At 34.9% G+C, this 72,089-nt stretch overlaps 5 protein-coding genes and 2 non-coding genes across 8 annotated transcripts; 2 read left to right on the top strand and 5 right to left on the bottom strand.

Annotated features, from left to right (window-relative positions):
• Positions 1-685: 685 nt before the first annotated feature.
• LOC120085752 (Tetratricopeptide repeat (TPR)-like superfamily protein) lies at positions 686-11,996 on the bottom strand. Its single transcript, XM_039041931.2, has 22 exons — positions 11,510-11,996; positions 11,365-11,426; positions 11,161-11,253; positions 10,981-11,053; positions 9,793-10,125; positions 9,577-9,644; positions 9,339-9,470; positions 9,178-9,219; positions 8,554-9,081; positions 8,300-8,454; positions 7,733-8,210; positions 7,594-7,656; positions 7,393-7,494; positions 6,477-6,890; positions 6,274-6,375; positions 4,048-4,152; positions 3,798-3,931; positions 3,440-3,623; positions 3,181-3,312; positions 2,954-3,066; positions 2,787-2,868; positions 686-2,667 (listed from the first exon to the last, which is right to left on the bottom strand). Exons 1-22 carry the CDS (start codon positions 11,577-11,579, stop codon positions 1,018-1,020), a joined length of 5,115 nt encoding a protein of 1,704 aa, XP_038897859.1. The 5' UTR covers positions 11,580-11,996; the 3' UTR covers positions 686-1,017.
• A 7,687-nt stretch (positions 11,997-19,683) lies between these two features.
• On the bottom strand, positions 19,684-36,978 carry LOC120084449 (alpha/beta-Hydrolases superfamily protein). Its single transcript, XM_039040229.2, has 11 exons — positions 36,601-36,978; positions 35,390-35,465; positions 35,234-35,319; positions 34,819-34,912; positions 34,653-34,729; positions 34,377-34,504; positions 33,964-34,035; positions 33,138-33,208; positions 32,811-32,886; positions 20,138-20,281; positions 19,684-19,975 (listed from the first exon to the last, which is right to left on the bottom strand). Exons 1-11 carry the CDS (start codon positions 36,907-36,909, stop codon positions 19,936-19,938), a joined length of 1,173 nt encoding a protein of 390 aa, XP_038896157.1. The 5' UTR covers positions 36,910-36,978; the 3' UTR covers positions 19,684-19,935.
• A 3,885-nt stretch (positions 36,979-40,863) lies between these two features.
• On the top strand, positions 40,864-44,201 carry FRS6 (FAR1-related sequence 6). 2 transcript variants are annotated; one of them, XM_039043768.2, is made up of 2 exons: positions 40,864-41,068; positions 41,900-44,201. In XM_039043768.2, exon 2 carries the CDS (start codon positions 41,914-41,916, stop codon positions 43,906-43,908), a length of 1,995 nt encoding a protein of 664 aa, XP_038899696.1. In that variant the 5' UTR covers positions 40,864-41,068; positions 41,900-41,913; the 3' UTR covers positions 43,909-44,201. The 2 variants fall into 2 exon arrangements, with proteins under 2 accessions (XP_038899696.1, XP_038899695.1); XM_039043767.2 differs by having other exon boundaries at positions 40,879-41,068; positions 41,890-44,201.
• A 10,413-nt stretch (positions 44,202-54,614) lies between these two features.
• LOC120084639 (Hus1-like protein) lies at positions 54,615-55,792 on the top strand. The gene has a single exon (XM_039040450.2). The coding sequence runs from the start codon at positions 54,615-54,617 to the stop codon at positions 55,575-55,577; it is 963 nt and encodes a 320-aa protein (XP_038896378.1). The 3' UTR covers positions 55,578-55,792.
• Positions 55,793-55,817: 25 nt separating this feature from the next.
• LOC120084638 (Pentatricopeptide repeat (PPR) superfamily protein) lies at positions 55,818-58,101 on the bottom strand. Its single transcript, XM_039040449.2, has one exon. It carries the CDS (start codon positions 58,099-58,101, stop codon positions 55,867-55,869), a length of 2,235 nt encoding a protein of 744 aa, XP_038896377.2. The 3' UTR covers positions 55,818-55,866.
• Positions 58,102-58,225: 124 nt separating this feature from the next.
• On the bottom strand, positions 58,226-58,298 carry TRNAF-GAA (transfer RNA phenylalanine (anticodon GAA)). Its single transcript has one exon. It is a non-coding gene; the product is annotated as a tRNA-Phe (tRNA).
• A 75-nt stretch (positions 58,299-58,373) lies between these two features.
• Positions 58,374-58,446, bottom strand: TRNAF-GAA (transfer RNA phenylalanine (anticodon GAA)). The gene has a single exon. It is a non-coding gene; the product is annotated as a tRNA-Phe (tRNA).
• Between the last annotated feature and the right edge of the window lie 13,643 nt (positions 58,447-72,089).

Genomic DNA, 72,089 nt, shown 5'->3' with positions numbered 1-72,089 from the left:
TAGGGTTGGATAGATATAGGTTTAAAAAGCGTATATTCCGCTAAATAGGTAGAAATGAAATGTGCATAAGTGGACTGCGTTATTGCACCTCATATAGGGACAAATCATCCAATATCCAAATTCAGTTCGGGAGGCTAAATGGTTAGGTTGGTAACTTGGTATGTGAGTTACATTTCAAAGTTTTGAGATGAGAAAATGAGCTATCTCAGTAAAATTATAAGATTAGAAATCTAGTACTTAAAATTAGTGTATAGTCAACTATGTTTCTTTGGTGATATTCACTTTAATGATTCCAGTGGCAGTAGCCGTTGATTTTAATAGCGACAGGCGTTGGTCAGGCGGCGGCTCAGAAATCCAGCATTCTATTTGTACCATACCAAGTACTAAGCTTTACTATCTAACAAAATCCCAATCCCAATCCCAACTATCTAAACACACATTCATTCTAACGCTTCCCACCTTTAAATCCTCTGGTTCTTAGTCCCCAACTTACTTAAAATAAAAAAAACAAACACACCTCAAGTACAAACGCCTTCAACGGCTGTGATTCAATTGTCAGATCAGATGATGAGAAAGTTGTCTGGATTTCAAGAGATTTCCTTGCGTTTGTGACTAATGGTGGTAGTGGAAATGGAACAGAGAGAAATGTGATGCGGTAGGGTTCAAAAGGAGAGAAAGTTTGAACTTATTAAATTTACCCTTTTATTGATCTAAGAAAATTCAATGATAATGGACAAAAAACGGGGAGAAAAAGAAAAAGAAAAAGAAAAAGAAAAAAGCACTTTTGCAAAGATTATTAGCACGCTCACAAGTGGGGTTGCTAACTACTAAATCAGCAGAATCAAAATTAAAAAGATGAAACTTGCCTTTCATATCCGTTTGCCCAGATTCACTGTTTTTATTCCCGCGCAAAATTGCATCCTTTTCTTTCCAGATTTGAAATCAGAATGAGCAGCGCCACAGACAGCCATTTCTTAGTGACTCTGGGATCAGTTTCTTTCATTCTGCCTAATAATCTCAACGAACAGAAGCACAGATTGAATGCTGGTTGTACAGACCAGCCACCCCATTTGTGAACTGCTGTCTGTTTCTCCTGTTCTTAACCACTATAAATCCTTCACCATCCCCGGCTTTATTCTTATTTACATCGCCGCCCTTCTCGTTTTGGTTATCACCTGACAGCTGTAACTGTCCTTCGTTCCCATATAAAATTTTGATTATGGCACTGTCGTTAGCTATTGCGTCTGATGAGTTTTCTGAAGGTTTGAACTTCTCTTTACCTGAAGGTTCATCAACACCTGAATCCATATTGTTCTGAACTGATTTCACAATGAAGCTCAACAATATCTGCCTTGCAAGCTCGGACTTCTCACAGTCGGAGATGCTTTTCTTTGTTTTACTTTCGATTGTAGAGGTTGATCTTTCAGCCAGTTTATCATCTTCGTCCACACTTGTTTTCGGCGGAGGATTCAATTCTGTTTGAACTTTGCTATTTGTTTCTCCGTGGTTTGTTTGCCAAGCTCTTTGAGGGACGAATTCAGGGGCGTGTGGATTCATCATTGTTGCAGCTCCAAATCCACTTCTTCCCATGACAGGAGCTTGGTATTTCAAAAAACCATGTTTCATACGAAATGAGTTGTTGGTTCGGTAATATAGAGGTGATCGAGGTCCACAAGGGACTCTTGAAGTTGCTGGAGGAAGCAAAGGCTCTAGAGCGCCTTGGCTTGCTCTTACATCATATATGCTAGTGACTGCAGCTGTGTTTAAACCACTAGTCAGAGAAGTACCAGGATTGAATGGTTCGGCTGCAGCCGAAAGCTTGCTAGCATTTGTTTCTGCAGGCTTTTCCGAAGGAGATGAACAGGACATCATCTCTTCACTATCTTGGCTTTGATTTTCTGACTCAGGAGTATTAAGAATTGGTTCCACTACTTCCTTTTGAATCACTTCAACAGAAATATTATTCGTTTCATCATTTTTTGCCATTTCTGAATGATTACGGTTCTGGGGTTCAGCTACTTTCTCCTCTAACTCGTTAATATTTTCCGTATCAACCAATTGCCTTAGAACAGTACCAGGAGGGGCCAGAGCTACTTCTTTGTAAGATATGGATCTTGAAGCTATTTGAGAAACCGAAGCAGGAGATGGCGAGATGACCTTGGAAGCTGTCGCTTTTGCCTGCAGCTTGATTAAATCATCGCCTGCACTTGATCTTTGTGGAATTGATTGCTTTGTCTGTGGAAAACCACTTTGAATGGTCTTAACAGCTGCTGGTTTCTGCACTGGAGAGATTGTTTCCTGCTTGTAATTACTCTGTCTGACATTAGAATATTCAGAGTGGTGCACATTTAGCTTAGGCAGAACCCGTCGTTTCCGGCCAACCTTCCGTCCAATGACATGCCCTGACCGCCCTTTTGAGTGAGCCTCCTGCCACCCATCATCTGAATAAGTTTCTTCCACAGTTTCACTTTTAACCACTGTCGTAATCGCAGTGATGTTTTCAACTAATTTCTTTTTCTCTACATGTAAAAAATTGCTGATTTTAACTTCCTTAACTACACTATCATGTGATAACTCAGTAACTGGTCTTGGAGTATCAATGTGCAACTCATCCTCAGCCATTTGATTTTGATGCTCCTGATGAGTTTTATCACTTGCACTCACTACCTGGCAAAATTAAGGCATCATGAGGCATGAGAAGAAAAGAAATATTCTACTCTATAGAGTGAACACATGGCATTCCTGTATAGTAGAGAAAAATCATGTTACTTACAAAACATGCTTACCTTAGTGCGTCTATGTTTCCTCTGTGCATCATTCCCTTTCGGATCTTGATCAGGATTAATATAATCCAGGAGATCTGATACACTGCAACAAAAGGTCAAAAGTTTTGGTGTGGAGAAATGCCAAAAGTGTTCTGGAAGAAAGTAATATGGGAATACCATATCACTACCTAAGGTGGCCTTTGCTCGAAATTAGTGCATCAGGCTTTGGAGTTCCATTACGTGCTGCTTCCTGCTGCTCCAGAGCTTTCGACTCAAAATATTCCAGCCACGCAGCCGCATCCTGTCCAAGAATAGATCATGCTTGCAAAACTTCAGATACCATTCAAATTTGAAGTCAAACAGTGTCAGACTCACAAATACGATTAAGTTCATCACAGATTGTGAATTCTCCAACCTGAGTGCGAAGGTCTTCTTCTCCAAGTTTGATTTTGAGTATATTGAGTGTTGTTTGTTCGTGTTGCACGCTTAGTGAATACGCCTCCATTAAAGAAAGAGCAATGGCAATGGCATGGTAGCTTGCAGCAGTCTACAGAGTGAAAATGACCATTCATGAGAAAAATCATTAGCATCAGCCTGGTCGAATGAATGTATGTTCACCGACTGACTGATCAATTGATCGAATGAGAATGTGTGCGCAAAAGACAGAGGGGTACCTGAATGTGATCAGCTCCAAGTAACCTCTGGTTGCACTTAAGAGCTTCATGCAGATATCTAAGAGCAACATGAACATTTCCCACACCTTCTTCCATCATTGCAACATTAATGTATGTTGCAGCAGTGTTGGGGTGAGATAGTCCACACGTGAAATGGAGAAGGAACAACGCTCGGTTTACATACCTAAAGAAACACCAAGTACAAGAACCATAATGAGAACTCAATGTTTTATTTAACCCCTAAACTTTCCCATTACTTTATAAACGAAACCATACTACACGAAACAACAAAGTTGATTTTCATATAATAACATGCTTTGGAACTTATTTTCATATAATAACATGCTTTGGAACTTACTTGAGAGCTAATTCGATGTGTTGAAGGCGATAGTAGAAAACCGAAAGGTCTCCATAGCTCTTCATCGTGTCAGGATGATCAAGCCCGAGCTCCCTTTCATTGATATCCAGAGCCTTTTGTTGATATATTGTTGCCTACAAAAAACAAGAGAAAGAACCAACACTTCTTAAACCCAACTACTGTTTTTGCTGCTAAAAGCCAACACCCAAATTAGTTTTTTTCGCTGAATAAATTTATTGAATTGCACTACCTGATTGAAGTCACCAGTGTGGTAGAGCACTACAGCTAGAAGACTATAAGCACTTGCAGTGGTTCGATGGTACGGACCGCAAACAGCAATCATTTTTGCCAATGCCTTCACCAAATATAAGCTTAATCACTATCTACCAAAGCAGAGTTAAGTCTTCCATGTTTTTTTTTTTATCCTAAAAATTTCAAGAAACATTTCTAAAAATAGGGTCAAATTTGAGAAACTACAAAACGTAGTTTTCCCTATTTCGCTTCTGTTTTATATAAAGCCATTTTCTTATGAATCAAAAACCATCCTTGGTTCACTGGTAGACATGCATGCCTAGACACCTCTTGGTTATGTGTTCACATCCCAATTAAGGCACTTTTGATTCAGTTTTTTTCATATTTCTTTTCTTTTATTTCCGTCTTTTATATTTTTTTCATTTTCTTTATTAGTTTGGCTATTTTTTTAAAGAAAAATAAATGTCGCTATATTTAAGCTTTATTTCAATTTTGAATTTTTAGAATCCTCCAATATTTTTAGATTTATATATTATTTTAATTTTCAATTTCCAAATTTATATATAAATTTTTTATTTTAAATAATTTTTAGTTTTAAATATTTTAATATATTGCTATATTTATATTTTATTTTGATTTTGGATTTTGAAATCTTTCAATAGTTAGATTTCTATATTATTCTAGTCCTTACTTTCAAATTTTTAATATATATATATATATATATAATCAATTTTTTTATTTTAAATTTTGAATTTTAAATTTTGCAATATGCATGTTTATATATTATTTTAATTTCAATAGTTAGTACCTTTGAAACCGACTAGAATTTTACAAGATATAAATTTTGTTCAATAAGACATTCATTTAACTTTAATATTTTACAACTACATTATTTATACAATAATATTATTGACTTAGATTTGAGTCCAACATTATTTATAACGAATAACTCAAGTGAAAATAATATAGCATATCACTTTTGAGAAACACTTGAAAGATAGAACAATAACCGTATGATTGTTGTTAATTTTGCATTGAAACTTATTCGTATTTAATAATGTAGATTTTTTATAATTATTATTTGTATGTGATAATATAAATGTTTTATAATTATTTTTTATATCTTAATGTATGTTGTGTATTTTTATTTTATAACATAATCTATAAAATAAGAGGAAAGGAAAAAAAAAATACAACAAACGAAAAATAAAAAATGGTTATTAAACAAATTTCTATTTTTATTTCTTTTTTTTTTCAAAAAAAAGAAACAAAAATAGTTAATAAAAAAAATTCTTGTTTCTAGTTCTTAAAAAATAAGAAACAAGAAACAAAAATGAGAAACTTATCCAACAGACCTTTAATTTCTCAAATATTACTGATTAAATCATTTATCGAAAGGGAGCAATATGGAACGTAAAATTTTATTAATTATAAATGATTAATATCGTGTATAGAAATAAATTAAAAAAAATTGAAGGTTGTGTAAATAATTAATATTATAAAATTTTCAATTAATAATTAATGTCATAAATTTAAGAATAAGCAGTTAAAATTTCTGTGTTTCTCAAGTCTCAACAGAATAAATTAATTTTTTCCTAACAAAATCCAACTAATTTACATATTTAAGTCATGAGGTGTATAGGAAATAGATATATTCTACAAAAAGTAATGAGAATGAAATATTTAAGTCATGAGGTGTATAGGAGGAGAAATTCTCCATCTTTGCTTTACTCTTAATTTTTTATATTTATATTGTCTATATTTATCATTTATTTTTTAAAAGATATATTTCTGTCAAGTTTTTTAGCCTAGTTTTTTTATTTCTATGTCCATTTTTCAAAATGACATTTTTGTCTTTCAATTTTGAATTTAATTTCTATTTGATCACTAGATTTGATATTTCACCCATTTGTCTTCAAATTTTATTAATACTCACTTTGATATCTAACATTAATTTTAAGCTAATTATGATGTGAAAATTTTTTATAAAAAAATTAGTATAAACTTTATAATTCTTTTAATTTTTTAAAATTAACCGATGAACATCCAAGTGAAAGTAAGCATTAAATGAAAGTTAAAAGCAAACAAAACCCAAAATTATAACGTTATAAAATCTGGGACGAAATAAAAATTTGGCCTAAAATTTAGGGACAAAAACGTAATTTTGGCCCTTGTTTTTAAAAGATTAAAATTAATAATTTTATTTGAGAGGAAAAAAGAGCACCTTGGTTCCATAATTGACAGCGTCATCAAGCTTGCCTTTATCAAGAGCAACTTTGGACGATTCCAACAGGTTCCGGCCATCCGCCGACGTGCAACCCACATGCTACACTCAAAATCAACAAACAATGAAATCAATCACCGATTCATTATCAACAATCACGCGATTCGATGATGCAGAGCAATGAATCGATTCAAGATTCTGACCTTACAAACAGGGACCACGCTCACGACGTCGTTTCTCCGGAACGGATTAGGGCATTCCAAATCGAAATCTCTCGGCGCCAATTCCAGCCCTACCTTATGGCAGATCCCTCGAAGAATGGAAAGCTTTCTCAAGTGTGGAAACTCGTTGCTCAATCTCCACTCGAACCTCTTGCTTAAGAATGTGCGTAGCCATTGCAGTCTCAGAGCTCCGTCTTCGTTTACGTTGTTGTTCTCCTCCTCTTCTGATCCGTAGCATCCGAGGAGGAAGTTCAGGGACGAGGCTATGGCGGCGGATAGCTCTGCGGTGTTCTCCACGGCGGCGATCACGGCTTTGATTACGTGCTTGAAGGCTCGAATTACCATCTCGTGGATGCATAGTGCTTGTATGTGTGGAAGCTTCTCTGCTAACTCCACCTAAATCCCGTATTAATCAACATCGTTATATATTTAGGTTCGTCTTATAGAATTTTCGAAATTTTTAATATTGACAAATTTACTAGACACATGATTGTTTATGAAATTTAAATTTATATCTAATAAATCAATTATTTTTATAGATTAATAAAATTAAAAATTTAGAGAGTTATTGGACAAGCTGAATAACAAAATAAAAACAAAACTTATAATTTAATCACTAATATTTTTTTAACAATAAATTTTGAAAAATTTTTTTTTGACAATAACCATGATTGGACTATTGAATGTAATTAAAAAAATGAAGCCTAAGATACATGTAAGTACTTTTCAACATTTTTTAGGTTAAATTTAAATCCAAAAAAATCATAAACTATTGGTTTCTAAAATATTCATATTCTTTTTGAAATTTTTAGAAAAGTCAAGAATAATATTGCAGTTCTCGACGAAGTTTAGGGGAATTCTTTCATTATGTAAGGTTTTTGAAAGAAAATTTTCTCACCACTCGACCCAAGGAGCACATTCGAAGTCCTCTCAAGTGCATGAAATCGGTTAATGTACGGCCATCAACAGGTGAAAGTTCAAGTGACCCAAAATCTGTCACCTAAAAATACAACACATAGAAATGATAACTTAAAAAACAATTCATAATAAAGGTTCACAAACTTTATATCACATATAAGAAACAGCCAACAACTATTACCAGCTTTGGCAATGCAATTTCATCATAGTACTTGTGTGCCATCACCATTAGCTCATCTGCTGTCTGTCCATTTCAAAGATTACTCAGGAACAGTTTGATTTGCTTAACAAACAGTAAAGGTAAAGAATCTCTAGCAAACCTTTAGATGAAGACCAGTTCCACTTTCTTTAAGGCGTGCCAATGCTTGTTTGGATATTAGTTTCTCTAGATCTTCCTCACCGTTGGTTTCAGTTTTCGTGTTCGGGCTGTCAGCTGCACAATGCTTTTCTTCCTCCTCGTTGTCGACCACGGTTTGCTTCTTTTCCCTCTTCTTCAAAAGCTTGAACTGCTTTCCTAGACCTTTGACTGCTGGTTCAATCTCCTTGGCATACTCAGGGGATTTGGACTTGGAATCTGGTTCATTTTCCTGTTTTTGTAGATGTTGCAACCAACATGAACCGAGTTCCCATCTAATTGATTTCTTTGAAGTTGTTGCCTCCTCCTCTAGCTTTGACAAGCTCTCTTTGATTACTTTTCGAACCAAAACTCGGGAGGATTCAAGATCGTCTAAGGTTGTTTGAGCCAACAAGCATTCTTCAGGTGCATTAGCATTGATTTTGTGAAGCTGAATCCTCAGACTGTAATAAGAGTTTAGTAGATCAATACTTGGAAAGTAGGCATGAGTTAAGAATCACTATTGTTTATGATTAGCACGGTGGATTAGGACCTGTTGATGTTGAGAGCATTGGCCCCTCCATCTGGTTGATCCTCAATTACAATATCTTGATTCTCATCTTGTCCGGTCTTTACTTTACCGACGACTTTTACCATTGCAGTGTATCCACAGTGCTTTACAATGACAAGACTTAAGGAGGAAGTATCCTGCAAAAGTTTACTCAAAATGTTTCAATTCTTTTGACAAGAAAATCAAATACAGATGATGGTAAAATATGATTTGATCATATCAGCTTGAGATCTTACCTGAACAACTACATTTTCATCTGCAGTCAGCCCCTTTAGCAAGTTTCTTTGTGCAACTTCCTCATCAGATACACCATCTAATCCATAACCATCGAGTTTCACCACAGGCTTTGTACTTGCATCGATTGGATCACGTCTTATCACGATAGATAAGTCTCCAATTTGATCCTCATAAACAATGCCGGGCGATTTTACTGTAACTTGTCCTGCTGAGTTGGAATCTATAAGACTAGAAATTGTTGAAACAGCTTTTTGTATTGCAATGTCAACAAATTGGCTGTGAAGTAGAAATGCTTTCCGGTCTCGGACAATCCTCTCCTCCTCGGTTTTGCAAGGAAGCTTTACCAATACCGCGAAATCGGTAGCCCACGGCCGTAGATTATGGTCATTGTTTTGTCCTTGGCCACCGCCATTGCCACCCCAATTTTCATCTTCTACTGGTAATGGTGGCAAGTCTGATGGAGTTTCAATGACAGATGGAGGAACAAGCCAAGTATTCATCCGAAATCCATATGGAAGATTTCCAAACTAAACCCAAAAAGACAAAAACTGATAAGAAAACACCATATAACCATTTAGCTTAAGCTTAAACAAAATGGTAGCTTTTGAAAAGATATAACTTACCTTGTTATGTTCAAGAAACGCCTTCATCAAAGACTCATATGCCTGCACATTTTTCACAATTTTTTAGTTGTACAAAGCGAATCAAACCGTTCCCTTTCTTGAATTTTTTGCAAATGAAACAGCATTATCGAATTGAATAGAGCTAAATTCGAAGAACTCACATTGGCAAAAGCTCTGCTGAGTTGCTGCAGAAGGTCCACAAGAGAATGGCTTTGTACAAACTGCTTTCCTGCAGTATAAAATCCCTTTGCTGAGGCAGTTACTTGTATTAGTTTTCCATTGCATATTTTAACCTGCATAATTGTTGGGAAATGTTAAATTGCATCACAAGGAAAGTTCAGTTCTTCAGCAAGAGCATCTTCTTAACAAATCTAAACGAATCATTCAAAAGAACAGCACCTGCATTCCAAAGTAAGCTCCATCGCGTTTCTCGTCCGCTGCACCTTTCAAGTTGCATCTCCTCAATTCTGGGAAGCATACAGAACAAAAACTTTTTGTCAATGGAAAAGCAACCTGTCTTTATTCATTTTTCTCCTGCAGTTGTGAGACTAGAAAACAAGGAAAATGTATTCATTGTAACTAGTCTCTAGTATACTTCAATAATTTCTCACTCACGTAGAATAGGAGGAGAGATGTGGGCCAGGGAGAAGAACTCGAAGAAGTCGGAGAGCTTTGGCGTCGGATGAATGGCAGCCATTCCAAGATTGTCGGAAACAACCGAGACAGATGGCTCCGGCTGAGAAGACGGGGACCCACATCGAACTTCCGATGCCCCGTCCACAGGAGAAGAGGAATTCATATTGGCATGATTATGTACTCTGCTATTCTTCTTGGCCCGAGACTCCGGCGTTGAGGCGCGCCTCGGCTTGCAGAACCTGGTGGTGCAGGCCACAATGTCCAGCAGCCTCCGAACGTGGGCCACGGCTTGAGCTTCATTGGAGTAGTCCTCTGTAAATACACACATGTATCAATTAGAATATGCACAAGTAAAAACTGATCTCATTTTGTAATCATTTAGTTTTTTATTTTTGTTTTTGAAAATTAAGTCCATATCAGTCATATTTCTTACAATGTTTTGCATCGTAATTATTGAATTCTTAGTCAAATTCCAAAAACAAAAATAACTTTTTGAAAGTTACTTTTTTTTAGTTCTCAAAATTTGGCTTGATTTTTTAAATCACAAAAACAGATAACAAAGTAAAGGAATTTGGTAGTGGGAAGTAGTGTTCCTAGGTATAATTTTCAAAAAGAAAACAAAAAAACAAAATAGTTCTCAAATGGGATCGAAAATTTTCAATATTTCTGAGAACCCAATCTGTGCAGTGTTGTTACCATCCTATGCAGATTTTCTCATAAACAAAGAGCAAAACCATCCTATGCAGATTTTCTCAGAAACAAAGAGCAAAAAAATTAACAGTGTATATATATTTATATATTTATCTCAAAATTTAGAGAAAATGGCGTCTTTTCTTCATTTTTTTCTTCTTTCTTTCTACATTTTGGCATTTACTTTAAAGGCAGTGTTTACCAAATTTGGGTTAGAAAAGACAGATACCTTTTCTATACCAAGAATCAAGTAAAGATTCCAAACACCCTTTCCACTGTTCTTAAATTCTTATTCGTTCTCCTAAATAAAATACAACTCTTTTTTAACATCAAAGCCACTTTTATTGATGACCAAAGAGGGCAAATAGGACACAATCTTAATCTAATTTAATCTAAGAGACAAAATAAATGAAACAATGGAGATTGAAATGGTAGTTGAAGAATGATGATGCAAGTTTAGCACTGCCATTTACCTACCTTCAACCATTTTTAACAAACAAGGTTTGAGATTAGCAATCTCCATTTTGTCACTCAATTTCTGCCCCTTGACCTGTAAAGAATAAAATAATAATAAAAAACCATAGAGTTTAAAAATAAAGAAAACATACACATTAACCAATAAAGAACTAAAGAATGAGTTATAAAGAAAGAGAAAACCTCATGGGATAAAGAATAATTTGTTAGGTGACATGTCTCTACATTCTGAGCCAACAGTCTCCTCACATCCAGAATCTTATCAGTAGTGATACCCTGTAACAAAAGATCAAAAATCCAACAAAACCCCTCTTAAAATAAACTTCAAAAACAAAGACACAAAACAAGAACAAGAACAAATTAGAAGAAAGAAGCCACGAAACGAACCTTGAGAACAACTTGGGATTCATAAGGAGTAAGAACAGTAATGTCGACAACACTAGGAATCACTACAAGAAATTAGGAAAAAAAAGACCCCAAATCAGAATTGGATAACATTACTGAAAAAGGGAATATCAATTAGAAACCCAACCTTTCTCTTCTTTCTTCTTCTTTTCAGATTTTGCTTTGTTGGGTTTTCCTCTGCTAGACCTTGGAGCCATATCCTAGACTCCTTTTTTCAGATTGAGAGGCCAAAGAAAACAAAGTTTCAAGTGTTTGAAGAGAATTGTTGGTGACCCAAATGAACAAAAATCATGAGTAGTGAATTCAGATGAGATTAAGATGGGGAAACGGAGAAAAGGGGTTTTGAGGGGAAATGAGAGGAAATGGGGAAATGGGTAATGAGAAAAAAAGAGAAGGATAGTATATTATGAAAGTTTGAGTGAGTGAGTGAATAGAGAAGTGATTGAAAATCAAAAAAGAAGAAGAAGAAGATAGGATAAGGAAAGGGTTTTGGGTTTCACTCTCTTATCTTTAGGATTTTGAGAGCAATGCTAGCCTCTCCTTCTTGCTGATGGCTTGATTTCACTCAATTTTTCTTTTTTTTCTTTTTTATTTCTCTTTCATTTCCTTTTTTTTCTCTGAATACATGTGATTGGAGGTTTTTGAAGAGAAAGAAGAGAGAGAGAGAGAGACAAAAACAAAAACAAAATTGTTGAGAGAAGAGGGTGAAAAGAACCGTTGAGTGAGCGACACGTGGCAATGGAGAAATTTCAGCCGTTCATTTTTTGTTTTATAGGATGTTTTGTAACATCTAGATTTTCTCACCAATTGGGCGGAAGGAATTATGGACCGCTCATTAAAAATTTTCTGCCAATTTTAGCAATAACACAACCAATCTCTTTCTCCAGTGTCACTCTTTATTTCTTTTTTCTTCTTAGTTATGTGTTATTTTTTCCATAATTAAATTACTTTACCAACTAATATACATATGCTTACACCTTAGCATTTGTTAATGTGACAAAATAATTTTTTGTGAATTTTTCAAAAGAAAAATCCATCCTTCTGATACATATTCCATTGCGAATATGGAATTGAAGTTTGAAAAGTTAATAAGTATCTAATTCTACCTGTCATCGAAGGAAATTGACATATCAATTTGATTCCATATTAATGTTATTGTAGTACGTTATAAGAAAGAGGTGAAAATTGAAAGAATTAGGAAAAATGTTTAATAAATATAATGTTTGAATTGATGTATCTTATTTATATATGCTAATTTTTTTTTACATGAAGATGAAATAATATCATTTTTATGTAATTTTGTGAAATTTCAAAAGTTTTGTTAAATAGGGTTATTTCTTGTGATCTTATACTGAATTCTTATAAAAGATGTTTTGCATGTTATAGTAAATGTTGCGCTTTTTTTTATATGAAATACAAAAATGGATGAGTCATTCTTTTTTATTTAAGGAATCTAATTACATGAAAAATTGAGAAAAATGTTTTGGTATTGATGTATCTATTGAGTGATCTACATGATTTTTTTTTTTTTTTTTGTACGTAGTAGATAAAATGAAAGAATAACCGTTTTTATTCATTAAATAGTAATAAATATACTGATTCAAGCATAATTTGATAGGTGAAATGTTGATTATCATTTTAACCATTAAAAAATCAATAACTTCGTAAAATTCCTTTTTTTTTTTTTTTTTTGAAATATTATTATAGATTGTGGCTTTGAGCTTGCTGGCCCTCTTTATCAATATTTTGTCATTTTTTTTGGTAAAATGTATTGAATTAAAATAAACAAATAAATACACTTTGTTTTGTAAATGGCTTGAAAAAAAAAAGAATTAAAAAAAAATCATTTTTTTACACTTTTATTTAGTAAAATGGCTTGAATTAAAGAAAATAAAATAAATAGATCGTTGGCATTTGAGAGAGGACCATGGCCCATGGCGTATTGGAATAGCTCAAATAAATTTTTCTAGACTTTTGTCATTATTTTGCAATGTATTTCTTTAATGTTTTGAATTAAATTTCATAGACTATACACTTGAGTACTACAAAAATATTTTTAATGATATGTACGTAAAATAAAATCGAAAATTTTACCATTTTAGCCTCTAAATTTAAAAATATATATATGTGTCTGAGTTTTCAAAACATACAATTTTAGTCTCCAGATTTTTCAAAACATGTGCATTTTGTTCTGTTTTCAAAATGTAACTTTTAGTCACCGAAGTTTTTAAGAATAAGTTTAAAATATTCCTGGAGTGATTTTTAGGAATTTTTCAAATATAAAATAATAGACTAATATAGCAAAATTTCACTATCTATCTGTGATAGACTGCGATAAACTATTATCGGTAAATGTTTTTAACAGTTTTGTCATTTAAAATAATTTCTCTTTTTTTATTAATTTAAAAAATTATATGAAATTTTGAATTAAAAAGTTTAAAAAAAATTAGAGAGATAAGATGAATTTTTAATTTAAAAACTGAAAAAATATATATTTTTGCATGGACCTTTTAAATATATTCTTTAAAACTCAGTAAATAAAAATGTATGTTTTGAAAATTTAGGATCTGAAAGCACATATTCTTAAAAACTCGATGATAAAATCTTACATTTTAAAAGTTTGGAAACCAAACACGCGTATTCTTTCTAACTCGAGGACTAAAAATGTCATTTTTTCATTAAAATAAACAAACTCTACAATAATAATTGTTAAAGTCATAAAATTAACTAAAAAATGCTAAATTATTTTTTTAAAAAAAACACTCGTAAATTTTGTATTTTATATCAAAAATATCTTTAAATTTAAAGTTTCAAAAATACCATTGAATTTCTAAAAAAAAAAAAGTTCGCAATGTCTTTTCTGTTAATTTTGAATAGAAATCATTAATATTTTATGTCAAAAATACGTCTAAAAGTTTTCAAAATATCCTCAAAATCCAAAAATGAAAAATAAAAAACACTGTTGGCAATGTGAATAGAAAACATTAAATACTCACAATTTGATTTTTTTTCCCCCAAGTTCACGACCACCGTCTAGCAATTACTATGACTCTTTGATCGTATGACAAAGTCAAATCAAAATACTTTATTTTATTTAGACTGTGCCGTAGCCCTACTTTTAGGATCCCTTCATTTTATTCCTCGTTTAAAATGTTAATTTCGGTCTTTATATTCTTAAAATTGATCATTTTATCATTTATTTTCATTTTTAAGAGACATTAATAGTCATTTTTTAAAAGTTCAAATAGCATTTTAAAAAGTACTATCAAAATAACCAAAGTTCAAAATATAAAAACCAAAAGTTCCAAAAAGTTACGAACTAAAATAAATTAAAACAAAAGATTTTAAAATAGTATATAAACCGAGTATAATTCAATTAGTATACGAATATATTAATGACTACAAGATCTATAATTCGAATTCCATACCCTGGTGGTTAAGGGAAAAAAAATAGTATATAGACAACCTAGTATGTACTACATCACTAAAGTCATGCATTGTCTCTCTCAATATGGGTAGAAACTCGACACACGATTGTGGCAGTTATTAAGGCTTTATGCTCTCAGTCCAATATTACTTGAGAAGATTACCAGCCTAGCTTGATCCCACTCCACCCACTACTTTAAAACAAATATTCTTATGTCAAAGTGAGCGTTGCTCAATTTATATTCAAATGTGTTAATAATCACGAGATTTGTATTTTAATCTCTCTAATCTTAATTGTTGTACTTTAAAAAATAAAATTAAACAAATTAATATCCTTACCCAACAACCATAATGTATAATAACTTTAAAAAGAATACGTGCATTTTGAGTTGCATCAATTTTTTTTCAACTCGTTCAAATGTTCAACTACAAATTGTCACATGCCAAACTCTTCTTTTTCTTAAAAAAAATATTTTTTTAGTTTCTTTTGTTGTGTGATTGAACTCGATTGCAAAAAGATGGGTATGGCGTAGAATACATCTAAATATTTGGTAAATTTTACTAATAAATCAATTCATTGTTATCATAACTTCACTCGATCAATTTGAGTATTTGATGGTTAAAATCTATGTTGATAAATACTGAGAAAAATTGCACAAACCATCCTTTAACTACGAGGTTTGCTGCAATTTACACTCCCTAAACTTGATTAATTAGCCTCCTATAATTTGTTAATTATTGCAATCAAGTCCCTATAATTTGTTAAAAAATTTCATTTACCGTTGTTCGTGAGTTATATATGTATTTTAACTTGCAAAATTTATTGAAATGACGTAGGATGATATTTGATTTTACAAATATATTAGTATCAATACTAACATAAGATATTGATTATAATAATTAACAAACTATATGGAGTTGATTAATCAAAATTAAAATTGAGGGGTGTAATTGGAGTTGATTAATCAAAATTAAAGTTGAGGGGTGTAATTGTAACACATCATAATGTTCAGGAGGTAGATTAATCAAATTAAAAGTTCAGAGGTGTAATCGTAATCAATCTCATAGTTCAGGAACAGTTTGTGCAATTCTCCTAAATCTCCATGAATTTGATTTTTTTTTTTTTCAAGAAAGACGAATAACACAAAAAAGACAACAACTTAAGAAAGAACACCTACCAACGTTTAGATTGGAATCCACCCATTGGGGTGATCTTCCAACCAAATCGTATTCACTTGATGTCTTCGAACATGATTAACAAACTTGTGTGCCTCGAAACTGTAATTGCGATTAACATAGTAGAACCATGAATTTGATTTTCTTTTTCTTTTATATTCATGAATTTGAATATTTGATCTAATACAGCTTATGTATGTGTTATGGCCCTATCTAAAGTGCTCAAATATGAAAAATGTGTCATAAAATTAGGTTTTATTTGGCAGCTACCGAAGAGAATGTGGACTATAGGAATTATTCCTACCAAACAATTAATGACGGATTGATTGAAATTATAGAAATTATAAGTCAGAAATAGGTAGATATATAGTCAAATGCACTAAATGCATTTTGATTGTTAAGTATGTATAAGCTAGTTGATTCAGGCTCATTTTGACGAGATATATTTCGTTGTATTTTTATTTTTTCACTTTTGGAGGTTCAATTTTAGTCCATCTATTTTCAATAAATTTTTAAAATAATCCTTACAAAGTTTATTATTGTTAACTTTTAAATATATATATATATATATATATATATATTAGTCTCTATTACACATTTTTCTTGTAAAATTTGTAATCCCTTCCTATAGTGTCTTTTGTTGCATACAAGTTATTATTATTATTTGACTAATTTTGAGTTTTAAAAAATAATTTTGAAGGATAAAGTTTAAGATGTACTTTTCAAAACTAAAATCAAATGGAAGTCAAAGTACGCAAAGACAGCTTTAATTTTAAGGTACATTAAAAAACGTGATTGTGTTCTTTAAAGAAAAAAACATGGGTTAAAATTTTTAGTCCCTAGATTTTGAAGTTTGTTCAGTTCTAGTCTATATACTTGCCTGATTTTTAGTTCTGCTACTTTTAATAGAACTTAAACTTAAGTTCCTCAAAATTAATTTTTATCGAATTTGACTAAATATAATAATAATTTTTCATGAAAGAAAATAGAATATTCAAACATGTTTTAGTGAAAATGCTAAAAAATGACGAAAAGTATTGTAAGAAAATCAATAATAAACAAGTCGTAGAGACTAAATTTAAGATTTCTTAAAAATACGGAAATTAAAATTACATACTTAAAAATATATAAACTAAAATTAAACCGTATCAAATTGGTATTTTGACCATGCTTTCCCCTTTTGGCAAAGATTATTGAAAAACAAAAGCATTACATCCATATTAAATAATAAAATAAAAACGTGCATTTTTATATTAGCAATTATATTTTTACCAAATATCTTATGAAATTAAGATACTTTAAATTTTACCCTCACTATCTTATAAAATATTCAACTATACCCATCGGTTGAATTTTTAACAAAAAATGCTCACACAAGATTGACAGTAGAATTCAAACTTACAAACCATTTCATTATACCCCTAAAATTTTGAAAATTTTAACCCTGCCCTCAAATTTCGTTAAAACATGTAATAGACTTGAGTGTTTAAATAAGTATTTTTTTTAAAATATAAAAATATTTTTAAATATTTAAAAAGTATTCAAATAAATTCTAAATGTTTTTTTTTATCCAAAATTATGTGTATCTAACAATTATACACTCTATATGTTGAATTTGCTAAAAAAAAATATTTAAATCCTATTTTCATTTTTAAATTTTGAATATTTTTATATTTTGGTTCTTAAACTTTAAGAATGTCTGCTTTAGTCTCCAAACTTTTTTAACATGCTTACTTAGGTCCCTACTATTAAAATTTTATTAACTTCTTAATAAAATAGTCAGGTGACTTGTATTTTTAGATGACTAAACTACCAAATAAGCTAATCATGCTAAAAAAAATCTATACTTTCAATTTTGAATAAGGTGGTAAAGTGATTTTGTATGGGAAACTTGAAGTCATGGATTTTTTCACTATTTTGGCACGTTGGTACGTAGTTGACATTTTATTTCATATTCATCTTACTCAACACATGTAGAGCCTAAAAATACATGCGGCCTTACATTTCCGTTGAGTCTTAACTAAAATGTAAGGCCGCACTTGAATTGGTAAAAAAAATATTATTTTGCAAATATTATTTAGTCCACAAATTCAGTTTCCTTAGAGTTGGTAAAATAGGCCACATTAAATTAAGCTTGAATTGGTAAAAAAAATATTATTTTGCAAATATTGAAGGATGGATCTATTAAGATGTGATCATTATGAGTTTTGGACATATTTGGATGTGATTTTGAAATGGTTAACTAAAACTAAAACCCTTTGTAATGTTCAAAATTACTCTCAAACATGTTTTCAATCATCAAATATTAATTTAATGACTTTTAAACTTTGAAATGTAATTTTCATACCATCAAAATTGACATCGCCTGAATGCATGTTTGAGAGTGAGCTCGAACATAACATACGTGATTTTAACAAATGATTAATTAAACATTTTTTAAGCAAGCAAAATGAATCTTAAGCCCTCTCAAGAATGAGAACCATGATTGACGCAGGAAAGACATCTTTTCAAACTAAAGGATGTTTTAGAAAAAATGTCAAAACTATTAATTTATAGATAACGAACTTTGTTTTCATCTTTAAGAATTTTACAAGAACAAAAAATATTCATCAAGACAACAAGAGACGTGGTTAGTTGTGACTCAATTCAAAGATAGAAATCCTAGATTATACGTATCGAATTAGTCATTTATTCAAGACAAACAAAATACTAAACTTTTTCATAAGAAAAACATGTCTGAGTTCTCTCTTAATAGTTTTGCTTATGAGATATGGTTTTGGCCCCATTTAAAATAAAAAGAAAAATATATTACTGTTGTTGATGCTACGGTTCACATTTGTTTTAATTAAGGGTAAAATGGAGTACTTTTATAATAAGAAAATCATGAAAAACTTTTGTTTTTATTTTCTTTTTATGAGATGTGGTTTTGAACCGATGCATTCAAAATATGAGACGAATCAATTGATTTAGATGTATATCTTTGATCAAGGGATTCGAAGTTTGAATCCCCACTCTCACCTGTTCTTAAAGTTAATAGTTACATAAAGAAAAAAAACGTATATGATATATTGACAAATTCAATTTTGAATATAATGGAACCAATGAAATGTATAACTAAAAAGCTTAAAAGATATATGAATGAAAAGTATTTTAAAAATAATGAAATAAGTATATATCAAACTCAACCTAAATATATTATGCACTCATGTAAACTAACGATTTTGATTTTAATTTTTTTTTTTAAATTTATGTTTGTTTTTTTAGGAATGGTTTTCACATTTCTTGAGAAACACTTGAATCCTTAGTCAAATTTTAAAAAGAAACGCAAGTTTTTGAAAACTATATTTTTTTACTTGGTGAAAACTGAAAAATGGATAACAAAACAAATAAACCTAGATGGGAGTAGTGTTTGTAAGTTTAATTTTAAAAAACCAAATGGTTAAACAAGACCAAAAGAATAAAAATAAAATAAATAAAGAATGATTTAGGAGTACAAAAACATAACAAATATGAAATTTAATAAAACAAAATAGGATTCAAACCTAAATAATTCACTATGAATCAACTGGTTGGAAGGGAATTAGAATATCCAAAAGTAAAGATGCCTTAGAATAGATGGATGAGAAAATCAAGGATAGTTGTAGTTGTAGTTGTAGGATAGCTTCTATTTATTTAGCAGAGATAAATTAATTGGACAAATTAGTAAGGAATTAAAGAAGTTAATTTAATTTAGGCACCTAAGAGTTCCCTTGAAATGGACGCCCTTATAATGTATTTTTCCTCCTAATATCCTCTAGTTTCCTAGGTATACCAGGAAGAAATATTCATCAAGGTATTCTTTCATATATGGGTGATGAACCATTGATGTAAATACATACAAAATAACTCTGTTTATGCACAATAAAATTACCAGGAATCTTGAGATGGCAATGCAAATTTCCGAGTAAAGTTTCAGAAAAACGACCGCAAAGCCTCGATGACCTTCTCGGGCCTGTTAATGGTAATAAAAAACTTAAAACAATATAGAGAAACCAACATGAGCATAGTTCAACTGACATAAATGATGTATCCTCAACGGTCAGAAATTCGAGCATATTGTTCAACTAAAAAAGGTATACTGTTATATGCAATGCAAATGAGGAATAGGTTTTACCAGTCCTCTTGGGGCATATGGCCAGCTCCTTCAATTAACTTGAGCTGGATTGTTGTTGAGTTCTGTTTTTGAAACTCTTCTGCAATGGACTGAGGTAGATACTTGTCTGAAATGCCCCAAAGAACAAGACTTGGTTTGTCCCATCTGTGAGCCACAGGAGTTTTTGTTATTTATTTATGATGAGCTTTTTTCATGTGAGCTTAATTTCTCATTCTGACATTAGAGCAGAGAAGAGAAGTCACCTGCATACTCTGAACCATTATTACAGCCTGACATTCATGCATTTCTGGAGGTGGTTTCGTTTCAGAATGTGTTCAATTTTTACGGTCAATTTTTAGGCCAGCATGCATGATAACCGTTTGGTTCTTAAAAGTTAAAACTTATAAATAATACTCCCATTTATAAACTATTTGTTGTTAGTGAAATGGAATAGCACAACAAGAACACGGATATAGAAAAATTATAATATAATAATATTAAATATATAAAATAAAATAATTAAAATTATAAAATTGGATGATATATAAATTAGTGAAATTTTGAAGTGAAATTCTCACCAATGTATGTGTAATTTTAAGATCCACCAAATGCTACTATTTATGAGTGGCAAATAGGATGTGGACTTACATGGACACCAAACATGGATTATTACAAGGCACATAGCTTTGGGACACTAAACAATGAGCATCTATTTATTATTATAATATTCATAATACCCCCTTAGGTGTCCATATATATATTGAAGAAAAAGAAAGAAGAAGAACATGGATGTTTTACGTGGAAAATCTTAGAACGGGGAGAAAAAACCACGATAGAGACTGATTTTTTATTATTCAATTGATACACAAAATACAAGAAGACTACTCAAATAAATAGACAAGAGGAAACCCTAGGTGCAAGAAAAATTACAAAAATGCCCTTAGACCAAACTACTATTTCCAACACTCCCCCTCAAGTTGGGGCGTAGATATCAATAAGGCCCAACTTGCTGACATAATAATCAAAACTTTGTCTAAGCAACTCTTTTGTGAGGACATCCGCAACTTGCTGATTCGAAGGAATATAGGGAATGCATATGCTTCCATTATCCAGTCTCTTCTTGATGAAATGTCTATCGATCTCTACATGTTTTGTTCTATCACGTTGAACTAGATTATTCGCAATACTTATTGCCGCTTTATTGTCACAAAATAGTTTCATCGGAAGCTCACTGTCTTGATGAAAATTTGACAACACTTTCTTCAACCAAATCTCTTCACATATCCCTAAATCATGGCCCTGTATTCAGCTTCAGCGCTACTTCTGGCTACAACCCCTTGTTTTTTACTTCTCCAAGTAACCAGATTACCCCAGACAAAGGTGCAATACCCAAACGTTGACTTTCTATCAACAACAGAACCTGCCCAGTCAGTATCGGTGTAAGCTTCAATACAGCATTTATCGGGCTTCCTGAACATTAAGTCCATACCAGGAGTTGCTTTCAAATATCGTAAGATGCGCTCAACAACTATCATATGTTCCTCGTAGGGGGCCTGCATGAACTAACTCACAACACTCACTGCATATGATATATCGAGTCTAGTAGGGATAAGTAGATTAGCTTCCCAACCAATCACTGATATCTTTCTTTATTGACAAGAACTCTGTTATCTGTATTACTAAGCTTTGCATTATACTCCACATGGGTGTCAACAAGTTTACACCCAGTCATACCTATCTCTTTGAGTAAGTCAAGAGTGTACTTCCGTTGAGAAACTGAAATACCTTCTTTTAACTGAGTCACTTCCATCTCGAAGAAATATCTCAACTTTCCTAGGTCCTTAATCTCGAACTCCTCGGTCATTTTCATTTTAAGTCTCATAATCTCAACATCATTGTCACCAGATAACATAATATCATCGACATAAACAATGAGAACTGTGATCTTCCCTGGAACTGACTTCTTTGTAAACAGTGTGTAGTCTGAGTACCTTTAATTACCCTTAAGCTCTAACAAAGGTGATGAATCTTTCAAACCATGCCTTCGGGGACTGTTTCAACCCATATAGTGACTTCCTTAGTCTGCTAACTCGGTGCTTAAACTGACCCTCGAAATCGGGGGAGGACTCATGTAGACTTCCTCTTTAAGTTCTCTATTAAGGAACACACTTTTTACATTTAGTTGATGAAGAGGCCAATCTTTGTTCAATACAACAGACAACAGCCCCCGGACAATATTAAGCTTGGCCACATAAGAGAATGTCTCAGAGTAATCTATTCCAAATGTCTTAGTAAAGCCTTTGGCAACCAGTCTATCCTTGTATCTGTCAATCGTCTCGTCAGACTTGTATTTTATGGTAAAGACCTATTTGCATCCAACCGTCTTGTGTCCTTTTGGGAGAACAACCTGATCCCACGTCCCGTTTTTCTCAAGAGCCCTCATTTCTTCCATAACTACAACCTTCCATTGAAAAGTTTCCATTGTTACATGTATGTTGCTTGGTACCATCACTGTATCTAGGCTGGTCGTAAGAGCATTGAACTCGGGTGACAGACTACTGTACGTCGTGTAACTATGCATAGGGTACTTTATACAGGATCTAGTGCCTTTTCTCAGGGCAATAGGAAGATCGAGAGAAATATCATGGCTCTCCATCTTGTCTAGTTTTCCACTGTAATCGGTTGTCTGTTCCAGGAGTTCATCTTCATAAGGCTTCAGAAGGACCTTTCACACAATCATGTTCCCCAGTACCACTTTCATTCTCTGGAGTTGTTTCCTCAACACTGTTATTTTCAACTATCTCTCCATCTACTATGGTTTCCTTGACAGCACTGTCAACACCTTCTTTACCCACTCTGCAAGTGTCGGTCTCAGCACAAGTACCAATATCATTAGTGACAAGAATATAAATACCTGGAGCTGAAGTTGGGTCAAACTCACGGACCAGAGTCGGTGAAATGACAGGTGGCACTGTTTTCTTCCTGAGATTCTTCCTATAGTATGTTATCCACGGGACTTGATTGGTAGGAAAGATGGGACCGACATGTTCAAGTTCATGAGACAACTCTAAGGAAACTGAATTTGTGGACTAATTAGTCTCTTCACTAGAATTCTCCCCCTAAAGATGACTAATAGGGAAGAATGGTTGATCCTCGAGAAAGGTAACATCCATGAAAATGAAATATTTTCGAGAAGGTGGCTGGTAACATTTATACCCACGTTAGTGGATAGGATACCCAACAAACACACATTTCTGAGCACCACGGGTAAACATCGTACGATTTGGACCATGGGTATGAACAAAGCAACACAACCAAACACTCAGAGTGGCACATCAGGGATCAGGCGGGTGGTTGGATACGACTCTTTAAAACAATCAAGGAGATTGTGAAAGTTTAGAACACGAGAAGGCATGCGATTGAATAGGTGGGCGACAATAAGAATAGCATCCCTCATAAGTAGGACGGAAGGGAGGTGGACAACATAAGAGACCAAGCGACTTCCACCAAATGACGTTTTTTCCATTCAGCTACACCATTCTGTTGAGGAGTGTAGGCACAAGAGCTTTGGTGGAAAATTCCCTTAGAAGCAAGGAAATCGCGGAAAGAGTTGTTAAAAAAACTCACGCCCATTCTCACTTTGCAGAATTGCGATTTTCATGTTGAATTGGGTTTCCACAGTGGCATAAAATTGTTGAAATACAGATGACACCTCAGACTTATCAGTAAGAAGGAAAACCCAAGTAAGCCGAGTGTGGTCGTCGATAAAGATGACAAACCAGCGTTTACCTATAGAGGTAGTGGTTGGTGAGGGACCCCAAATGTCACAATCTAACTTGAGATAGCAGATTGTGACTCTACTTGTGCAGACAGTGCAGTGGTGACACATAAGTGTCGACACATCTGGCAAAGACAGAGAGTCAAGAGAAGTGTCATGATGCGACCGAGGAGGATGGTGCATCATTCAACACACCAACATAAGTGGACAAGCATGCCATGTCGAACATTAAGCAAAAAGACAAGCAACCGTGTCATCGGTAGTGTCAGTGACAAGCTTCATGGGGGCCAAATGGGGCCTCGGGCTGTAACCTCGGAAAGTGGGGTTTCGTCGCAAGTTTGGATGAGTGACTCTAGAGTTAGATGCATATTGATAAGATATGCAAGTACGTCGAATTTCATGTCAATCGGAGTTTAGACGAGCGCTCTACGTTGATGAGTGACAGTTCGCCACATTTGATATGCATGGGTGGCAAAGAGGAAAATGTTCAGAATGCACTATAGGGGGAGGCATAGTGTTAACTCTCCACCACCCTTGGGCTCTGTGGCCTAAGTGAGCTATCCCATGGCACATGGTGTGTCATGGCGTGGGCGAGTGTTACAAGACAAGTGTCTTGGGCGTCTTCCATCGAGAATGGGATCTCATGGACAATGTCGGATGGCACGAGTGTGCCGGCATTGCAACCCTTCCCATGGGCCAGAGGTTTAATGTAACACCCGGTATGCCGTTTTGATTCGACAATGGCTCGGAAGGGCCTAAGTCTTGATTATGTCCAGAGTTGGATTGTTGCCCATGGGTCGGTTGATGATGGTTCTCGATAAGCGTGCCCGAGTAGGAGAGAGAAAGCTGATGACATCTCGACACTCGAGATGGCATCCTAAAGCATCGGTGGGACTCGATAATTCCCAATTGGCCCGATACTTGCTCGAATGGTCCTAGTAAGTAGTGTGATGGTCCAGTGAGCCTGGTAAGCGACCATTAGGCCGGTAGAAGCCTGATAGGCACCAAAGTAGGCCGGTAGAGCCCGGTAAGCATTGTTATATCCCAGAAAGCCCCGATAAGTGTCTGAATCACCTAGTAAGCCCCAGTAGAGGGTTACAAGCTTGTTTTGGCCCAACAAAGGGTCAGAACTCGTGTTGGTGAAGTTACAAAGCGATGTAGAAGTGTTGGGGACGTGTTATTGGGAACCAAGACAATGAAGAGTGATGCGATGTTGCATCGTGATGGCTTTAGCCTCATATATGGGCAAGGTCGAGCCTCAGGACTTGGCCTAAAGTAGAGGCAAGTCGGCTAGAGTCGCATATGAGGAAAAATACACGTACGAGCGACGTGTATGGCCGAATGAAGTTCAGTTCCGCATGAGTTCAGTTCGGTCGAGGATGGAATAACCCCGCCTAAGGTCCGATGAAGCTTCAAAGAGTCAAGCAAAAAGTAAATTGGAACTTGAGCATCCCTTAAGGCTGACCATGATCATGGATGAATCATGGTGTCGCACGGTTGAAGAAGTATGACTGTGACACCAAACATCACTGTGGACAAGGATGAAAGGTCTGAAGGGTTTGTAAGGCAGAAAGTAAAAGGAGATATGACTCTGTTTGGCCTGGATACATACATTACAGTTTAAGGAAGATATATTAATATTACGAAACAAATGCGAAAACAGATATTTCATGTACTGGAAACTAGGATGCCCAAGGTGGAAATGCCATAACATAAAGTCACTCTCAGAAGTAGAAAAATTTAAAGAAATGAAACTAGTCCTATAACAATCCCTAGAGAAAGTATCATCAGTCAGAAAGTAAAGCCCCCTATCGTGTCGGGTAGTGCCAATTGTCGTCCCCGAGCTTAGATCCTGAAATAAAACAGAGTCGGGCTAGAAAACAGCTTGTCAACTCCGATCTCTTGTAATTTTACTGACAGACAATAAATTATATGAAATCTTAGGAACATGTAGCACATCATGCAACACTAAAATCTCAAATGGCGAGAGATGGTATTTTCCTGCAACAAGGGCAAATGACTCATCTGCAATTCTAATTCTTTCATTACCAGCGCTCTGACAGTATGAAATAAACTGATCAGATGAGCCAATTAGATGATCTGTAGCCCGTGAGTCAACAATCTAAGGTTTTTTACCATGAGTACTAAGAAAGCCAAATGACTGAACTGTACCTGACTGTGCAATAGCACTGATTCCAACAGTACTTAAATTATTTTGACCCTCTACAGGAGATTAATTATGAGGATTTTCACTTGTCGAGTCATTCACAAGAGCACGACCAGGATTTGACTTGTCACGTGACTGAAGTTGTCTGCTATTTAGAGGTCTCCCATGCAGCTTCCAACACTAATCTTTTATATGTCATGGCATCTTGCAGTGCTCAAAGACAGGAGGGGGTTTCTAAATCACCGTCAGACCCGAATTTATGATGTCTTTCTAGAGCCATTCTGGTTGATTGAGACCAGGAAAAATAATTTTCGCCATTCAGTTTTTCTCCAATAATAAACCCTACAGAGTTTCCCATTGATCCAGACAAAAAATTTGTAATGGGTAAAGTAAGGAAAGAATTTACCGAGTTCTCAGAATACATTGGTAGGTTAGTGGAGAACTCTGGTTGGACACTTTGCGGGTTTGTGCCAAGAACTGTTCTGAAATTCGCAATCTATTGTTGAAGATGGGTAAAATGACGTTGAACCTCAATAGGAAAACCGCTTATTGACTGATTGTTTCTTGCACCGCCATTCGGAGCTACTGGAATGAAACCGTGAGCCACGCTGCTACTGCCCGACGCGGCTGAAGGAGCTTGTTGCCGCTAATCAATGGAATAACTATGGCTCGAGGAGCCACTTGGGTCGACTTGGCTGGAGAAGGTGGCTCTGGTGGCATCTAAGGAAGCACCAATCTGCTGGCTAAGAGGCGGCGACTGGAGCAAATATTGTTGAGCGAAGCCATACAGATGGAGGGTCAACTGCGGCTGGGTTGAATCGATTGGGTTGGCACCGATTTAAGCAGCGCAGGAGACTTCGATCCACGGCTGGGTTCGTGCGACCAAGTTGGAGTAGATCTGAGTAGCATGGGAATTTTCGAGTTGTTGGGTTGAGACCGGACGACTGAAATTGACTAGCTGCGAGGTTGCATCAGTGCCAATCTGCAGCTGGGCTGCTGACAACACTAGAGGGTTTTTGGCTAGGCGGCTGGCTTGCTAAAGAAGCTGAGACAGAGCGGCCTACAAGTATTATTGGACAGCTGCCTGTATGGTGGCAGTCATATCGAGGTTGGCTGCTGAAGAGGACTGTAGTTTCTCGTCAATAACGACTAGGGTTTCATCGTGATGATATGATACCATGATGAAAAAGGAAGAAGAATAACACAGATGTTTTACATGGAAAACCCCAGAACAGGGAGAAAAAACCACGATAGAGACTGGTTTTTTATTATTCAATTGATACATATAATACAAGAAGATTGCTCAAATAAATAGACAAGAGAAAACACTAGGTACAAGAAAATTACAAAAATGCCCCTAGATCAAACTACTATTTTCGACATATTATATGTGTGTGTGTGTGTGTGTCTCGTTAAAACCTTACTAGGAAAAAGCCCTAGTAAAGGAAAAATAGTACATATTTCATATAATACATAATGAGTCTGTCAGGTTATCCTTTGAACAAATTCTAATGTTCGAATAAATTTTTCAAAAGTTGCAGTTGGTAATGCCTTTGTAAATAAGTCTATCAGGTTATCTTTCGAACAAATTCATTGTACAGTGATGCCACCATTTTCTTTAAGATCATGTGTGTAGAAAAGCTTTGGTGAAATATGTTTTGTTCTATCTCCTTTAATATATCCTCATTTGATTTAGGCTATGAAATCTGTGTTGTCTTCGTATAATATTATTGGAAGATTTTTATTAGAAGACAATCCACGTGTTTCACGAATGTGCTGAGTCATTGACCTTAGCCATACACATTCTCGACTAGCCTCGTGAATTTCAAGAATTTCAGTATGATTTGAAGAAGTGGCCGTTATAATTTGTTTCACCGATCGCCATGATATAGCAGTTCCTCCACATGTGAACAGATAATCTATTTAAGATTTAGTTTTATGTGGATCAGATAAATATCCAAAATCTGCATAACAACTAGATCAAATTTTGATTTATTTGAATAAAATAAACTCATATAAATTGTTCCTCGGAGATAACGGAGTATATGCTTAATTTCGTTCCAATGTCTTTTTGTAGCAGAAGAACTATATCTAGCTAATAAATTTACTGAAAATGAAATATCTTGTCTTATATTATTAGCAAGATACATAAGTGCACCAATTGCACTAAGATATGGTATTTCAAGACCATAAGTTATTCATTATCTTCTCGAGGTCGAAATATATCTTTCTGTATATCTAATGAAAAAACTTCCATTGGAATATTTAATGGATGTGCTTTGTTCATATAAAAATCTTTTCAAAATTTTTCATGTATAAGTTTGCTAATGAATAAATATTCCATCTGCTAAATGTTCAATTTGCAAACTAAGGCAAAATTTTATTTTTTCGAGATTTTTCATCTCTAATTCTTTCTTAAGATATTCTATTGCCTTTGAAATCTCTTCAAAAGTTTCAATTATATTCAAGTCATCAACATATATAGTTATAATAGTAAATCTTGATTGTGATTTCTTTATAAAAACACATGGATATATTGGATTATTTTGATATCCTTCTTTCAAAATATCCACTCAGGCGATTGTACCACACCCGTCCTGATTTTTTCAATCCATATAGTGATCTTTGTAATTTTATTGAATATCATTCCCGAGAATTTAATGTATATGTTTCAGGTACATTAAATCCTTCTAAGATTCTCATATAAATATCATTATCAAGAGATCCATATATGTTGTGACTACATCCATAAAATGCATATCTAGACGTTTATACACAGCAAGTCAATTAAATATCTGTAATTGCATCCATCACTGGAGAATATGTCTCCTCATAATCAATACCAGATCTTTGTGAAAACCCTTGTGCAACTAGTCTTGCTTTATATCTTGTGACCTTATTATTATTTTTTCTTTTCCTCACAAATACTCATTTTTATCCCACAGGTTTAACACCTTCTAGTGTTCAGATTACTAGTCCAAAAACTTGACGTTTTGAAAATGAGTTTAATTTGTATCGATTGCTTCTTTCCACTATATCCAATCTTTTCTGTGCCGACATTCTTCAACAGATTTTGGTTCAGGATCCTCATTTTCAGATATAATATCAAGAGTAATATTATACGCAAAAGTGTTGTTAATAATTACATTAGTACTATTCCATCTTTTTCCTGACATGACATAGTTTATTGAAATTTCATCATTATCTTAAGGTATTTCACCTTCCTCACTAGTTTTGTCGAGGATTTTTTCATGGGTACTTACATCCTCAACCAAGTCTTTTTCACTATTAATTATTTTTCATTTTCAAGGATTTTTATCTTTGGAACTCACTGGTCTACCACACTTCTAGCGTGTTCCAGACTCATTCATAACAACTTGTTGTGTTGAGATATCAATTTTTTATGGAACATTTGCAGCTGGTATATGTGACCTAGTTACTTTTTTTGCATCTATAAATGTATCTGGTAATTGATTTGCTATATTTTGCAAATGAATTATTTTATGAACTTCAAGTTCACATTGATCTGTACGGGGATCTAAATGAAATAATAACAATGCATTCCATATAATTTCTTTTTCCAACTTCTTAATTCCTTTCCTAATGTTGGAAAATTTGTCTTATTAAAATGACAATCAGCAGATCGTGCAGTAAATGCATCACTCGTTAGGGGTTCAAGATATTTAATAATTGATGGGGAATCATATCCAACATATATTGAGGACTCATCTTAGTGTGTTGTGGTGGAGTAATTGGAACATATACTGCACAGCCAAAAATTCTCAGATGGGAAATATTTGGCTCATGACCATAAGCTAATTGTAATGGCAGTACTTAAGATAAGTTACTGGTCTAATGTGGCGAGTACTTATGATAAGCTATTGACCTAATGCATACAAGTGACGTTGCATGCGAAATAGCATGTCCTCATACATATGAAGAAAGTTTAGCTCTCATAAGTAATGGTTTTGCAATTAATTGCAAACGTTTTATAAATGATTCTGATAAACTATTTTTTATATGAACATGAGCTACAAGATATTCAACATTTATCCCAATTGACATACAATAATTATCAAAGCTTGGGATGTAAATTCACCAGCATTATCAAGACGAATGGTCTTAATTGTATAATCAGAAAATTGTGCTCTTAACTTAATTATTTGAGCAAGTAATCTTGCAAATGCAAGATTTCGACTTGATAATAAGCACACGTGTGACCATCTATTGAATGCATCTATTAATACCATAAAATATCTAAATGGTCCACTTGGTGGGTTAAGTTCACATATATCACCATGAATTCGTTCTAAAAATGCAAGTGATTCAATCCCCACTTTAGCTGGTGATGATCTAATTATCAATTTTCCTTGAGAGCAAGCATCACATGATAATTCCTTAGATTGAAGAATCTTCTGGCTCTTCAATGAATATCCATTTGAATTCTCAATAATTCTCCTCATCATTATATATCCTAAATGACCCAATCAGTCATGCCAAATCATAAATATGTCTGGGTTCATGAACTTCAGGTTCATTATTGCATATGTTTCAATTACTCATATATGAGTATAATATAATCCATAAGATAAAGCATGCAACTCTTTCAATCTACGTTTTTCATTTGAGACAGTGGATATGATACATAGATATTCCACATTATTCTTACTATCAATCTCAATATGATAACCATTGCAACGTATATCTTTAAAACTTAGAAGATTTCTCTTTAATTGACTAGAGAACAATGCATTGTCAATTATAAATTTTGTTCCTCTAGATAAAATAATATTTGCTTTTCCAAAACCTTCAATCAAGTTTGTAGAACCTGATATTATATTTACTTTTTCTTTCAGCATTGTCAATTTAGAAAATTATTTTTTATTTGTAAGTATTGTATATGTAGCAGTTTACCTGCTTGCCTACTACGGTTAAAGGAAATCTTTCTGTCGAAAGGCAAACAATGTGGGTAGTATGATTCTTCCTCTTTATGTTAGGCGGGCCTATAGCCCTTTTAAGGTCTTTTACACTATGTAGGTATCCTCGCTTGCTTGTCTTTAAATGCCCTCCTTTCCTTAAGGCTACTTCAGGGAGTTCCTCCAAACCAAATCCTACGACTAGGGACTTTCGTCTTTACTAAAAGCATTCTATTCAGTCTATCTACCAGACATAGATCTTCTTCCTCATTTTTTAATCACCCAACATATGAAAATAATTCATATTTCTTTAGCGAGGAAAATGATAGGAGCTCGTACTAATAATGTGTTGTGAAATTGAGGAGCAGAACAGTAATATGAATATGGAGAAAATATAATACAATAATATATTTATATAATAATATTAAATATATAAAATATAAAATAAAATAAAATAATTAAAAACATAAAATAACTAAAATTATAAAATTATAAAATTGTATTATATGTAAACTAGTGAAATTTTGAAGTGGAATTCTCACCAATGTATGTGTAATTTTAAGATCTACCAAATGCCACTATTTATAGGCAAAGTGACAAGTAGGATATGGACTTACATGGACAAATAATTACAAGACACATGGACAACCCGAAGGGTGACACATGGCTTTGGGACATTAAGCAATGCGCATCTATTTATTATTATAATATTCATAATATTTACTTAATTATTTAGATCTCGTTTGGTAACCATTTGGTTTTTTGTTTTTGTTTTTGAAGATTAAACTTATTTCATTCATACTTCTTACCGTAATTTATATCTTTATTATGTACAATGGTTAAATTCTTGGCCAAATTTAAAAAACAAAAACAACTTTTTGAAAGCTACTTTTTTTAGTTTTCAAAATTTGGCTTGGTTTTTTAACCATTCGTAAAAAGTAGATAACAAAGAAATTAGAGGTAGAAATAGTATCTATAAGCTTAATTTTTAAAAACAAAATGGTTGCCAATAGAGGTCTTGTTTTTTAGAAATATTTTCATAATCAATATTAAGTTTTGAAAACTAAAAAAAATAGTTTATAATAACTTGATTTTGGTTTTGGAATTTGATTAAGAATCAAACGTTTCCTACATAAAGATGTGATGAAAAAACAAGTCTAATTTTCAAAAGTTAAAAGCAAAAAACCAAATGATTATCAAACGGCCTTAAACATTATATTTTCCCAAACTACCAAAAAGAAAAGGTTTTTCAGATCTTAACAAATTGCCATTGAATATCTTAGTTCTAGTATAAAGCCTTCTTTTGCCACTCAAACTTTTATAAATGTCTATTCTTCTTCTTGTTGTAACATATTCTACTCGAGAGAATTATAATATAAGGCCATTTATATCCAAATTTGACATCAATTTGGCACAAGAAATAGACAACAAATCAACATCAGGCCATATGAAATATTTGGTAAGTGCTACATTAGGAACATTACTAGGATGAATATTATAAATATTATTAAAATACTAGAGATGGATATTATTTTATGTTAATTTCGGTTTCAAGTTTTGTTCCTGACGATGTAGAACTAAAATTTGAAAATAAAGATTGAAATTATTTTGATATAAAGTTCAACGACCTCAAATGAGATGAAAAATCAGAATGAACTTTTATTATGAAGAATCTAATGAGTGGTCTTGTTTCTTTTGCGGCGGTTGCCAACTTTGAAAATGTAGTGGTGAGTGATAACTAAAGCGACCGTAAAAACTTCATACAAATGCATAATTGTAACAACGAAAAATAGTTAAAAGTAAAATAAGGAGGTAACAAGAGAAAAAACTGACCTCCCAGAAGCAAAGCCAGCAGTTACCCGACTTAGTATATCATTGAAATTAGCTTTTCTTGCAGCTTCAAGCAAAGCTGAAAAGAAAGGCGAATTAGGAAAGTATACAGTTGTCCGTTTGCAGGATTTCTCCATGGGGGATTAATTACTTGAATCATTTCTCATGGACCAGGAAGTTAATCTCCTGTCTCGAGAAACTTATTTTAACTTGTTTTGTTTGATAAAAAGCATATTACCATTGATAAGTTAATTCATAAACTTTAATTGATGAGGGTAATTTAGATTTATTGTATTGATCAAGTTTAATTTACAAAATTTTGCTACTTACCAAAACCAGGTCCTCCACTAGACAGATATGGAAGTCTGTAAACATCGGCCTTTTCCAGCTTTAATACGTATCTGCAAGCAGAGAAAATACTCTGTCGACGTATGCACACAATGGTTAAAATTCCAAAATCAAGGGGAAAACTATTGGATGAACTGTGTATATACTTGAAAGTAGAGATGCAGAACATTCTAAATGTACACGTCAATAGTTCATCTTATAAAACTTCATCATCAACATGCCCATGTAGGATATCTATCTCATAATCCAAGAACTCGAAATCCCAAAATTTGAAAGAGGTAAAACCAAAATATGATCTAATATCTTCTAAAAATACAAAACCAAGATGTTGAGGCTTCACTCCTTGCATGATGATCATGGCTCACCCCGCTAGTTCTTCGAAGTCTTTGTCCACTCCAAGTGACAACTAAAGTGGTTATTAAGTTTTAAATTTGGGCTTGAAACTAAAACCTTAGAGACGGTATCTTCAACATTCCAAGCCCTTGGTGCCTAACAAATATCTAATTATATCACAAGTTACAACGCAACAAACTGTAAATCAGTTATTTTTGTGTTAAGAAGAGACTTTCACGGAAGTTATCGTGTCATTAAAAAATAATACATGTATTAATTGTCGCTAAATCTATTGTGCTCTTGGATGAACTCATAGTCATATTCACAATTGTTAATTTTAGTATAATCTGTATATTGATCTTTTCTGTGGATTTATGGTGATTCCAACGACTCTGTAGTTTGAATTAACATCACAGGAAGACAGTGAGTATTAACAGAAGAACAATCCAGTGTCAAGATGATCTTAGATACATACGCGCTACCTGCTTCAATAAAACGTTCAGCCATAACTGCATTCTGGCATGTAAATTCACCAAACAGAGGGATCCTATACAGAGAGTGAACAAACTGAAACATATCATTCACAAGAACTTGAAAAAGAAAAAAAGAAAATGTATCTCCAAGATCAGAAGTGAAACATAAGATTGATTCTTATTACAGATTAAGAAAATTACTGAATTTATATTAGAAAAAAAAAATTGACGGATGCTTTGCTAGCAAAGCAGAACTAAAAGGGAAGCAAAAAATTAATATGGCTCAATTAGTTATTTCATCGTATGCCTAAATGTAGATTCTGAGTCTCAGAGTCCAGAATTAAGAAAATGAGTTAAAATGCAAACATTTTCGTATTAAATTTTCAATGCATTAGTTAGAATCATCATACTGAACCTTAGCTGTTGAAATAACCCAGGAACAGGAGAAGAAACCGTTAGTGGACTGTTTAGAATGGATATCTTTGATATCCTGCTCTGATTTTTCAAGGCCCATGTCAATCCATATGATCCCACCAGAAAGCCCTTCAAGAAAGATCGTGTTAAGATAACTAATGCTGTAGGATATGAATAGATGTACATAGTTGAGCAGTCTATCTTCATGACACAAGCATGTCACATTGGCTATATATCTTTCTATGAAATGTTCTTTCCTGGAAAATTCAGATCCAACCTGAATCACTAGGTTAAAGGGTGTGTTGACACCGAGCACATCAAGTAGTTTATCCAGTTCCTCGTGGTACTCTTTCTCTGTGTCAATTCAAATATCACATATACTACAAAAGAATATATTCAAACTACTAATTATTATGACACAAGTGATTAAACGTTGCAAAAACCTGTATAATTAAAGCCATATCCTGGTTGTGGTTTGTCACTGAAACCAAATCCTATCCAATCTGGAGCAAAGCAGTGGAATCCAAGAGCAGACAACTAGACAATACAACAGAAAGTGAAATAAAAAAGGTGAAGTTTCAGCAAGAAAAGAAATGCTGAGAGATAACTTTAAAATTATTGTCGGATTGAGATTCAGATTGAAATTTAAGGGCAAATGGACGATCTAACTATCCAACTCAGTCCTGCCATGATTACGGTTGTAAGAAAAAAATGTAAACAAAATGGGGTTGAAGAACTGTACAAGTCTTTCTATCTCGACCCATTGGTTCACAAGTTTATGAGTTTCATGGTTTTGAGATTTTGGAAACTTGATAACAAGAAAGTTTAATGCAGTTTTAAACATTATTTTAGCAAGACCTCAGACATAACAACTCGGTAGCTATAAGATTGTGTTGGAGCGCCATGAAGGAAGACTATAGTTCCCCGCCGGCTTTTGGCAGACCCTACAAGATCAAAAGATTCTCAAAGCTTATCAATGAACCAAATAACTTGGAAATAGCTGAAATGACATACCAGTCTCTCTAACAAACCATCTGAATTTCCCAGATTTTACGTAAGAGCCATATTCCTTTCCCTTGTCCTCTATTCTCTATTGAAAGATAAACATATTAGATGCATTAAAATGCACTGTGTGATGCAAATTCAGCCATAATAAAAAATCCTTGAAAACTACACAACACCGCGGTAAGATTGATGAAATAAACAGATTCCCGACATAATGATCTAAGGTGTTTCTAGACAAAGAATTGTATACAATTTTTAAACATTATAATGGGACTGGATAATAGAGTCTCTCATTTTTATAGACCTGCTATTTATTAAATTTAAACTTCGTAGAGCCATCATTGGATGAAAAAAATAAGGTTAGTTTATAGGTAACTTGTGTCTACTTCATCTTTAAACTTTCAAAAATATTCAATAGATTTCTTGAACTATCAAATTTGTGTTTGGAAACTTTAAAGTGTCCAATAGATCCCTAAACTATCAATTTTGTGTTTTAGGTCCCTAACATATCCGAATTTTTTTAAAATTAATTGACCTATTTGATATAAATTTGAATTTTATGTCTTATTGAATTCTAAACTTATAATTTTGTGTCTAATTCTTAAATTTAAAAAATATATATCAAATAGGTCAAAATCTATTACACACAAAATTGAATTAAGAATCGACATAAAATGAAAAGTTTTAGAAATTTAGAGAATTAGTGGACACAAAATTGAAAGTTTAGATACATATTAGACACTTATGAAAGTTTGAGGACCAAAAAGAAACAAACATGAAAGTTCAGGTTCAGTAATGCTTTCAATCTAACGGAAAAGGACTATCATAACCTTCCAACACTATGTAATGACAACGAATGAAAATTGGAGCTCAAATCCCCGGTTATCATGTCCTACTCATTTTCAATTGATAGTCCACTTGAACACAAGAAAAAAGATGATTAGGTATCACAGTCGAGAGTGAGAGATACATATATCAAACACATTGATCCTAAGAACGGGAAAAGACATCAGAGAACAATAGGTCAAAGACGAGTTATCACAATTGACAAGCCCGACCAAATCGGTTCCATGCGTAGCTTGAATTAGTAAGTTTCTAAAAAAACTCACCGATCAATTGACCATTTGGTTATCAGAACGGGGAATTCAATTTTCCGATACGTTTACCCGATCACTGTTTTTAAGTTAGTTTTGCTGCCATGGAAAATGAATTGTACTTACATAGAGCATCTGGCCGACATTGCCATCCTCAGCGGGGCTCTCAGGAAGTTGAATCGCACTTCGGCTTGACGGATTGTCAGTGACGAACCCAAACGGATTGAAAGCGGGAGAATCGGCGTCGCTGTCGCCCGTTTCGTCTTTGCCCTTGGCGCTGGTTGTGATTCTTCCGGCGGCGGATGCCGGTCTGATTCTTGTAGTGGTGGCAGTGAAGTGGCAGTACGATTTCGCGGAGGCGGAAAGGGAATAGAGTGGATAAGGCGACGACAGGCTGAGAGGCTGAGAGAGCACAGCCCTGGCCATTGCCTCCATGACAGTTTTTGAGGCTGAGAACCAACGGTTTTAACAGACCTTTTGTTTTCTTTTTTCTTTTTTCATTTTTCATTTTTAATATGTGCTAAATATATATATTTGGGAAATATTCATATAAAAAAATTGTCAAACTATTCACATAAATAGCAAAGAAATATACACACTCATATACTTAGCATCTATAATTTCAATGGACATTGATAAACTTCTAATAGTAATATTAAAATTTTGTTATTTTATGAAAGTATTTTTCATTATTTTCCTATTTTTAAAAATCTCCCTATATTTATTAAAGGAACAGTTGCAAATATAGACATTAGACCAAAAGTATTAATAAATATAATATAATGTAAAAAAAAATTACAAATATGACCAAATTTAGATCAGTGATAGACCATATTATTGGTAGGAGTCTATCAGTAATAGACTAGTAAGAGTCTATCACTAATAGACCAAGTGATAGAAGTATATTGTTGATAGACTTGAGAGTCTATCAACGCTAGAAGTCTATCGCCGATAGACTTGTCTATATTTGTAATTTTTTTAAATGATGTTATACATTTGATTATTATTCCTAAAAATGCTACAAATTACAATTGCCTTTTATTAAACTACATATTTATTTCTCTAGTTTCGTTCTTTAAATTATAATGGGGTTGAATAATTCGATCCACATCCCACTTGATCTCTAATATATCATAATGTAAGCTGAACTATGTTTATTTTGGTAATTAATCATTTAATTTAAAGAAATATAGAATTAGTTCATATTATTTATAATTTATAAAAAAAATATTTTTTTTTTTGTCCTTGAATTTTGAGGACTAGGTGCGTTTAATTCTTCATGTTTTAAATTGGTCAATTTAGTCAATAAATTTCAAGAATATGTTTAAAAGATTTATTTGTTAAAACATCTAGGACTAAATTAGTCGATTTAAAATAGGATGATTAAAAGTATTTATTATTCAAAATTTAAAGACAAAAAATATATTTTTTTCCAAATTATAATTCATCCCCATAAATTTGATTAAAACATAATGATAAATGTGTATGTATATAAATTTTTATAATCAATAAAATCAGCCTAGATTTGTTTTGGATATGAATTATAGAAGTATATAGTAAAAATTAGGCAAATAGATTATGAAAATACGAAAGTTAATTGGGAATTAAGTGTTAAAAACATTTAAACAACCAATTAAAAATCAACAAATCAAAATAATAATAGATTATATAGACAATTAAATGCTTGTTTAATCCTTTAGGGTTGTTTGGGGGTCCAACATAAGATGGTATATCTCCACAACCTATATTATCTCAGTGTATCTCACCAATTTTAATTGTTTGTGGGCTCATTTTCGAAACGTGTTTTGTATTTCACCGTCATTTTCCTTCCGTGTATCATATATTATCTCAATGCTTGAACATGCTCGATCATACTCGATCGTTTATACTCGATCAAAACTCCTCAGAGATCAGAACTCTCCACATCCTATATCATCTCGGCGTCCCAAACAACCCATTTTAGAATGCCAAACCTATTCATCTACTGTGCCAAAACATTCCATTTGAGAAACCTCTGATTGAACATCTCCATTCGTATTTAAAAACATTCTTCCTCCGTTCACATTATGTGTTGGATTGTAGGGGTGTTCAAAAAATCCGATGACCCGAAAAAATCAATCAACCCAACCCAACCTGTGCAGTTTAGGTTGGGTTATCAACTCATTTGGGTTGGGTTGGGTTCAAATAAATGAAAATTTTATGGGTTGGGTTGGTTCATGAATTCACATAATATAACCCAAACCAACCCAAATTTATTATTAACCTTAAAACATATATGTTTTGTTATTTATAACACAATTATTTATACATATATTGATTTTAATTTTATTTAATTTTAATATTTTTTGAATAATTTATTCTTCAACAACTCTTAAAAGTAGTTTATTTGTACTTTAGAAAGAAAATTTTCACTATAAAAATTGAAATTGATTAGTTAATCTTAATTCAATATATGAAAATAATTAAATTAGGTTTTTACATATTTACGTTTTATTTCTTTTTAGAACAAAATTTTAAATAAATGACCCGATTAACCCGAACCAACCCAACCCAAATATTTCATGGTTGGGTTAGGTTGGATTCATTTTTTAATAAGGGATATTTAGGTTGAAGAAATTTACGACCCGAATAATTAGATTGGGTCTAAAAATTCTTTCAACCCAACCCAATCCAACCCATGAACACCCCTATTGGATTAGATATATCCATATGTAAGCTACATATCTTTCTTTTTGTGTGTGTGTGTGTTTCTTTACACATCACCATTCCCAAATCCCACAGTTTTTGTTTGTTACGGTGAACATGAAGGAAAAATGTTAACTATCATGAACGATGTAAATAAGATATGAATTTGTTTACGTTCCTGAAAATTTGTGGTCTTCTTATTATACGAAAAAAAAAGGAAAAAGATATGTAACTGATCTATATAATCCCTACAAAATGTACTCGATTTATGCTCTTCATTATTGTTAGGATACTTTACCTTTATTATATCACACACACGTACGTTTGAATGGTTTGATTGAAAATACATATATAGACAATAATATAAGTTGGAAGAAAGAAAACAAAAACAAAATATTTGCTAGTGAGGGAAACTCATACATGTTCATCATAATTGCTGGCCATTTAACCCATCTACAAACCTACTTCTTCAAGTTGGTCTCATATTCCGAGTTGATTTACATGAGAGTATTCGCACCAGTGTGGTGTCAAGTCGACCATACTCAGATGCCTAAGTTAATATGGGAAGTGTGTAGTTAAACTACATACATAGAGTAATGTTAGAATTCTCATTTGAAGTTTACTTACTTTTTCCTTTGGGGTCGTAATAATACTTTTTTTCTTAATACTTGCTAGTGGTTACATATAACATTGTGGTGTCAAGTGGTTGTAATTCTCAAGGTTGTAGAGCACCAGGAACGAGCTCGGCTTGATTATTTTCCAATTAGTATAATTATTTCAGTTCGGTTGGTCTCCTTGAAACCCGAAAATTTAACTTTTTCCTTTCAAGATGTACACGTCTCATGCGCCTCACAGTTTTTTATGGGCTTGACCAACCTATAGACGTTGGATTTTGCCTGAGGCAACCCTCAACAATATTTAGTTTTCCTAAATAAATTATAAATCAATCAAGGAGACAAAATAAAAAAATATGTGTCTTTTTAAAAATGACCAAATTTGGTTAGAAGGTTAAATTGTATATACACAAATATAACAAGGTATAAACGTAAAGAAAACCTCTCATTTTTTTTATCATAAAATTATGTAAGTTATTGATGCAAGCAATTCACTTTTATAAAATTATGTAAGTTATTGATGCAAGTAATTCACTTTTTTTCACTCGATTCTCATTTGGTCGTTATGTTGAACTCAAAAATAAAACAAAAGATAAATTACAAAAACTACTACTAAAGTATGGTAGTAATTGCAATTACATCATCGAACTTTCAGTTGTAAAAATTAGGTTCTCAAACTTATACATGTGTTAAAATTGGAACATCAAACTTTTAGTAATGGTAAAAATTAGTCTCCAAATGATTTTTTTTTTAAAAAAAAACCTCGAATTTATACCATTGTTACAATATCTATGTTTGAAGATCTGAATTTTAATACTCTAATTCTAACTCATATAAGTTTGACTATTTGATTTTTTATATAATTACAACTATCACAATATTTAGGGATGATTTTTGCAATTCACTTTTTTTCTTTTGATTTGTTTTCTTTTTCTTTTCTTTCTTTTTTTTTTTTTTTTTTTGAAAAATTTGCCACTAAATAACTTACGTTTGCACTTACATCTTCACATTCTAAGAAACAACAACAGCCGTTAGATCAACCAAGCTCAACAAGATCATATGAAAAATGGGCGTAGCACATTAGAACCTTGAAATAACGGAATAAGGGGAAAGTTTCGAAGCTTCCATCGCGGTGGTTGAACTCGCCAAACTTGGAAATCCACTGTACAGAAAATATAGAGGAATTCGGATCCTTACCGGACCCGACCCACCGTAGTTCTCAGGTCGACGGCGTTGTTCCTACTCGGATCACAGCTTCAGAATCGCCAAGATTTCACGTTCTTCCTCAATGTTCTGTAATTCCCTTCAATTCCCTCTTTTCTTTACTTGAACTGTGCTCCAGGGTTTAGTTTTGTGTTGTCATTTTCTATCCTGGATGTACTTTGAACTCTCTTTCGCGTATAATTGTGTTCCGGGAAGGGAAAAGTTGAGAAACGAGAGGAATGAGGTTTATTTCCGAGTTCAAAATTTGGGTAATGCGAGGATGTGAGGTTTTGTGTTGTTTGTTTGTTCTCTCAGCTGAAGGATAAGATTCAAGATTGTTGTTGAGTTATGATTTCTGGTCATTTTTAATGGTGGAGTTGTTTGGAAGTTATGTGATCAGGCCTCAGGGTTTAGGAATTTTAGTCACTGTGGGCAGGAAGGAAATCCCTAAATTTAATGTTTCGAGAACTTGAGATACACAGAAACCGATTTGTTACCTGGTGGTTTCATGTAGATTCTTGTATTGTCTGAATCATTTTTTCTAAAATATCTTCCTAATTTGTAGAAATGACTGATGAGTTTCTCTTGTTTACTTTATGGCATTGAAACCTGGTAGTTTGTGAGCTGATGGAGAGTCGAAATTGAGGAGGATTGAAAATCAGAATGCTTCATAATCTATTATCGTAATAGATTGATTTCGTTAATAGAGTTGTTAACATTTGACTCTTTATTTTGTTTTATCTCTGCGAGCTGCTGGTTTAATTTTTACTTTACTGAAAAATTTTGAGCCTAATTTGATTAAGACAAGTTTGCTGTTTATTGTCTGCCGGATCTTTCTCTGCCTACCTCAGAATTTTAAGCCGTTTTGTTTTGTAATTGTTCGCGTGCTGATTACTGATTAGAAAGCGGTTAGTTCTTGTTAGGGGTTGAATGAATTATGGGAGAACCCTCTCTTACCAGTGACCAATCACCTCATGTGGAACACAGTGACATTCATAAAGAGGGAGATGAAGATGCCCCAATTTCAGAGTTAGATGGTTATCATGGAAGGAAGGAATTTGTTGCACCCGCTGTCGGAATGGAATTTGAATCTTATGAAGATGCTTACAATTACTATAATTGTTATGCTAAGGAAGTTGGTTTTCGTGTCAGAGTGAAGAATTCATGGTTTAAGCGGAATAGTAGGGAAAAGTATGGTGCGGTACTTTGTTGCAGCAGCCAAGGTTTCAAAAGAATTAAAGATGTCAACCGATTACGGAAGGATACCAGAACTGGTTGTCCTGCAATGATCAGGATGAGGCTCGTGGACTCACAAAGATGGAGGATTCTTGAAGTTTCACTTGAGCATAACCATTTATTAGGGTCTAAGATTTACAAGTCGATAAAGAAGATGAACGGTGGTGCTAAGAGGAAGATACAATTAAGCTCTGATGCAGAAGATCGAACTATCAAATTGTATCGAGCACTTGTGATTGATGCTGGTGGCAGTGGGACATCAGATTCTAGTGTCAAAAAAGTTAGGATTTTTCCTGACCATCCAAATCATTTAAACCTTAAAAAAGGTGATTCGCAAGCCATTTATAACTACCTATGCCGCATGCAGTTGACTAACCCGAATTTCTATTACTTGATGGATCTCAATGACGAAGGTCGCCTACGTAATATGATTTGGGTTGACGCTCGATCAAGAGCTGCATGTGCTTTTTTCGGTGATGTTGTTTGCTTTGACAATTCATATTTGTCTAATAAATATGAGATTCCCCTTGTGGCATTTGTTGGAATAAATCACCATGGTCAATCAGTGCTGCTTGGTTGTGGCCTCTTGGCTGGTGAGACAACAGAATCTTATACTTGGTTATTTAGAGCTTGGCTGTCATGTACATCGGGCCGCTCTCCTCAAACAATTATTACGGATAGGTGCAAGCATTTGCAAGCTGCAATTGCAGAAGTATTGCCAAAGTCTCAACATCGCTTTGGTTTGTCATATATCATGAAGAAAGTGCCCGAGAAGCTGGGAGGACTGCGGAATTATGATGCCATCAGAAAGGCATTTAATAAAGCAGTTTATGAAACTCTGAAGGTCATTGAATTTGACTCTGCTTGGGGATTCATGATCCAGCGATTTGGAATTAGCGACCATGAATGGCTTAGATCTCTATTTGAAGATCGAGGTCGGTGGGCTCCTGTTTATTTGAAAGACACATTTTTTGCTGGAATGTCTTCCATGCGTCGAGGGGAGAAGCTAAATCCCTTTTTTAATAAGTATGTCCACAAACAAACCCCGTTGAAAGAATTTCTTGACAAGTACGAACTGGCTTTACAAAAGAAGCACAAGGAAGAAGCCTCTGCCGACATAGAATCAAGAAACTCTTCCCCCGCTTTAAAAACAAGATGTACTTTTGAGTTGCAGCTCTCTAAAGTGTTTACTAGAGAAATATTCACAAAATTCCAGTTCGAAGTTGAAGAAATGTATTCATGCTTCAGCACAACACAGTTACAAGTTGATGGTCCGTTGGTCATATTCTTGGTGAAGGAACGCGTAGTGAGCGAGGGTAACAGGAGGGAGATTCGAGAATACGAGGTTCTTTACAACAGAACAGCAGGCGAGGTTCGTTGTATATGCAGTTGCTTTAACTTCTATGGATACCTATGTCGCCATGCCTTGTGTGTACTTAATTTCAACGGGGTCGAGGAGATTCCTTCTAGGTACGTCTTATCGCGATGGAAGAAGGATTATAAGAGATTGTATGTTTCGGATCATGAAACCAATGTTGCTGATGATAACGAGCTCGTGCAATGGTTCAATCAGCTGTACAAAAGTGCCTTGCAAGTTGTAGAAGAAGGTGTAATTTCTCTTGACCATTACAAAGCTGCATTGCAAGCCTTTGAGGAATCATTAAGTAAGGTTCATGAAGCAGAAGAGAAACATTAATAACTCTGCTTGAAGACTGAAGCTCAATTGAAATAACATGCTCCTCTAGATATAAATAGCTCTTTTTTTTTTTTTTTTTTTTTTTGGGGTTATACCATTGATAGGAAAATTTTACTGTGAATTAGTGTAAAGTCGTCTTCACTTTTTTTGTGAATCTTGTGCCTGTTTATCTCTTCTCCATGAAATTGGAGGTACTAAAAGTAAGAAGAATGGGGGAGATCTAAACTAAAGGGGAAAATTTTATTCCTGGCTATTGACAGCAAAAGTTCCAATTTTAATGTTCTTTATTTGAAGAGAATGAGATCCAACCAAGAATGTTACTCTTGTCAAAACCCCGTTTCGTTTATTCTTTATGTTATTTTTTATAGGAAAGTTGTTTTAAATGGCAAACTACTGAACATATTTAACAATATGTCACAGTCTAATAAACGCGATATTTATCAGTGTGTATCAATGATAGACTGATAGAAGTCTGATAGACACATTTTGCTATATTTTTAAATATTTTGATTATTTTTTCTATACTTGAAAACAACACTTTTTTATAACTAATGAAAATATATTATCAGGGGGATAAAAATGATAATAAAATTTGTTAATTAATCCTTTAAATTTGTATAATGAATTGTGCATCTTATTGCACAATTCAATAGTGGAAGAATGATGGACCTTTTTTTATAGCTTCGTTTGAATCCACATTCTCAGTATATTCTCCAACTTTATGAATTGTTTGAATTTTTTTTTTATTCTTTTTAAAGAGAGCTCTCTTTTGTTAATGTATACGTTGAAGGTTTGAATCCACATTCTCATTATATTCTCTAACTCTATGTGAATTGTTTGGAAATTTTTGTTTTTTTTAATGTGATAGTTATTAATTTAAAAATAAAATATGTCAATGTAAATTAGGTTTAAAATTGTTTTCAAATATATAAAAATAAACCAAAATTTTTACAAATATGATAAAATTCTGATGTTTATTCGCGATAGACTACTATTTGTGTCTTGATAGACACAGATAGTAATCTATTGCGGTCTATTGTAGATAGACTATGATATTTTGTTAATAAATCTTTTTAACAATTTAATCATTAAATAATTTCCTGGTGTTCAAAATGTTTATTTGTAAAATCATTCATTACTTTCAAAGGTCGATTCTCGTCGCTGCATTTAAAAGGAAGAATTACCTCCATAATTATGATGTAATATTCTAAAATAGAAAAAGTAAAAAAAAAAAAACTAATCCGGACAATTAAAAAATAAAATAATAATAATAAACCAAATATCATTTGGTCAAAAAGTTTGTTCTATTTTTATAATTCAAGTTTGAATTTAGTGCAGTTCCTATGGTTAGTTTATTGTTGTTTTTTGTTTTTACATATATATACTCTTTCAATAAATTTTGGAAACATGATTATATGGTATCATTTCTTGCATGAAAACTACTATTATTATTTAACTAATTTCGTAAAGACCAAACTTAAAAGCTAAATTTAAAATTTGTTGAAATTTTGGAAACATGATTATATGGTATCATTTCTTGCAGTCTAAACTTAAAACCCATGTTTTGGAGGAGAGAGGAGTAGAGATGTCCAATTTTTCCACGAGGTGAGGAATGAGGGAGAGAGTGGGGGAAAAAATTCCACGTGAGCTAAACGGGAAAGATAATGAATATGTTATTATTATTATATTATATAAATATTATATTTAATTTTTTAATTTGATTATTTATTGAGAAAGATAATGAATATGTTTAAATTTAGATTATATATGTGAATAATTTGATTTATATTTATTTATTTCTACTAAAAAATTAATTAGCTTTTTTAGGCCAAAATTTAAGTAATTTATCTTTAAATTCAAATTGTCATATAAAACTAACCATAATAAACAATTTAGTGATAAAGTTAATTATTTAATTAAAATTTTCTTATTTAAATTAATTGGCTTTTTACAAAAAAAAAAAAAAAAAAAGTAACAAAAAAAAATTCCCCAAGAGGAACCCGATCCCCGTGAGGAAATCCCCACCCCCGTTGCGGAATTTCACGGAGATGGGAATGAAATGGGGAGCGGGGACAGGGATGGGAAATGGCATCCCCGACCCTGCCCCGTGAACATCTCTAGTGAGGAGATAGACCAATATAGGTTCAGTCGACTCCCACACGCGCGTCGCTGTTCGGACGTGTGAGACGCGCGTGTGTGATTATTTTTCCTTAATAAAAATATTTTTATTATTTTTGTTATTTATCTCATTGTTTTTATTTTTTAAAAAACAAAAAAAAAAATCTCAGTTGGTCGCGTCTTCTGGTCTTCCACGCGCGCATCATCCGACCACATGTTCTGCGCGCGTCTTCCGGTCGGCCTGCCTTTGCACATTCAGAGGCTACCCACACTTCTCTCTCGCGGCAGTTCAACTCTGAAGGCCTATATAAGGCGCGTCCTTCAGCAATTCAATCACATCAATTTTTTCTTTCGATTCCCATCGCTTTCCTCTGCTTTTTTCATTTCCCCGCTTCCGTTTTTCAAGCATTCAGTCAGAAGGGTATGTGATCCTATCAGTAATGGTACATTTCTGATCAAAATTTCTTTTTAGGTTGTTTTATCCTAGGGACGACGTCGCAGAATTCATGACCTGCTTGCACACTTGGGCAGAGCTGCGAAACGTCTTAAAGAGAGCGAGCTCCGCGACTTAGCCTATAACGAGTTTTTGTTTTGCAATTTTTGTTCTTTGCCCGATCGCTGTTTCCTGACCGTTTTCTATTAGATTGTTCATCGTCTGAGGGTCTTGTCGTTTACAAAAATTTTAAGACGCCTCTTGCTATATCACTAATGGCCCTCACTAGCAACAACGACATTATGACATCCAACTTCAACTGTCCATTCTGGTTCGAAGGAGCAAACTTCAAATAGTGGAAGCAAGAGATACTGTTCTTTCTTACCATCAAGAAAGTTACCGACACATGTACCAAAGATAAGTCGATCGTCCCTTTAGAAGAACCAACTAAACAATAGATAAAAGAAGTTGCTGACTGGGAGGAGAAAGATTTTCTATGTAAGAATTTTATATTAAATGGTTTGACTGATGATCTGTATGACTATTACAGCACAGTGAAGACAGTAAAGGAGGTTTGGGATGCCCTGCAAAAGAAGTACGATACTGAGGAGGCTGGGTCGAAGAAATATGCTGTCAACCGTTATCTCAAGTTCCAAATGATGGATGACAAATCTGTGGAGGCCCAGTCCCATGAACTGCAAAAGATAGCCCCATGAGATAATTATTGAAGGTATGCCTCTAGACGAACAATTCCAAGTTGTTGTTATTATTGATAAACTGCCCCCTTTGTGGAAGGATTTTAAGAACAGTTTAAGGCATAAGACCAAGGAGTTTTCCTTGGAGAGTCTTATCACCCGGCTAAGGATTGAGGAGGAAGCTCGGAAGCAGAACTAGAGGGAGGAGGTGAATGTCGTACCTGGGATACCTACCTCTATTGTGGTAAAACCTGACAAAAAATCAGAAGGAACGAAGAGGAAATATCAGAACTGTGGCTCCAGCAACCAGAACCAACATAAAAACTAGAAACTCCCTTCAGGAGAAACAGTACAGTTCATTTGCTTTAATTGTAATAAACATGGACACATGGTTAGGAACTATAGGAACAGGTGTCGTCCTGCTGGACAGGCGAACTTGATAGAAGAACTGTTAGTTGTCATGATCATAGAAGTAAATGTGATCGGTGGTTGTGAAGGGTGGTGGATAGACATTGGCACTACGCGCCATATCTGTCACGACCTTAGTCTCTTTAAAACTTATACTGAAACTAAGGGTAATAATATTTTGTCGGGGGATCACCACTCCACAAAAGTTGCTGGAATCGACAAGGTGGAATTTAAGTTTACCTCCGGGAAGACCCTTATGTTGAAGAATGTCCTGCACACTCTGGAGATAAAAAAGAACTTGGTCTCGGACAATCTCCTCAACAAAGCCGGGTTTACTCAAACCATAAAGACAGATTTATATACCCTTACCAAAAATAATGTATTCGTAGGGAAAAAGTATCAACTAAGGGAATATTCAAATTAAATTTAGACCTTAGGGAAAGGCTGTAAATGATACCTAAGTTATCCACAAATGAATTTGATAAATGTAAGTACTGTAATCAGGACAAATTTACTAAAACTCCACATAATTATGTACTTAGGATTTCTAAGCCTCTAAATTTAATTCATTCTGATTTATGTGAATTTAATGGCATCTTAACTAGGAACAGTAAAAGATATTTTATTACTTTTATTGATGATCGCTCTAATTTTACTTTTGTATATTTGTTGAAAAACAGAAATGATGCATTTGATGCCTTCAAATTATTTGTTTCTGAAGTAGAGAATCGGTTTAATAGAAACATTAAAAGACTTCATAGTGATAGGGGAACTGAGTATGACTCAGACAACTTTAGTGAGTTTTTTAACTCACATGGAATAATACATGAAAAGACCGCACCTTATTCTCCTGAAATGAACGAAAAAGTCGAAAGAAAAAATAGAACTTTAGTTGTGCTAGTAGTTGCTATTTTACTTAGTTCAGGAGCCGCATCTTATTGGTGGGGTGAGATCATCCTTACCGTGTGTTATGTCCTAAATAGAATCCCAAAGTCTAAAAACATAACTTCACCTTATGAAATACTGAAGAATAAGAAACCAAACTTGTCTTATTTTAGAACATGGGGTTGTCTAGCCTTTGTAATGATTCTAGACCCGAAAAGGAGAAAGCTAACTAGTAGAGCCTATGATTGCATCTTTATATGTTATGCCTTAAATAGTAAAGCCTATAGGTTCTATGATCTAGTAAACCAAGTGATCATTGAGTCAAATGATGTTGACTTCTTCGAGGATAGATTTCCTTTTAAATAAAGGAATAGTGAGGGTTCGGGATCTAGTGGTCTAACCCCAATTAGAAATCCTACCTCTATAGAGGAAACCGACCCAGAACCTAGAAGAAGCAAAAGAACTAGAACCCCAAGAATTTTGGGAATGACTTCCAGACCTATAATATAGAAGATCCTAAAGATCTAAAAGCTGCCTTGTCCTCAGTAGATGCCAACCTATGACAAGAAGTCATAAATGATGAGATGGACTCACTTGAGTCAAATAGGACTTCACACTTAGTAGATTTACCCCAGATTGCAAGGCAATAGGGTGCAAATGGATCTTAAGGAAGAAACTTAGAACTGATGGAACTGTTGACAAGTTTAAAGTCAAGTTAGTGGCACAAGGCTTTGGACAAAGAGAAAATATAAATTTCTTTGACACTTTCTCCTCTGTCACTAGAATTACATCAATTTATGTCCTGTTTTCTCTCGCTGCCCTTTATAACCTCGTAGTGTATCAGATGGATGCAAATACCACCTTCCTAAATGGTGAACTTGAAGAAGAGATTTACGTAGAACAACCTGAGAGTTTTGTAGTCCATGGTCAAGAAAATAAGGTATGTAAATTAGACAAATCTCTCTATGGACTAAAACAAGCTCCTAAGCAATGACATGGAAATTTTGATGACCTTATCCTATCTAAATGTTTCAAGGATAATGAAAGTGATAAAGACATCTACTATAAGTTTGAAAATAATTTTTGCACTATCCTATGTCTATATGTAGATGATTTGTTGATCTTTGGGTCAAACTTGCACGTCATAGATGATGTGAAATTAATATTGAGTGCAAACTTCGACATAAAAGACTTAGGAGAAGCTAGTTTAATCTCAGGCATAAAAGTGACTAAGTCTGAAAAGGGAATTTCTTTGGATCAATCTCACTATGTAGAAAAGATTCTAAAGAAATATAATTACTTTTAATGTAAACCAGCCTGTACTCTTTATGACCCTAGTGTCAAGTTGTTCAAGAACACTGGTAACAGTGTTAATCAATCTGAGTATGCGGGCATCATAGGCAGTCTTACATACACTGCTGACTGCACTAGGCCTGACATAGCTTATGTTGTAGGATTACTTTACAGGTTTACAAGCAGGCCCAATAAAGAACATTGAAATGCTATAGAAAGGTGTTGGATTTTATGTCATAAAACTCGAAGTTTGTAAATTAATAAACATATTCTGTTTGTTTTTCGATAAAATTGTAATCTTGAATCCAATAAACTAAGGTTCTGAGGCTATTTAATGAAGTTTGAACTTTATGTAATAACATAAATGTGGATCAAGTTCAAATATATAGCCTAAAATGGTTTATAGTATAGGAATAAGGTTGGGCGCCTTGTTCTGAGGACACTATGGATGCGACCCATTTTGTAGTTAGTACAAACGATGTGATCTTGAATCGTTCATATAGAGATATGGAGTGGGGGCATCCTATGCAATGAGTTTGCATAAGACTGAACCATGAAATAGTCACTTTTTACGTTCTAAATGTTGTTTTATGTATAAAACTGACTATTTCGTTATGACCTAGGTAACTTAATCTCAATCATGAGCTAACTATGAACTCCTGTTCACTTGGAATTATCCTTAGATCTGCATAGGTGAGGGCGGCTCATTATCGCTGGCCCAATAAGCCTCCCATTTCAAAGGTAAGATCAGGTGGATAGTTGGGAACATAGGGTTAAGACAGAATTCACTCCTACCCGTTATAGGGATAGTACATAGGTTATTCTCTTTAGTACTGAATCCAGGTCTTGAACAAGGGGCCCCACCTTTTCCTTGGCCTGATAAGGGTTTGGTTTATAGATTGGACCTTAAACCAATTGTTCATTAGAGGATAAGTGGAACTTAAGGGACAAGATGTAGTCTTGGGGGTAAAACGGTTTTTATGGCCCAGCCGAGATTACGAATAACCTGTAAAGGATTAGCTTACTAATCATGGTTATATCAAATGGACACAAATATATCTATAGTGAGGGGAGTGCAACTACGGGACTATAGTGGAATGACCCGTTAGTTAACGAATATTGATTAGCTTCGTCTAAAGAATTTAGCCAGCTAATCTCGGATCGGTAGAGCCCATGATCTATAGATCCATTAGGTTCCCCTACTAGCTCATATGGAATAAACTTAAAACAGTATGATAGAATGATTCGAATTGTTCGAATTAGGTGAAGAGAGAGAAATCGACAAGTATATGTGATATAGTGGCCGGTTTTCAGTTTAGAGATACAACTTTAATATTTAAATATGATTTAAATATCAAGAATATGAATACGTTCATATTCGGAAGCTCGGAAATAATGGAAATGGTCAAAGATGTAAAAAGTCAAAGAGTTGACTTTTTACTTTGAAAAATCAAACTTTGACCGATCTTATATTCAAATGTGATTTGAATTTCGAGAAAATGAATGCGGATTCATGCTCAAGAGATCAAAATTAGTCAACACGGAAAAAATCATAAAAAGTCAAAATGTTGACTTTTTTGTCAAAGTTTAACTTTGACAAAATTACTATTTTGCCCTTTGATTAAAGTTAGTGGGAAAATCCAAACTTTTGTTGGATAATTCCACTAACAAAATAATGGGCTAGGTGTTGGCTTATAGTGGAGACATTAAGCCCACTTAGATAGTGGATTCTAAGTGTTAGGTTTTTATGGATTTGTTTCATGGAATTGTTGCATGGCTTTTTTCTATAAATTGGGCTTTCAATTATGGATGAAAAACTTTTTCCATTTTTGCCAAAATAGTTTTCTAAATTTGGGCTGAAAAAAAAAAAACCCAAAACTAAAAGAAAAATCCATTTATTTTTCCATCTCTTTCTCTCTCTCGGTTTCTTCATCCACCAGGTCACACAATCCGGTTCTGAGTCCAGAGGATAGTAGGTCAACTCTAGTGGTGATCCAGAAGAGTTTGGGTTGAGATTCAGCGAGGAAAAGTGGTTTTCAGAAGCTTCAAAGGTAATTTTAATTTACTGTTTTTTCCTTCATTTGCATGTTTTTTTCCTTTAAATTAAAAGCAATTAGAGTGTAATTCGATCCTTATTTCACTACGTATGTCTCGTGTTCCATCAAAAGGGTTATGAAATACTTAAAGAAAAACCGAAAACCTAGGATTACATTATCAGAAGTTTCCCAATGTCCTGGAAGGGTGTCGCAATGCTGACTGTAACTCTCTTTAGGATGATTCAAAGGCTACGAGTGGCCATATCTTTAATATAGCAGGCGAAGCTATCGCTTAGAAGTCCAAGAAACAAACTATTTTAGCCAAATCTACGATGGAGTCAGAAATGATAGCACTAGTGATAGCTAGTGAAGAAGCAGGTTGCCTTGAAGTCTGCTATTAGAGATTCCTTATGGGAAAAGCTGGTACCAGCCATATTGATCCATTGTGATAGTACAACAGCAATTGCAAAAGTTCAGAACCGTTACTACAACGGAAAGAGACGAAAAATACGCCGTAAGCACAATACCATTAGAGAGTTTCTCACTATTGGTGCAATTAGAATGAATCATATATGAACTAATGAAAATTTGGCAGATCCTTTGACGAAAGGACTGGCTAGAGAGAAGGTTTTCATAACTTCAGAAATGATGGGACTCGTGCCTATAGAAAGATGAATCACTGTGAGGAGAACCCAACCCGTAGAGTGAAGATCCCAAAAAACAGGTTCAACGGGTAATAACTGATCACTAGTGATATATAGCGAATCATGTTAAACCAAACACAGGTTCCATTCCTATGACTTAGAGTTTGAGCATGATATCCTGAAGCATAAGAAAGGTTGAACTCGGTTCTTAATGAGATCTATACTTGATGACAAGTAAGGTACCTAGCTATATGAGCACTCTTGATAAACTCACCTATGTGAATGTGAAAGTGGAGGTCGCTTCCTATGAAGTTTTTTTTAGGCAAACTCTCTAGAGCATTTACTAAACCGGGATACACATGCTAGGCCTTAAAGCACGAGCTTTCGAACTACACCCTAATAACACTCTGTGTGAGATGCTGTTAGAGATAGAGTTCAAAATCAAGGGTTACTATAGTATATTCTGAATCATCTACACTACGTAAAAGTTCAAGTCGCAAGACACCTTTACTTATGCACAGTGCTGTATAGACTGAAACTGCTCGATGAATTTTTTTATCTCTTATGTTTAATTTTTCAAGTGGGAGATTGTTGGGTGATTTATTATTATTATTATTTTAATTAGAGGGAACCAACCTTTGGTTGGAGAATCCCACATTGGAGAATTTTGAAAATGAAGTCTCCCTTTTGTACTCCAACCAAGGGGTACCCATGTTTTGGAGGGAGTGAGGAGATAAGCTAATGTGGGTTCGGTGGACGTCCTACACGCGCGTCGTCTGTCCGTCCGGTAGGACGCGTGTGTGTGATTATTTTTCCGTAATAAAAATATTATTTTTATTTTTATTTTTAATTATCTCATTATTTTGTTATTTTTTAAAAAGAAAAAAAATTCCCAGTTGGTTGCGTCTTTCGATCTTCCGCACGTGCGTTTTCCTGTCAGCCCGCCTTCGCACGTTCAGAGGTTGCCCATGCATCTCTCTCACGGCAGTTCAACTCTGAAGGCCTATATATGACGCGCCCTTCAGCAGTTCAATCACATCAATTTTTCTTTCGATTCTCATCGCTTTCCTATGATTTCTTTATTTCTCTGCTTCTGTTTTCGAGCATTCAGTCAGAAGGGCATGTGTTCCGGTCGGTAACGGTGCCTTTTCGACCGAAATTTCTTTTTGGGTTATTTTATCCTGGGGACAGCGTGGTAAAATTCCTTACACACTTGGGCAGAGCCGCGAAAAACATCTTAAATAGAGCGAGCTCCGCGATTTAGCCTATAATGAGCTTTTATTTTGCAGGTTCTGTTCTTTGCCCAACCGCGATTTCCTGATCGTTTGTTGTTGTCTTGTTCGTCGTTTGAGGGTCTTACCGTTTACAATAATTACAACTTTGCTATGTTTTATAGTATTTTCATGTATCCCTTTCTTCTCTGTCAATAATATAATTCAATATCCATCTACCCTTGCCATTTATATCAGCTACAAGAGTGTTAAAGTACAATTCTTTTCTATCTTCAAACCATACAGTGACTCAACTTCTAATTGAACATTAAATCAATTATATTTAGAAAATTTTTGTAAGTGTTGATTTTTAAATACTTTCCCACTACGAAATAAAAAAAAAATTGGAGAGAGTGGAAAAAAAAAGAAAAAAAAATTTTCAAAAATAGAAAAATAAGGAAAATTATTCCTACAAAATAACAAAATTTTAATAATCTTGACAAAATTCTATTGATGTGATCAATTCTTTGTTTTTTTCTATTTCTGTAAAACATTTTGGCGGAATTTTTTAATATAAAGGGAAAGGAGAACAAGCGCCAAGCAAAGTGAAAACCCGAAATTTCAGTCGCTTTGGCGCGAATTTTGCAAAGCTCTTCTTCCTCAAGCTCGCGTCTCGATTCCTTTACCAGAGAAGTTACCTCGAACGCCATAGCTTCTGCTCTCAACACTCAAGGTACGTTCTCTTCTTAAACTTCCTGTTTGGTTTCTCTATCATACCTATCGTTTCAGTCAATTCTGATCCATAATGGTTTTAGAATGGATGAACTTCGATTATCCCATGTTTTAGTTCCACGTTCGTAGATGTTTTGATATCTAAATTTGCAGAAAGAGTATATTGTTTGATCTTACATTATTTTTGGGAATCGTTTCGTTTCCATTCTATTTCCAGCGCGTTTAAGCAGGAATTACTAGTAGATTGAGAAATGAAGTTTAAGGCATATCTAACTGATAATGGGGTAAATCTTCTGGAGAAGAGGTTTCTACCTGCCCTAGACAAGATGGGCAAGATATGTCATTTCTATTTGACTAGAGATTATGTTATCTTCCTGCATAACCTTCTTAATGGTGATGGAATTCAATCAATTGCTCAGTTTCGTAAAGAAGCTTTGTTTGATGATTACCGAATCTCCAGCCAGAATGATGATCGCATTGCATTTACCATAGACATTTCCCTTCTCCACCGTGCCGTTCGTAGTAGTGTTAGCATCTGTTGTTCTGAATTCGGTAATGGTCCAACAGGAAATCGTCTCCAAATAAAGTTGGTGAAGAAGTTGCCTCTGAATTGCACCCAACCAATGCCTTTCCTTACATTTGAGACTAAAGGTTATAAGTCTGCTGTCATTCAGGATGTACCAATCTCAAAGCCCATGTCAAGAGCTCAAGTTCTTGAACTTCAAACTGCTCTAGATATGGCACAAGATTTGCCTCAGACGCTTGTGCAGGTTCCTGATCTTAACCAGTTACAGAACTTTGTGGATCGAATGAAGAATGTTGGGGATTTGCTGAATGTCTCCATAAGCAAGTATGGTGATTTACATGTGCAGATTTCTACTACGTTGATTACCCTTGGTGCTGAGTATCGAAAATTATTTGTCATAGGGGAACAAGCAAATGCTCCAGCTGAAGATCAAAATCTAAGTGCTCAGACTAGATCAACCAGGGCAGTATTGAGGGGGGATGCTCAATCTGTACAGGTGAGTGTGAAGCACTTTGCCAAGAGTCTTCAGTATCACTTGGCCAAGCCAGATTGCACTTTCTATGGCATTGCTCCTCAGGGTGCTTGCTTGACGGTGATATTTCAGTTCTTCATTCCTGGCTCTCGACAGACTGATAAATCAATCAGTCTACATTGCCGGCTTCCTGTTCTTGACCCTGGAACAAGTTAAATTGTGATTTCCTTCTCTCACGTTGGCTATATGATTGTTAGAGCAACTGTCAAGTCGAAATTGGCTGAAGTAGTGGAGTTTATTGGTCATTTGACATTATGAATCCGTATTAATACCGAATGTAATACATTTTGAATTCTTTCTGTAGTCAGGTGGAATTGTGGAAATATTGGAGTTTTTTTCTTGAATACAAATGCTTACGTCTTGTGAACTTAGATCTCAGTAAACAGCTAGAAACAGTTGAATTTAGAAAGGGAGGGGGGGTTATTGATTTAAGCATTGAAGGCTATCACCAGTACTCTTTACACGAACATAAACCATGTTTGAAATGGTGGAATCTGGTTCTGTCCCTAACAATTACTTCTCTATTATGCACCTTTGAGACTAACTTCGCCATATTGTGACAATCCGTGCACATTCGAAGGTTCTTCACGACTCTAATCGTGACCCCAGACGGGGAATTGATGAGTCCAAAAGCAATGGCCAACTTCTCACTGTGACGAAAGACTGAGTTCTCTTTATCCTCTTCTGCTATGTCAAGGAACACTTCTGAGATATCAGGTGAATACCCCGCAGATTTCAGTTCTTGGGTCATTTTGTCTAGCTTAGCATCAATTTGTTTGGTTTGAGGGTGTGATCGGTCCCCAGCTACGAATTCGTGGACTGTGCCATTCATCTCTATCAAACTGCAACCTGGTGTTTTCTTGATTCCTTTGTCCATCATCATCTGTCTCAATTCTCGCAGCTCATTCCATCTCTTGCAAGCTGCATATATATTACACAGGAGAACATAGACAGCACCATTCTCAGGCTCCAACTCAAGAATCTGCTTCACAACCATTTCAGCCATATTGGCTTCTCTATAAACTCTACAACCACCTAGAAGACCCCCCAAGACAATGGAATTGGGTTTCATTGGCATGTTCTCAATGACTTCGTGGGCTTCTTTTAGATGACCGGCTCGAGCAAGAAGATCGACCAGACAACCGTAGTGTGCGATATTGGGTTCAATGCCATGTTGTGTTGTCATACTAAGAAAATACTCTCGTCCTTTGTCTACCATGCCAGTGTGTGTACAAGCAGAAAGAACGCCGATGTAAGTAATCTCATCTGGCATAATTGAAGCTTTTAGCATTTCAGAAAACATATCAAGAGCTTTCTCACCACGGCCATTGACTGCAAGGCCAACTATCATGGCTGTCCATGTAAACTTGTCTCTCTGGCACATCTCTCTGAATATGCTTTCTGCTTTCTCAACATTTCCACACTTGAAGTACATGTCTATTAATGCATTTCTAACAAATGTGTCATTATTGATCTTGTTCCGGTCGATGTAAGTCCTTATCCATTCTCCTAACTCGAGGGCCCCTAGATGTGCACAAGCAGTCAGAATACTGACCATAGTGAACTCATCAGGCTTTACATTGGTTGCTTGCATATTGCGGAATAGCTCCAATGCTTCTTTGAATCGGTTCAAACGGATGTATCCATCGATCATGGCAGTCCATGAAACATAGTCTTTCTCTGGCATCTTGTCGAAGTAGTTCCGAGCAACATCAATTTCTCCCATGTTGGTAAAGCCAGATACAATGGTCGTCCAAGAAATGATATCTCTGTCATTCATACTCCTGAATATCTCAAGGGCAGCATCCATTTCCCCACAAGCAGCATACATATCGATCAGAGCATTTTCAAGAACCAAATTGCTCTCAACCTTGCAGTTCTTCACATAACTATCGACCTGCTTCCCAGTTTTTAAATCCTTCAACTTGGAGCAAGCCGACAGGATTAAAACAAGGGTCACTGTGGTGGGCAGCACTTTTTTTTCCTCCATACCAAGAAAAAGTCTTATTGATTCCTCAAACTCACCAGCTTTCTTGTAAGCAGAAATCATCATATTCCAAGCAATCACATCAGCTTTAGAAAAAACATCGAAAACCCCACGAGCCGTATCAAGTTGGCCACACAAAAGATACATTTGCACCAAAGCAGTGTGAACAAAGACATTAGACTGAAGTCCATGCTTCAGAACATGGCCATGAAGCTCTCTTCCATATTCCAATGCAATGTCTCTTGTAAATCCCTTGAACAGGAAAGGGAAGGTGTAACGATCAGGCTCAAAACCTCTCCTCAACATTTCCACATACAAAGAAACTCCGAGCTGAGGAGAATCCAACCGGGAGTAGCCTCTGATCATGGTGTTCCAGATGAACAAATTCGGTTCGGGAATTTCATCAAACAGGTGATGTGCATATTTCAAGTCACCGCATTCATGAGTACAACAAAAGGACATAAGTCTGTTTTGCAGAACTGGGTTAGCATTGAGACCTGTTTTTATTGCTTGACAATGGATTTGCTGAAGCTGGTCCATGGATTTGCAGGTCTGGACAAGAGAGATTACAGGATGGGTGGATGGAGAAATGGGGTTTGAAGTTGAGAAGGTGGTGGCTATGGTGGCCATTTGCTTGAAATTTTTGACATGATGATGATGCAATAGAGTCCTGAAAGGCACCGGAGCTGGCATGCAGCGTTGCAAAACAAATGTCTTTCACAACTGAGCTATCCCACACTTGGTGTTCAATGATGATAAGAGGTAGAATTATAATTGTTCCAAATATATCTAAAAAAACCATTTAAGATAAAATGTTTGCGGTGAGCGTGGATCGAACACGCGACCTTTAGATCTTCAGTCTGACGCTCTCCCAACTGAGCTATCCCCGCAACTTGGTATTTAATAATGGCAAGATGTAGTAATTATCGTTTATTCCAAATATATCCTAACGGAGATAAAAATTTTGCGGTGAGCGTGGATCGAACACGCGACCTTCAGATCTTCAGTCTGACGCTCTCCCAACTGAGCTATCCCCGCAACTTGATGTTTAACAATAGTAAGATGTAATTATCGTTTATTTCAAATATATCCCACATGAACCCAAAACTTGGGTAAATATAACATATTTATAAGAAAATTATTTAAGATAAAAATTTTGCGATGAACATGGATCAAACACGTGACCTTTAAATCTTCAGTCTAATGCTCTTCCAACTAAACTATCCCCACAACTTGTAACTTGTTATTTAAGTGTTAAAAGATAAGATAATTATAGTATTTTACAAATATAAGAAATTGAAGAAAAAAGAAAATATAGATTTGCAATGAGCGTGGAACAAACAAGTGACCTTCAAGACTTCAATCTAACTCTCCCAAATGAGCTATCCCCAAAATTTTATGATGAATTGCTTTTAGATAAAATTATTAGAGATTCTTCCAAATATGTGACATTGAATAGTAAAAGAAAAATAGACTATTTTAAAAATATGTAAATTATGTGCGGTGAATGTGGAACTAACACATGACCTTCACATCTCTCTGAATTGAATTATAGGTTTTTTTTTTTTTGTACAGATTTCCTGATTTGGGAGGTCGAAATGAAAAATGGACACCTATAGAACGTTATCCATGTGTGATTTTATCGCTTTACCCTCGAGATGCACTCCACGGGCATGCCATTACCAAGAAAGTTGATCCTCGATGGCTCGTTAATTGTTCCTCAATTAGGGTTGGCAAAATTCCCTGCGGGACCCCGCCTCGATCGGGGTAGGGAATCCCTAGTTTGATCGAGGATCCCACTCCATCCCCATCCTCGCCTCCACCCCGATTAGGTTTATATATATATTATATCTAATTTTTTAATTTAGCCAAATCAAAACCCAACTAAAATGTCTAAACCCAAACCAAATAGAATTTTAGGTTATATATATATATATATAAAAGCCCCATGGGGAAACAAAAGGGAAAATGGGGAATGGGTCCCCGCGGGGACCCGTTTCCTTGACAGGGAATTCCCGCCCCCAACCCTGCCTTCAAATAGCGGGGATGGGGGCGAGGATAGGGGTAAAATCCCCCAGTAGGGATGGGGATGGGGAACCCTCCCCAACCCCATTGCCAACCCTATCCTCGTTGGCTCGTCACATGATCTTCGATACACGGTCACTCGATACTCAGATGCATGGTCACTCGATACTCAGATGCATGGTCACTTGATATGTATGCAATCAACACGTGTACACTCGATCATAGCAATGTCATAATCAATACTTGATTATTTTGTATTGCCCTCGCTCGTTGGAGTACCTGCTCTATAGTTAATGCTCGTGTACGAACATACACAAATTAGGGAATTTTCTGAAAATTCTCACTATTTTTTCAAATCAATTTCTTGAAATGTGAAGTGGTTTTTTTTTTTAGTAACTAAGAACAAACAGAATTGAAACACAAAAGAGAAATCGATCTTACTTTCCCTCCAATAAACCCATTTCACAAAACTTGTTTTTCTTGATAGATCAAGTTATAAAGACATTCAGATAATTTCACTATATTGTCTCACACCTCAAGTAAGTAAATGTGCTAGTCTTTTCTATTTTTTGCTCACATTTTTACTTTTCCGATGCTATGCGAGACATATGAATGTAGCAAAGAGAACGAGTTAGTGTGAGTTTGTAAGTGTGTATTGAGACATGTGTGTAGCTCCCAGTGGACCGAGGATGAGGGGAGAGAAAGCTATGAAACAGTAAGTATCAAGTTAAGAACACTAAGTATCGAGAGACAAGTATCGAGTAGTGAAGAGCGTGTAGCGAGGATCGAGTATAGTGAGTATTTAATAGTAACAAATTTTCCTAACTGCTCACTTTGTGTATTGTTTTTCTTGAAGGATGTAGAAGTATATATTCTTACGTTATGGTGGTTCATAGGATGACACATAAGAACGCCATATTGGAGGTCGTTTGAAGGGTTTGCTAGTTCCAAGCACATTGACGTATAATGAGTTGGTAAATCTAATATATGAGATCATGCAAGTTAGTTCCACAGAATTCAAGATTATAATGAGGGTGACATATAGGGTGAATATTGATTATCCTCTAGTATGCTTAATGGACGATGCTGATGTTAAATTTCTCCTCTCAGAATACGACCATACTAGACCGCAGGTATTTATGTCTTAAGGAAATTGAAGAAATTCATCACAAGGCAACATTTGATTACCTAGAGAGAGAAGACCAACCCATGTATGGAGCGGATGTCATTAAGCATGATGTTTCCAAAACTAGTAAATCATATTTATCTTGTTTTGCCTTGACCTTAGCCTTTTTCTTCTCCTTCAACTAGCGAGCACAGTTCCGCTTCCAATGCCCATCTTGGTTGCAATGGAAACATTTTCTTTTTTCAACCGGCGCTGGTTGTCTACCCTACTGTGCGACAGGTTGTGGGCTAGCAGGTGCCTTCCCTTTCTCCTTACCACCCTTCTTCTTCTTCTTTTTCCACTTGGAAGTGTTAGAAGTAGAAGGTGTAGACTTAGTTCCTGAAGTCGAAGCCCGATAGAACTTCTTTGATGATGAAGCAATATTTACTTCACCAACCTTCTTCTCTTTACTTTTCAGCAAGGATTGGAATGTTTGCAACTCGTTGAGGAGAGTTGTAAGGGTATAATCAACTTTGTTTAGCACAACATTGCTGACAAAGTGCAGGAAGCTTTCTGGCAACGAGTGCAGAATGATGCTAAACTGGCTCTGATACCAATTGAAGGAACTCTTATAGAAGAGAACTAGTCAACAGAAGCAAGATCTTCCCAAGCCCATTGTAAAAGAATTAAATGCATTCATAAACTTACAATAACAGTTATGCATCTTATACAAAATTACACCATGTTTAAGTAATCAAATGCAAAAGGAATGAGAGACATACCTTTGAAGAACTTTTCTTTTGTAAAACTCTTGTTCTCCTGAATAATTGAACAACAACCTCTTGTAGTCACTACAATCTTCTAGCCAATCTCTCGTTGTCGTTCAGATCACGAACAGTCTACTCCTTGAACAAGCACCCTTCGACACTACTAGTCGACAACCTTGGTATTCTCGAAGTGAGAATCCAGGAGGTGTGGGCTCTGTGTGAATTTAGTAAAGGGGAGGAGAAAGAAATGATCGAACTACACTATCAAGTAAGTGGGAGGGTGTTTTTGTCTATCGTATAGACCGAGAGTACTTGATCGTTTAGTCTCTCGCTCAATCACTTACACGATCGCTTAGTCTCTCGCTATATCGTTTACACGATCGTTTAGTAAATCTCGCTCTAGAGGATCGTTTAGTCTCTCGCTATACATGATTGTTTAGTCTCGTGAGTAAATAATTAGTAATTTACTAAATGAAGTGATCTCATAACAAAATGAAAACACTTTTCATTTTATCCGTCAGTTATCAAAAACTAAAAATAACCTCTCATCTTTATGGTTAATGGAGAAAATAATCAACCACAATTATCATATAATTGTTTAACTATAAATAAATATAATAACTAATTTATCATATTTTATTTATAACCTATAGTTTTAATATCACATCATATGTAATATTTAAACCATAGTTCATTTTCTCATTTATTTAATATAAATCATATTTATATCAAAACCTCTAATTAATGTATCTTATACATCAAATCAATTATATTACATATAATTGAACCAATTTAATTATATCATATATAATCAAATTCTCTTTTGTTAATTTGAACACTTCAAACTAACCCAAAAACTGATTCTCAACTCGAATCCATTGAGCTACTAAGGGGACCTTATGGACATGTAGCCTGAAGCTCCAACAATACGTAAATAACTGTCTAAACTTTTTAATCATGAAATCCACCACCTGTTAACTGTCGAGTACTCCACTAAAGACCGACAGTTGCACTCTTCTCACTACAGATATATTTCTGTGTCCATTTGATATAACCAATCAATATTATGATAACCCTTCATAGATCACTCGTAAGTACAACTGGACCAATTTACTGTTTTGCCTCTGTAGTTACATCTAACTCCTTAAGTATCATTGATTTCTCTAATGAACAATATATCATAGTCCTACTATGAGTGAACACCTCTTGGGCCATGAGAAAGTGTGTGGCGCCACATCGTTCAAGCCCCAGAATCAACTCTTAAGGGAACAATCTATCTACTTACCTCTGCTTTAGGGAAGGAGTGAATTCCATCTCGTGTAGTCGGGTTCCCAGCTCTTCAATCAGACGAATCCCCAAAGTGATATGTTTGAGTTGGCAATCTGGCCACTCGCACCCATGCAAATCAAAGGTCACTCTCATAGGCAGGAGTTCCTAACTCACTCAGAATTAAGGTCATGTTACCTATGATCATTCTAGTGAAATGAAAGTCTCTGTCATGAATGGCGTTATATAACGAGACTAAACATTTTGTTGTCCGGTCTTATACAAACTTCTTTGTATAGGACACTCCCGCTCGCATGTCTCCACATGAATGATCAGGATCAGGCCATCTCCACGGTATTTTGGCCCAACTGTACTTATGAGCAATTTGTGAAGGGTCATCGCACTGTTGATTGATTATATCCAATGGACACAGAAATTTATCTATAGTGCGAAGAGTGCAGCTATCGGTCTTTAGTAGGGTGACCGAAAGTTAATGGATGTTGGATAATTTAGTTAAAGAGTTTAACTAATTATCTGAGTATCGTTGGAGCTTCAATCTACAGGTCCATAAGGTCCCCACTGTAGCTCAACAGGGATTTAATCTTTGAATTAATTTGAAGTGTTCAAATTATTTGAGGGAATTAATTATATATGATATAATTAATTATAATGTAATTGATACATTATATATGAGAGAATTTTGGATATGATTCAAATACCAATTATATGAATGAGATTCATGTAATTAAATATAAATATGATTTATATTGAGATGAATAAAATATTTGGATATGATCCAAATATCATATGGATGAGATTCATATAAGTGATTTAATATAAATGTGATTTATATTAAATGTCATGTATAGTTGAGAGAATAAAATCTGTAGTTTATGTTGTATTTGATGCAATATAAAACTATAGGCTATATGTTATATTTGATATAACATATAGTGTGTATATATGATAAAATAGTTATTATATATATATATATATATAAAAAAAACTTTATTAATTTATTTGAAATTAATAAAAAGGGAAGGAGTTATAACTCCTTCCCCACATTCTCTCAAGAAAACTAACATGTGATAAAAGAAGTTGATAGAATCATCTTCTTCCTAATAATTCTCACAGAAGAGAAGAGTTCTCTAAAAGAGAAAGATTCTCTGAAGAAACTTCCCTCTCATCCTCTCTTTCTCCTTCCTTCTTCCAAGGATTCAAGAAAGCTCACAACTCCTGCTTGAATCCTTTAATCCTAAAAGAGAATACAGTGGGTTCTCGACTGGTAGTGTCCATGCGTGAAGAAGGAGATCTGTGAGGAAGGAATTCCGTTCGTGGCTCGTACGGGGGATTCCTTGAAGAAAGGGTTCTTTAAACGTGAGGTTTCTTAAAACCTATTTTCGTGTAAAAGCATGCTGTAATTTAATTTTGAATGCATATCTATTTGTATGTTTATTATAAATCTTGTATTTAATAATTAATAGAATTTGGTCGATCCGCTTCCGCTCAAGGTTCTCCTCATGTCGAGTTTCCTTCAATTTGTATCAAAGACAGGTTTGTTGGTTTCTGATTCGAAATTCCATTCTTGTATTGAATTTATTTACAGTACTGGTGGGTTTTATAATGTGCATTGCATTTATGTGATAAATGTTTGTGGATGGATTGTTGATGGATGTTTTGGGATAGAATTCTCATTTTAAGGCTTTCTTTAAATTTTACAAAGTTGGTTTGTAAAGGGCCCCTGCGTTTTTGGGCATTAAATATTGCAATCGAGTCTGTAAATTTGTTAGTTTTGAGTCGCTCGTGAAGCTTCAAAGAAAGGTTGCAGATCGGAGTTTCGATGGAGAAGACGAAACAAAGGTTACTGCATCGTGTAGCTAGAGCTAAACAATCGAATAACTTTTGTTATGCGATCGTGTAGAGTTTGCTACACGATTGTGTTGCATTGGTTGCATGATCGCATAGGCGTTCGCTTGCTAGACGATCGCATAGTATCTGATACTCGACGCATACTTGTGTGTTATACGATCATGTAGACTATTATGCTCATCGCATAGTCATTAGCTATACGATCGCATAGTGTTGCATACGCGATCACATAGTGTTGCAAGCTCATCGCACAGCTACTCGACGCATAGGCATTTGCTACACGATCAGCTGCAAGGGTTCTTTGAGGATTGGTTCGGGTCGAGCGGTTCAAGACCCGGTTCACTTGTTCCGAACCGGTGGACTCATTTTTGTAATAGTTAGCCTTTTATTTTCTTGTTTGGAGATTTTCTATCCCAATCCATCAATTTTTAGTATAAATATACATGTGATGTATTTTTTTATTATATGTCATAATGTATGTCATATAGTTTTTAAAACCCACCATAGGTTATGCATTTATTCTTCATGCATCATTTTATATTGTAATATACTAGTATGCATGATTTAAATTACATAAAGTATGCTCATGCATCATACAATATAAGAGTTATAGTATATGTATGCATGCATTATAGCATATCCATGCATCATTTATATTATAAGTGTTAAAATATAAGGTTGAATGGTTGTATGGAATGTATGCTATAACATAGTTCATTACTTAGTTATATAAATGTTATATATTAGTAATGAATGAACATTGCATGATGCATGACATTACTTTAGGTAGTCTTATAAATGTTATAATTTTATAAAGTATGTCAATGCTTTCATTGTTGGTTTTAATTTGTTTCATTTACTTTATAAGAGTTATAAATAAGTGAAATTAGAAATTAAAATCAATAACCAAGGGTTACATGCAAACTTAGGTAAAATCATTTTTTAAAATAGTTTTAAAATATGATATAGATAGACATGAGTTCACAAATTTCTAATGATATTAGAAATTAGAATAATCTCTTAAATCAATTTAATAGGATTAAATTGATTTCAATAAAAGATTGAATTTGTAGCAAATATATCTATAAGTGACCTTTTGTCTAAGGCGGGTTCTGGCTAGGCTGGGGTATTTAAGTTGATGGAAACAGAACACCCCTACCTGGGAACCTACCTGGAAAGATGAATTAGATAGATTTGCTACAAGCATGCAACTATTGATTAATATTTGTTAAAATGTTTAATGAATGTTAATCAACATTGTTTAACTTTTCCAAGTAAATGTTACTTTTGGGCAAACTTAAACAATCACTTAATAAAAATAATTAGCTGTATTTTTTCCAAGTAAATTTAAAACCTAGGTTGTTAAAATACTCAGTGGGAGGAAAAGATGTATATGATATGTCATTTTTCCACTCACGTTTCTCCCTTAATATTCACATTGTGAGACTCATGCTTGACCTTGAGGCGCCCTAGGAGCGTCCTCCTTCGGATGGTGTTTGCATGAGTCAATATCAAGGTGAATGGAGAGAGTATTTTTAGTAAGTGGGAGAAGGATGTGTGTCAACATGTCCTACGATCTCTTTCATTAGTTTGCATCGTGAGACCTTCTTGCACAACCTCGAGGCGCCCTGGAAGCGTCCCCCTTCGGATGGTTTGTGCAGTCGATCAATATCAAGGAGAACTCCAAAAATGGATAGGATTGTTTTAGTTTTTGCCCCAATCGATTTTTCCCTTCGGTTGGCTCATTGGGGTGGAACTCAAAGATCTAAAATGAAGGGTCACAGTTACAGGAAATTATTAAGTAAGTTAATGATTTCTTGACCAAATAAATGATGATTGATCATTATAGGAATAAGAGTTATTCTAGGGTAATGATTAGTTGAGACTGTCTCAATTCAGTGAAGGGAAAAAATGACTACCCTTCGGTGGCTTTTATCCTAAATCAGTGAAGCAACATTGCAAAATTAGATATTAAATGGGGTTCATTTAGATTTTGCTAAAACTAATTGGATATTTTTTAAAGAGTTATGCTAAAATCTAATGTAGATCAATATGTTTGTTTTTTTTCAGCAAAATGTTAAATAATGATTTTCCGTTAGTTGCCTTTTGTAGTTTGACTGATTTTAATTACATGATGTGGAAAGAATCCATTAAAATGTTTTTCGTGGTAAACGACCTCGAAGTTGTCATGAATGAGGATTGTCCTCAAGTCCCAACCCTTGATGCACCATGAAATATTCATAATGCATATGAGGTGTGGATGAAGGCTAATTCGAGGGTCCGAGTTCACATGTTGGCAAGCACACCTGATGCGTTGGCCAAAAGGTTTGAGAACATGATCATTGCACATGAGATCATGGAATCAATGCGAAAATTGTTTGAACGTAATTTCTCACTATTCAAGCAAAACGGGATTGATGATAATGAAACCAGTAGTTTCAGTTTCCAAGATAATCTCCAGTCCACATTGAATGTCAAGGGACTAACAGAAAAAACAATCGTTGCCAACTTTGATGAAGTTCATCGACGGGGATTGTCCTCTGAGATGAAACTTGGAGTTTATGATATGGGTGAAGGAACTCTTATAAAAAAGTACCTGTGAGCGGAAGCAAGATCGTTTCCAAATTCATTGTGACAGAAACACCACATTCATAAACAAACATACAAGTTATGCATCTAAACAAAAATTACGATATGCTTTGAACTATTAAATCACAAAGGGACGAGAGACATACCAGTTGAAGAACTCTTCTTCTCTTTAAATCTCACTCTCGTCACGGAACGGGAACTCTCGCTGTTGCTGAGATCGCCAAGGCTATTGTCCACCAAATCTCATTGTCGTTTACCAATGAACGGACTTCTACTCAAAAAAGGCAGCAAGAAGGAAACAACCACTCAGAAACCTTGGTATTCTGAGAGTGAGAATCCAGGAGGTGTGGACTCTGATGGATTTGGTAGAGGGAAGGAGGAAACAATGGTCGCTTACCACGACCAAGCAAGTGGGAGATATCTGAAGTCTATCGTATAGACGAGTACCTAATCGTTTAGTAAAAGGTGCATGATCGTGTAGTAAAAAATACCTGATCGTTTAGACGATCTTTTAGTAAAATCGCTCGGGCGAGTGATCGTTTATAAAAGACTATGCGATCGTTTAGGTAATCCGCACGTGTACACGATCGTTTAGGACAAATTGAGCTATCGTGTAGGCTCTCATTTACTAGACGATGGGCAATGTACTAAATCGTGGAGTGATTGTTTGATTCGTTTGCAAAATGAAAACTATTTTTATTTTATCCTTCAGTTACGAAAACTAAATGTAACCTCCCACTATCTCGTGCGGTTATGGAGAAAAACCAACAATTATCTTAATAATTGTTTAATTAAAAAATATAATCATATTATATTTATAACCTATAGTTTAATATCACATCATATGCAAGATATAAACCATGGTCCTTTTTTCCTCTACTAGATATAAATCATATTTATATCATTTTCCTCAAATTAATGTATTTCATATATCACGTCAACTATATCATATATAATTGACCCGTTTAATTATATCATATATAATGAAACTCTCTCTTGTCAATTTGAACACTTCAAACTGACCCAAAAATTGATTGTCAACTTGAATCAATTGAGCTACCAAGGGGACCTTATGAACCTGTAGCTCGAAGCTCCAACGATACGTGAATAATTGATGAAACTCTATAGTCACCATCCGTTAACTATCAGACATTTCACTAAAGATCGACAATTGCACTATTCTTACCATAGATATATTTTTGTGTCCATTGGATATAACTAATCAACAGTACGATAACCCTTCACAGATGCTCGTAACTACACCTGGGCCATTTTACCGTTTTGCACCTGTAGTTACATCTAACTCTTTAAGTACTACTGATCCCTCTAATGAAGAATACAACATAGTCCTACTATGTGTGGACACCTCTCGGGCCATGAGAAGGTGTGTGGCGTCGCATCATTCAAGCCCTGGAATCAACCCTTAAGGGAGCAATCTATCTACTTACCCCGCTTCAGGGAAGGAGTGAATTCTATCTTGTGTAGCTAAGTTTCCAGCTCCCAAATCAGATGAATCCCAAAAGTGGTAGGTTTGAGTCAGTAATCTGGCCACTCGCACCCATGCAAATCAAAGGACCGCCCTCAAAGGCAGGAGTTCCCAATGCACAAGTGATTGAGGTCATGTTACCAATGGTCATCCTAGTGAAGTGAAGTCTCTGTCATGAACGATGTTATATAACGAGACTATAACACTTCGTAGTTCGGTCATATACAAACTCCTTTGTATAGGATGCCCCCGGTCGTATGTCTCCACATGAATGATCAAGATCAGATTATCTGTAGCAAGTCACAACACATGTAACTATTCTACAAAACGGGCCGCATTCGTAGCGTCACCAAGATAAAGTTTCCCTCCTATATCCATATACTACAAACCATTTTGGTTATCACTTAAGGCATGATCCACCTGTATGTCTCCACATACATGCTTAAGTTACAACGACAACCAGGGATCTTAGTTTATTAGTTTATGGTAAAGCAATTAAAACATCCAATGTTTCATAGACAATAGTGAATAAAAATATCATATATTATTACATCACAAGCGTTTCAAAACTGTGTTTACAAACTATAGTATCCAACGAGAGTTTAGGGCATCATCCCCAACAATCTCCCACTTATCCTAAGGCGAGTGGGGTGTACAAAACAATAAACTAGGGCACTAAGGCCCAGTACAAAAATCTCCTACTTGCCCTAGTCCAGCCGCGAGCGGTCCTGTAGACCTATACTCTGAAGGTGACCTTAAAAAACTGTAGTCGTGAAAGCCTTCATGAACGGGTCAGCAACATTGTGCTCCGAACTAATCTTCGTGACTATCATGTCCCCTCAATGTACTATCTCACAGATGAGATGATAATTCTGCTCTATATGTTTATCGCACTTGTGACTCCTAGACTCCCTGGAGTTCGCCACAGCACCACTATTGTCACAATAAAGGGTAATGGGTATAGACATGTCTAGAACAACTTCCAAAGTAGTCAAGACCTTCCTGAGTCAAACGGCCTCCTTAGCAGCTTCACAAGCCGCTACATACTCGGCCTCCATCGTGGAATTGGCGATGCACCTCTGCTTAGTGCTTCGCCACACTACTACTCCTCCATTAAGAGTAAAAACTGACCCTGAAGTGGATTTCCGAGAATTCTTATTAGTCTGAAAGTCAGAATCCGTGTATCCAATAAGGATCAAATCCTTAGTTCCATACACGAGCATGTAGTCCCTCGTTCTTCGAAGATACTTGAGGATGTTCTTGACTGCGGTCTAGTGACCCTGTCCTAGATTAGACTGATACCTACTTACTATTTCCACAGCATAGTAGATGTCTGGTCTAGTACAGAGCATCACATACATCAAATTGCCAACGACAGATGCATATGAGACCCATCTTATCTCCATAACCTCTTGAGGCGTCTTAGGACACACTTCCTTAGACAATGTAACTCCATGTCTAAAAAGAAATAGGCCCATTTTGGAGTTCTGCATTGAGTACTTAAGCAACATCTTGTCAATATACAATGCTTGAGACAACACTAGCACTTTATTCTTCCGATCCCGAAAGATCTAAATACCAAGAATAAATTGAGCCTCTCCCAAATCTTTCATTTGGAATTGGGTTGCTAGCCAGTTCTTAACTGCAATCAGTAGTCCTACATCATTCCTAATGAGTAGGATATCGTCTACATACAACACTAGGAAAACTACTAAACTGTTGATGATTTTCTTGTAGACACAAGGCTCATCAACATTTTGGTCAAAGCCGTCCGATTTGATCACAGTATCAAACTAAATATTCCAAGATCGAGACATCTATTTCAGCTTATAAATGGACCGATTCAATTTGCAAACCTTTTGCTCTTGATCTTGGGCTATGAATCCTTCGGGTTGCACCATATAAATGGTCTTCTCAAGATTACCATTAAAAAAGGCAATCTTGACGTCCATTTGCCATATCTCATAGTCATAAAATACGACAATGGACAGGAGGATGCAGATAGACTTCAACACGGATACAGGCGAGAAAATCTCATTATAGTCGACTCCCTCCATCTAGGTATAATCCTTTGCCACAAGTCCAGCCTTGAAGGTTTGCACCTTCCTATTGACACCCCGTTTCCTCTTGTAGATCTATTTGCAACCTATAGGTCTCACCCCATCAGGCTAATCTACAATATCCCACACTGAGTTAAAGTACATAGACTCCATCTTGATCCATGGCTTTGACCCATTCATCCCCGTCAATATCCTCCATTGACTTCTGATAAGACAACAGATCCTCAACGTCGCCATCGGCCACCATAGCCAGGATTTACGTGAAATCCAGATAGCGAACAGGTGGGTTTGCAACCTTCTCACTGCGTCGAGGTTCTCTCGACTCTTGAGGTGGAACCGACCTACCAAATGAACTATCATTAACAACTCTTGCTGATAAAGCAGACCTTTCAACAACTCTTATTGAAGTTTCAGTAGTTTGGTTAGAAAGCTCACATAACACGATCTCACTATGTGGACTGTGCTCCCTATTATGATCCTTCTCTAGGAAGGTAGCGTTCGTAGAGACAAACACTCTGTTTTCCATAGGATCATAAAAGTAAACCCCTTGTGTACCTTTGAGGTAGCCTACAAAGAGGCACAATCTCGATCGTGGTTCCAATTTCTTTGGATTAGCCTCAAGCACATGTGCTAGGTAGCCCCATATGCTGAAGTGACGCAAACTAGCTTTATGCCTGTTCCACAACTTCAGAGGTGTTCTCGCAACACTCTTGGAAGGAATACTGTTGAGTACCAAAACGAGTCCGGAAAGGAAGTGTAACTCATCATCGACCGAACCATGTCCAACAAGGTTTTGTTTCTCCTCTCCGCTACACCATTCTGTTGAGGTGTACCCGACGCTGAGAGTTGGAAAACGATTCCATATTCTATCAAATAGTTTTGGAACCCTGAATCCAAAAAACTCTCCATCTCGATCCGATCAAAGTGTCTTAATCCGTCTATCCAATGCATTGACAACTTCAGCCTTGAACTCTCTGAACTTGTCAAAGGATTCAGACTTCTGTTGCATGAAATAAACATACCAATACCCAGAGTCATCATCAGTAAAGGTGATGAAATACTTATAGCCTCCCCTAGCTCGCACATCCATCGGACCACAAAGGTTAGAATGCACTAACTCTAAAGGCTCTTTGGCTTGATAACCTTTTCCAGTAAAAGGTCTTTTAGCCATTTTGCCCTTATTTCCCTCTAACTCGCTTAGAGGTCCATTCTTCACCAACCTTTCAATCCTATTGAGATTGATGTGCCTTAATCGAAGGTGCCAAAGTTGGGCATTTTCTTTTGGAGAAACCTTTTGTCGTTTATTTTGAGTTATGACAGTTTTAAACATCTCTATGTTATGGGGGGAACTCGTTGCAAACGGCCTTAACACATACAAGTTATTTTCCAGATATGCTGAACAGATTTCAACTCTATCTTTATGAATAAATACTTTATTCAATTGAAAATTCAAAGTATATTTACACTGTATCAGACACTTTACAGAAATTAAGTTCCTTTTCAACTTAGGAACT

Source organism: Benincasa hispida, chromosome 9 (assembly GCF_027475165.1).
Source record: "Benincasa hispida cultivar pf3 chromosome 9, pf3_genome.v1.1, whole genome shotgun sequence".
In the NCBI taxonomy this organism is placed as follows: domain Eukaryota; kingdom Viridiplantae; phylum Streptophyta; class Magnoliopsida; order Cucurbitales; family Cucurbitaceae; genus Benincasa; species Benincasa hispida.
The sequence above is the reverse complement of the archived record's forward strand: the minus strand, read 5'-3'. Positions and strand labels throughout refer to the sequence as shown.

Coding starts and splice junctions, on each gene's coding strand:
- LOC120085752 (XM_039041931.2), bottom strand. CDS start 11,579: ATGGCTCCAAGGTCTAGCAGAGGAAAACCCAACAAAGCAAAATCTGAA. Junction 11,254..11,364: donor AATCCCAAGTTGTTCTCAAG/GTTCGTTTCGTG, acceptor CTTTTGTTACAG/GGTATCACTACTGATAAGAT. Junction 4,153..6,273: donor CTGTCAATTATGGAACCAAG/GTGCTCTTTTTT, acceptor TATTTGGTGAAG/GCATTGGCAAAAATGATTGC.
- LOC120084449 (XM_039040229.2), bottom strand. CDS start 36,909: ATGGAGGCAATGGCCAGGGCTGTGCTCTCTCAGCCTCTCAGCCTGTCG. Junction 35,466..36,600: donor ATGTCGGCCAGATGCTCTAT/GTAAGTACAATT, acceptor ATCTTTCAATAG/AGAATAGAGGACAAGGGAAA. Junction 33,209..33,963: donor TTTATTGAAGCAGGTAGCGC/GTATGTATCTAA, acceptor CTCTGCTTGCAG/ATACGTATTAAAGCTGGAAA.
- FRS6 (XM_039043768.2), top strand. CDS start 41,914: ATGGGAGAACCCTCTCTTACCAGTGACCAATCACCTCATGTGGAACAC.
- LOC120084639 (XM_039040450.2), top strand. CDS start 54,615: ATGAAGTTTAAGGCATATCTAACTGATAATGGGGTAAATCTTCTGGAG.
- LOC120084638 (XM_039040449.2), bottom strand. CDS start 58,101: ATGCCAGCTCCGGTGCCTTTCAGGACTCTATTGCATCATCATCATGTC.